Raw genomic sequence first — 71,141 nt, 5'->3', positions numbered from 1 at the left:
TCATAACAAAGCTTTGCACATAACGATCAAACATAAGCAAACTCACGTAGCTCGGGTACTTATTGACAACGGGTCGGCACTAAATATTTGCCCATTAGCCACATTGAATCGTCTTGGAATCGACTGGCCAGGTTGCGGACGGCCAAGACTTCCGTCCGCTCATTCGATGGCGTAAAGAAAGATGTCTTTAGGGCGAGATCAACTTGGAGATTCAGATCGGGCCTTCTTTGTTTGACATTCTCTTCCAGGTATTAGATATTCCTTCGGCCTTTAACCTTCTCTTAGGCCGACCTTGGATTCATAATGCCGGAGCTGTCCCATCAAGCCTTCATCGAGAAAATTAAGTTCGTGGTCGAACGTAAGTTGGTGATTTGTCCATGGGGAGGAAGATCACCAGATTTTCAATGAGACGGCCATCCCTTACATCGAGCCGACTCATGTTGAAGAAGATTCCTACCACGCTTTTGAGATAGTACACACTATCCATGCATCACCGTAAAGTCCTTTGCCGCTTCCCGAAATATCAGCCACTTCTCTTATGGTGGCTAAGATAATGGTTGGCAATGACTTCAAACCCGGTATGGGTTTAGGTCGACATGGCCAAGGGATTCGCACCCCAATTGAACCCAAAGGCCAATCTCATACAGCCGGTCCGGGGATGTCGAGGACGTGGACATAAAAGAGGCGTAATGGGTCGCGGTAGCAGGCATGCGATCCTTTACCCCCCACCTCTATACACCACTTTCCGATCACCGGAGTGGTTGGAGGTTACGATAATTTGACCCAATTCGAAGAAGACTTGGGGATTGTGTTCCCCAACACACCGAAGGATCGAGGTATTCCAGTTGAACCCATAGGGTCCGAAGAAGATGAAGGAGTCTTCGATATCGCTGGTTGTTTTGACGATGTAACCATTGCTGCTATATCCGAAGACGGAGCGCATGAAGAGGAACCTTACCCAGCACCTAAACCTTCCAAATCATTCGTCAATGCCATATGTGATGATCCACTGGAGGGTTTAGATTCGAAGTAACATCTTTATGTTTATGCAATCCCTACGTGGGACCTTTTCCGTTTCCTTTAGGTTTTGGGTCACATTGGGATTTCTATTACGTGTTGCACTCTTGAATTTTTTCCTAGAAGATGTAATTTCATATCAATAAAATTGCACTATTTTTCGAATCTTGTTGAAGTATCCCAAACCAACCCGATGACGATAACCAACGACCAACAAGTTTGTCATCATGGTAAGAACCGAGGGTTGGGCTTCTTCAAGAATTCATGTCCCACGGTTTTGAAAAAAAAAATAATAACAAAAAATAAATAAATAAAGTTCTTCAAAAAAAAAAAAAAAAAACACCGCAATTAAACCTTGTTTGTTTTTCTGATTTTGTTACTTTATGTTTCGGGGGGATACATGAGGAGGGAAATCTAGTGGATTCAGAAGTATACGACCTAGATGAGTGCAATCAGATTATGAGGAAATTCGTCGGGATTTCGAACGACATGAGGAGATCAAGCCCTTGACCGGTGAACAAACCGTCTCGGTCAACCTAGGCGATGCGAAAAACCCTAAAGAAGTTAAGATCGGGGCAAACCTTTCCAAAGAGATGACCGAGCGCTTGACTAAGCTCCCGAAGGATTACCAGGATATTTTCGCCTGGTCCTATGCGGATATGCCCGGTCTTGACCGTTCCATTGTCGAACATTGTTTGCCGATAGATCCTTCGGCTAAGCCGGTGGTGCAAAAGTCAAGGAGGGCCGGACTGCAACTGGTCCGAAGATCAAAGAGGAGGTCATGAAGCCGCTTGACGTCGGATTCCTTGAGACTACAGAATATTCCGATTGGGTTGCCAATATAGTCCCAGTCATGAAGAAGGATGGGCGTATTCGGGTGCAATGTCGATTATCGAGATTTGAATAAGGCCGAGTCCTAAAGATGATTTTCCCCTCCCGCATATCGACGTACTTGTTGACAGATCACAGGATTTGAATTGTTTTCATTCATGGATGGTTTCTCCGGTACAATCGGATTCCGATGAATGTCAATGACAAGTTGAAAACCACTTTCACCACACCATGGGGAATGTTTCATTACCGGGTGATGCCGTTCGGTCTCAGAAATGCTGGAGCTACTTACCAACGAGCCATGGTTGCCCTTTTCCACGACATGATGCATAATGAGATTGAGGTTTACGTTGATGACATGATAGCAAAAACAAGGCATGGAGAAGATCATGTCGAAACGCTCAAGAAATTGTTCGATAGACTCCGAAAGTACAAGTTACGCCTCAACCCCGCCAAGTGTGTCTTTGGGACCAGCTCGGGCAAGCTGCTCGGATTCGTGGTAAGCAATAAGGGTATTGAAGTCGACCCTTCTAAAGTCAAGGCTATTCGTGAGCTTAAGCCGCCGACGACGGTTAAAGAAGTTCGAAGTCCGATGGGCGAGCTAAACTATATTGCTCGATTCATCTCTCGGTTATCGAAACCGCTAAGCCATTCCTCAAGCCGTTAAAGAAGAATGCGCTAATCCAATGGGATAGCGAATGTGAAGAAGCTTTTGGGAAACCGAAGCAAGATCTCATGAGTCCACCCGTGCTTATTCCTCCAACACCGGGCAACCTTTAATCCTCTACCTCACAATCCTTAGTGAGTCTTTGGGTGCTATGTTAGCACAAGAGAGGCAGGAGGATGGAAAAGAACGAGCCATTTATTATCCGAGCAAGAAATTCACCGCCTTCGAAATGAAGTACACCGAGCGAGAAAACATGTGCGGCGTTAGTGCGGGTACTTGCACGGGCTTCGGCAATATACCTTGCATTACCAGGTACTTCGGTGACAAAGTGCGATCCTATCAAATACTTGCTTAATCAACCCGCCTTGATTGGTAGACTTGCCAAATGGCGAGATCCTCATCTCCGAATTTGATGTTCAATATTTGTCCCAAAAGTCAATCAAGGGACGGGCTATAGCGGATGTCCTAGCTGAAAATCCGGGCGAGATGATGATGCCTATTATTCGAGGATCGGATCATGTCGGTGGAAGATTACATCTGGACTATGTATTTTGACGGAGCTGTCAATTTATCGGGATCGAGGCACGGGCGCGGTTCCGATATCTCCAAGTGGTCGACATTATCCCGTGGCCGCAAAATTGGTATTCCCTTGCACAAATAATATAGCGGAATATGAGGCATGCATCCTCGGTGCAGGGCTGCGATTGAAATGGGGATAGCCCGACTCAAGGTGTTCGGAGATTCCGCTCCGATTATCCTTCGATCGTTGGAAAGTGGAAGACGAGAGATGCTAAATTGCTACCCTACCATGAGTATCTGGATAAACCGGTGGATGAATTTGAGGATATCTCATTTGAGTATCTCGTCCGGGACTCATAATCGATTCGCGATGCATTGGCTACCTTGTCTTCAATGTTACAAATCGCCAATGGACTTGAGGTTGACCCACCGAAAATCGAGGTATTAAAAAAGCCGGCATATTGTATGGCCGTGATCGATGAACCCGATAGTAAGCCGTGGTACCATGACATCAAAACTTATATTCGAAGCGGCGGTTCCTCAAGAAAGTACCGTATCCGACCAAAAGTACATAAGGAAGATGGCTTCAAAGTTCTTCTTAAACGGAGAAAATTTATACAAGCGATCATTCGATTACGTCCCGCTAAGATGCGTTGATTCAACCGGGCGCGTTCGTCGATGATGGAAGTGCATGAAGGGATCTCGTGGTCCACACATGAATGGCCACATGTTAGCTAAGAAGGTCATGAGGTTGGGTTATTATTGGCTCACGCTCGAAAGAGATTGTATTCAGCATGTCCGGAGTTGTCACAAATGTCAGATTCATGGTGACAAGATTAATGTCCCTCCGAATGAGTTGCATCGATTATCCGAACCATGGCCGTTTTCTATGTGGGGCATTGATGTTATTGGCCCTATCAATCCTAAAGCATCCAATGGGCATCGATTCATCTTGGTAGCAATTGACTATTTCTCTAAATGGATCGAAGCCGCATCCTATTTAGCGGTCACAGCACGAAATATCGTGAAATTTATCCGTCGAGATATCATCGCTCGATATGGTTCACCCGAAGCCATAATCACCGACAATGGCTCAAACTTGAACAACAAGCTAATGGAGGAATTGTTCAAGGAATTCAAGATCAAGCATCCGAACTCTTCTCCATATCGTCCTCGGATGAATGGAGCGGTAGAAGCCGCCAATAAGAATATTAAGAAAATCTTAGCAAAGACGGCTGAAAATTATCGCGATTGGCATGAGAAGTTGCCATTTGCGCTTATGGCATATCGGACCTCGATCCGGACATCTACGGGAGCAACCCCGTATTCTCTAGTATATGGAATGGAGGCTGTTCTACCAATTGAAGTGGAAATTCCTTCGTTACGTATATTGTCTCAAGCTAAGTTGATCAAGCCGAATGGATCCAGCAGAGGACGGCCCAATTGAATCTAATCGACGAAAAGAGACTTAAGGCCGTATGTCATGGCCGAGTGTTATCAGCAGAGGGTTGCTAAATCATTCAACAAAAAAGTTCGGCCTCGATATTTTCGGATCAATGACCTGGTCTTGCGAAAATTGTTGCCAATAGTCCCACTCCCGGAAGGGAAGTTTGCTCCAAACTATGGTGGTCCATATATAGTAAAGAAGGTGCTCCCCGGTGGTGCTTTGATTCTCGCCGAGATGGATGGTCGTGTATTTACCAACCCAGTGAATTCTGACTACGTAAAGAAATATTATACTTGATTTACTCCGATGTTTTCATAATCGAGTTATAATATTTATACAGATTCACAAGTTGTTCACATTTGGGCATTCGTTTGTTTCATCGCTACCAATTTTCTTTGAGAGATCGTTTCGAATGGGGGGTCTCTCTCGGCCCAATTGAATCAGCCATCGGAGCGTGAGATTTACATATTCACGAGTAAAAGGGGTTATCTTGCGAAAAAATATGATGACCAAGATGAAATCAGTAAAAACTTGCATTCGTTTCATCCATCGAAAAGCCTTACAAATAGATCATCGGGGTAGGAACGTAAAGCCAAACCGAGCCCTAATGAGCATCACAAAGGAGCTTAACCGGTCCTCCATACAATTGATGCTCCGCCTACACCGATCGCTTCGAGAATCAAGATCCGCCGGCTTAAAGAGGAGGAGCTCACATTTCTCTTTAAGCTCGGCTACCTTGTCCTCGTGATACTCGACAATGATTCCAAGTCATGGATCGACATTCTCCCGCGGGCTATATCCAGGGTCGGATCGTCCATCCTTTCTTCCAGCCATGTGCATTGGAATTTCAAAACAATATTGAGCGGATCACGCTCAAAGATGGTCCGAGACATGGCCAAACGTTCCACCAAGTTTCTCCTCTCACGAACCAGCAAGGTGACTTGATCATTACCGTAGTCAAGGGCCTTCTTATAATTGTCGGCCTACAAGATCGGCCAACACCAAGTTATCTGTCCGATCCCGATAGCGTGCCCTCACAAGATAGGCCAAAGTAACATCTTGATGAGCGTGATTGTAAGCCTCCCGGGAAGTTAGTGAAGAGGGTAGGGAAGATCCTATATTCCTCTTCTAACTTGGTACCTTGAATAGAAGTAATGTCCATATCCCTAAACATAAGACGAATTTCAGTTTCGACCTCCGGATGGTTGGCTATATAAGAGTAGCCCTGGCCTAGGAGATTATAAAGTTTCTCCCATTTGGCCAAAACCTCAGCCGAGAAGACGTGTGCGGGGAGGGAGGCCATTGTTGTTGAAGCAACCGAAAAAGAATGGATGCGAAAGAGTGCTTAGAAGGTTGGAGATGAAGATATGAAAGAGATAATCGTCTCGGCGTTAAATCCTAATTTAAAGGGCAGGAAAAGTCATAGCAATAATTATTGTGGGGGCCGAGTTAATTATCCGGGTGAAACTACGGACGTTTCGTCCGTGAATCACGGATCTACCATCTCGAGGCTCACGAATTCGAAAAAGTTGCGAAACGACTTAAAGGTTCCGCCATATTAAAAGAGGGACAAGCATACTTGCAGAGAAAAGATTTGAGGGTCCCACCATGTTAGAAGGAAATGAAGAAGACAGAGCGGGAAACACGAAATCTTGGGAGAAGCACCGGCTTAGTGGTTTTCATCCACGTTAAAAGGGAGGCTCCGGAACATGCATGTTTACTCGGAAGAATTTGGAGAGAGTAAGCATACGGCGGAGAGTAGAGTGAACAAAAGGCGAGTAAGAAGTATTTCAATCCAACATGTTTGGAGGCTACCAAAGCCTTCTTACCGGAGGCAACCAACCTAGACATCCCCGAGAATGAACTGCTGAATTTCGAGGCCGGATCCAGCCGCAAAAGCCGTAAAACCCAACTCCCTTGGCGGTGAAGTTCATGATCTCGATAACAGCACCAACAATAGCGGCAGCGGCAGCCGTAGTCAACCCCGAGAAAAGAAAACATCAAATCAAAGAGCTCGAAGCTGCCTTTAAGGAGTGCCCTTACGTGAACGGGAAACGAAAAAATGAGTTGAGCCGGAAGCTAGGAATGGAGCCCTTGAAGGTCAGGTTTTGGTTTCAAAACAAGCGGGCCCGAGTGAAGGTTCGAAGTGAAAGTCATGAACTTGCGTCTCTAAAGGAAGAAAATGAAGAGCTTCGAAGCGAGAGATCAAGAAGTATAGGGATGCTCTTAACATCGCTATTTGCCATGTCTGCAAAGCAACCCCATCACCTTTGGTGGCATGTTCCTTGATGAGCCACATCCGAGCATTGAAAATGCTCATTTATCGATTCATCCTCCCGAGCAAGTTCTCGCACAATCGGATTTCGTTGGGGATACATCCCGAGAAAGTCGGCCTTGCGGAGCGGCGAACCGATGCCCTTCGAGGGAAGTGACATGCATCACTACAATTGGAGTTTCCACGATGTCACAATCGGCCAATTCAACACCGATGAAACTCCGAATCAGTAGCCTACATGAAGCTTGAGTTTTTATTATGGGCTTTCAAAATATCACTCTTTTGAGCATTACTAGCTAGCCCTTATGAATTCTCAAGAGAAGTAGAGACATGCGTGAATGAATGTACTGTTTGTTACAAAGTCCCCATGTGAGACATTCTTCCTTTTACGCCTAGAGTTAATCAAGGGGCAAAGAACAGTACTATCCGCAAATATCTTCATGCTTAAATGCGTGAATTCTTTGTCAGATTTGACCGAACGCCGAAAGGAAAAGCATTAAAAGCCTTCACATAGATAGATGCAAAAAGATTTGAGAAAAAAATAGCTGCCTCGTTATTAGAGAAAGCAAAAAGATTCGAGGAAATAAGCGCCTCGGGAGGAAGTGAAAATATTTGAGGAGGGAAATAATCGCCTCGTTCGTAGGGGGAACCGAAAAGATCCGAGGAAGGAAATAACTGCCTCGTTCATAGAGAAAGCGAAAAGATTTGAGGGCTCCTACATATCAGAAAAGGAAAAAGATGACAGATTGAGTGAGAGGCAAGAGTTATTACGAAATGGATCCAAGGCACTAAGACCGGAAAGGAGAGAAAAAGTTGTCATCTTTCGTAGAAAAAGCGAGAACCTATATGCGAGACTAACAGATCAGAAAAAGTTTATAAATGACCACCAGAACTCGTCACGAAAGACCACCATCACTTTTGTGATTTTCGGACAGATTGTTTTGCAAGTCCGAGAACATCTAAAGCTCGGTCTCCGGTCGAAACAGCCATTTTTGATCTACATATGGAAGGTTTTAAAAGAAAAACACGTTCATTCCAAAGCGGAAGTATGGGAACCTTCCTATCCCGAAGATCTGCGAGTCATGGTCATTGATGGCAACCCCGTTTCCCTCTCAATCCTCGTTGCTATGCTTGAGAAGTTGCATGTACGGGGTTTTTGCTAATGCGAAAGCAACGGATGCCTTACAAGTACCGAGGCAGTACAAATATGATTTTGACATCGTCGTCACGGCCGTCGTAGGGATCGACATGGACGGTTTCGATCTCTTAAAGATCATTGATTCTCGAGTTGGACATACAGGTCATCGTAGTATCAGCAAGTAATGATCGCCAGCTCATAACGAGGGCCATATCGCATGGTGCTCGAGACGTCCCCGAGAAGCCGGTCTACGTTCAAGTGCTCCAAAACATTTGGCAGCATGCTGTAAGGAAGCAATTACTTGTACAAAAAAACCACGACCAAGGCGACGACGACGATTTTATCCAAAAGAAAAGGCCCCTTTGGTCCGCCAAGCTTCATTCTATATTCATTGAGGCGGTTCGACGACTAGGAATCAATTCAAGACGACCACTTGGCCGTACATAAAATGATGAATATAGACGGACTCACCATGCAAAGTGTCACAAATCACCTTCAAAGGGTTAGAGATAAGGCGAGGAAGCACGATGCAGCTTGGGACCAAGGCGACCGGACCCGAGTTGGCTGGAAGATCAATTCCGGGAAAATCTACAGAGCAAAAGGTACCCGGCCACTTCCCAATCAAGAATACAGGTCATACCAACCTTCCGCTAGTGGTTCTAGTAGCGGACCGGTTGATCATCCCTACAAGTTCCCGAGCAACGATGGAGGCTCAAGCTTAAGGAGTCAGACCGCTCACAGCAATCTGTCACCAGTGTTAGCAAGTAACAATGCCCAATTCGAGTATCAATTGCTCGAAAAATCAGAAGATTACTTTGATGATGAGCTTGCTACCTTGATGAGCCTGTTTGGAAATGAAGGACCTCCGTAGCCGTGATCCGAAGCAAGTTATTATGGGTCTTCAAACAACGATTGTTGGTGTTTAGTCCAAGACAGAATCGGGTTGATCGTTGAAGTGGCCAAGAAGAGAGGGGATTGCCAACTGTTTTGAGAACAATATAGCAAAAACGAACCAACCATGGACGCCAACATCACCACAGCCTAGTGGTTGGGGGAATGACAGTGGTCCGAGGCATCCCGGGTTCGATCCTGGGATTTGGCATCAATGTACAAAGATTAATAAAAACTTTTTTGCTTCGCGATTCGGTGCCGATTGAAACTCAGCCAAGATGGTTACGGAACCTGGAGAGATAACATCCCCGACACACGATCGATCCGGATGAATTGATCTTTTCAATTCAAAGTTTGCAAGGAATACGTACAAGGGTAAAGCGGTATCGTTTCAACTCGTTTAGAACGTGAGAACGTACATTGACGCTTTCCCTTTTGATTTTTACGGGGGTCATTGCCTTTCCGGATAGGGAAGTATCCCTTCTCCCGAAAAATTAATGAAATGAGAAATTCCCCGGAGCCTTTGACAATCTCATGTCTCAAACTAGATAATGAAGTTTTGCAACTCATTTGCATGAGCAGGGGCAACTCACAATTCACGCCCTTAAGAATTTTCTTACGTGCTTGCACCAAGATAAAAAGTTGCTACATTTTATATGCTCGAAAACACTCATATATTGCATAGTTTGTGCATGACTGTTCCTCGTATTTAATTTACCAACTCGAATAAGGAACATGAACTACATAAGATACATCAAATGTATGGAATGGGGCATGACAGGATGATGAAAGGCAATCATTTCCCAAACACGTCCAATTTTTTCAGGCGAGATGAACGGTGGCAAAATTCCGCATTCCCCGAGGTAAAGAGTTTTCTCGCGAAAGGTACGATAACCGAAGTGACGGAGGCGTTCATTTCTCTATCTAAACACTACGGGTGATCCATTGATTACCCCTTTTGAGCGATGGTTTCATTTCTTTACCCCTGTCAAGAACCACTCCACATCGGGGTCCGGACGGTTTAATTCTAGCAAGCAACACGAGGTAAATGGTTAGAAATTTTCTTGCTCGGACTAACATTAATCTTCGGGTGTTTCTTTGCATTTATACTCGAATTTTAGTTCAAGTGCCTTAGGATGATGAAGAGCATTCACTTCTCTATCTATACACTTCATTCTTTGCATAGCCCACTTGAGCCTGCAAATTCATTTCTTAAACCCCTGTTGGTGATCATTTGCTCATTCCAAAGACGAAGATAGCATTTTCCCAAGGATTAGAATTGGAGATGGTCGGGTCAACGGAGAATTCCCGAATGGACTCATTTCTTGTATGCTAGATTTTTTATGTTTACATAATTTTTCTTTGTAAATGTTTATGTTTGTTGTAATTCCTGGTTAAAAATCATTGGATTGTAAAAAAAAAAAAAAAAAAAAAAAAAAAAGGGCAAACTCAACTTAAAGGAGAAGGGCCCGCTCTCGAAAAAAAAAAAAAAAAAAAAAAAAAGCAAAATAAAGAGATGTCGAAGAGCTCTCAAAGAAAAAGGAAAAGAAATCTCTTCTCGAAAAAAAAGAAGAAAAAAGGAAAAATGAGAGTCGGGAGTAAGAAAAGCAAAAGCCGATCTCATATGAAAATTTCGAGCATAGGAAAAGCAAAGTCCCTACCAAAAGTAAGGCCAATGCACATTCATTTGTAAAGTACTTCTGAATTTTGAATGTACATTTTTGCATGTTAAGTTGTAAATTCCATGTATATGTTTGCATTGTGTCTCTTGCAAATCCTTGACGAGACACTTGTTGTGAAGAAGACTCCCCAAGAAATCGGTTTGTAAAGTGCAATTTTCAATAGAAAATTACCATCCCTCATTCAATGATGGAATTCTTTACGAAGACATTTCCGAAGACCATGATCGGTGACTAGTCGGCGACGATCACCAACGTCAAGCCCCTTCTCATTTAATTTATGAGCCAAAACGAGCCTTTTCGTTCCTCGGTCCCCAATCCTAGCCTACGTTATAACCATCCAAAGTCTCTTCGATTAGGGCACTTGAGTTAACGTAGAGTTAAATGATTTTAAGCATCACTCGAAGAAGTTCGAGCAAGATTATTTCTCTCTCATTTTTGCAGGATTCTTGACTTGTAAATCCGGAGCAAATGATGAAGAAATTCATTTCAACGATCTTGACTCAACTAGAGTCCCCTTTGTAAACCTTTGACCTAGCCCTCATTACGGTCCTAATCAAGACCTCCGGATCGGCTCGGTCGTATCAATTGCGAGATTACTTGGATCCTTATCGAATGCGATGATGGAAAGATTGAGTGATTTCTCTTGAATCCTGCAGACAGGATAAATAGCTTTTCTCGAGAGTGAGAGAAAGCCCTTTCGGACCGAAGTCCCCCCATTCAGCTCACATTCGAGGTATTCGTCATGTGAGAACCTCTCTGGACAAAATTGGTAATGCAAACTTGACAGAATGGTTATGCATGAACCATAGTATGAGTGATTGCATTATACTCATTGTTGAATATGTTTGTGTGTGTTACCTCTGACATTCTATGATACGTAATACATTCTCGATGTTCGAGTTCCCTCCCAAGGTCTTGAAATTCATCCAAGGATTATTGAATGAGCAAGTTTTGCTGGCAAATGCCTACCAGGTACGATACAGCAATCTGTTTCGTTCCTTGATTAATCGTTTGGAGAACCCGGGTAAGTTTTACGAACCCCTTTTCAAATTAACAACTCTTCTGATGATAGTTGTTATGATTCAATTCAGGCAATATGCCCCTTTTGTACTTATCAATTCTATTCGATGGTGCTCCTATCAAATATTGTTCAATTCGGGCAATATGCCTCTTCTATCAGGTCGTGAAGACATATGCACTGGCGATCTTGACATCTTATCAAATCATAATGGCATAGCTCCTATGATTTTCGGCTCCTTTATCAAATCATGAAGACATAAGCACCCATGGTTTTGATCCAAACCAAATCATAATGACGTAGCTCTTATGATTTTGTTTCCCCCTTTGTCGAATCGTGAAGACATATGCACTTGGCGATTTCAACATTTAATCAACTCACAACGACGTAGCTCTTGTGAACTTGATTCCACTTCTTTCGACTCACAACGACGTAGCTCTTGTGATCTCAAACGACACACATATTTTGCGCTGTCTCGCACCGGAAAAGAAGCCTGCAGTAGCGGATAAGGCACCGATACCTTAAAATCCTTGCATACGCAAAAAGAAACTTGGAAATTAAGAGAACCATTAGCTTACGAGAAATTTGGTAAAACAGGTATTCTTGTATGCGATCCATGTGCGAGTTTCTCTAACATGGAAAAGAGGAATTATGACACATGTTATTTACGGTCTTGCATATCATGCATCACTTCATTACATAAAAAATGGGATTAAAACTCCCGCCAAAAAGTTCATTCATCATTTGCCTTTGTCAAAATTTAGGGTTCAATTTTGTCTTTGAGCGGAACCTCTACGAGCCTCCACTCAAAGAGGGGCGGTTGTTGACGCCTAAATTTTGATTAATCTATTTTTTGCATAAAAATTATAAAAAATCATCTCATATATTTATTTTTAGCGTACATTGCATTGGCATATAATTGGGCAAGCAGAACACTTAATTTAGCATGCGTCTAGACTAGGCACGAGATGAAAAATATACCGAGAAGATTTGAAACTTCGGGACTGTATTGCAAATACTTAAAACTTCGGGGACTCGTATTGCAAATACTTGAAACTTCGGGGACTGCATTGCAAATACCAAGAGAAGATGAAGAAGGGAAGATGATGAAGGGAAGATGATGAAGGGAAGGTGATGAAGAGAAGATAATGAAAGGAAGATGGTGAAGGGAAGATGAAGAAGAGAAGATGAATATGATGAAGGGAAGGTGATGAAGAGAAGATGATGAAGAGAAGATGAAGAAGGGAAGATGATGGAGAAATTTGGCTATAAAAGGGGGAGAGTTCTTGAGAATTGGAGGAGGGAGTGAAAGAGAATTGAGAGAGTTTTAGAGTGAAAGAGAATTGAGAGAGTTTTAGAGTGGAAGAGAATTGAGAGAATTTGTGAGAGAAATTCTTTAGAGAGGAAAAAAGAGAGTTCTTGAGAAAAATCGTAAGAGAAAATTTGAGAGTGAAGAAAAGAGTTTTAGTCGAGCATCATCTTCGACGAGTCCCGGCACGTACTTCGCCTCTCGCCATCCAACAACGCCACTTGCTTGCCTTTTTTCGACGATAGCCACGTTCTTCCAACTCCGAGATCTTGAAGGAAGCCATAACGTGTACGTGAGTAAGATTTTGTGGAATAGAAGGTAACCCTTTCCATCTCGATCTACAAAAATGTAATCGTTTGGTGTGAACATTTGTTTGTTTATTTTAGACATGTCACGTGTCCCAAAATTTAGCATTATTACATGTTAATTTATTTTTGTAAATACTCGTGATTGGCTGCGTTTTCTTTCTTTCTAAATCATCCATGGTGTATATCGTACAAAGTTCAATGTTTTACATCCCCATAAAAAAGAAGAAAAAACCAAAAAAATTGCATCTTTGAATTTCAAGTAAAATCCATCAAAATTGCCAAATCAAATATTTTTCATGAAAATGGTACCGAAAGGGCGTTAGAGTAATCTAGCGTAACCAAATCCCCGAATTCAAAATCTCCGGTTCGCGGAAATAAGATAGTTTTCTCCCGCTATTTTATTTAGGTTTCTAATCAACCTACCGAAAATGATTAGTGGCGACTCCAAATTCAAAACACGTTGCATGTTAATTATTTGAACCTTAAGTTGCGATTTGGTATGGACTTGGGAGAATCCGAGTTAGGTTAGTTAATTAATTAACCTGATAATCCATTAGCCCGAAAATTAACGTGTTTATTTTTTAGGTCGTGACAAGTGCTTCAGCTTTAGTCCGGAACATTAGAAGAAGCAAAATAAGGAGCAAATTAAGGCATACCGGTCCGGTCGGTTCGGTTTCTTATGTGAAACCGGGAACCACCGGTTATTGCCGGTTCCCAAGAAAACCCCCCCGAACCGGCCGGTCAAGTTTGGTTCGATTCTCGGGTTGGACTAGGACCGTGCTCATCCCGACTCCACATTCCTATCTCTATCTCAAGAAAGAATCCTTAACCTAAACGACAAAACCTTTGCATGCTGACAAAGAGATTATTGTAGAAACATATTTGTGTGTACGCGGGAGAGCATATTGCTCGGGTCCTACCCGATTGTAGAGAGCGAAAAAGAACCTATTCATTAAAGTATTTTCAAAAACGATAAGTCGAGATCTAAGGGTATGTTCTTTTCGGGAAAAAATTATTGATAAAAGAAAATAATTTCTCCTTTTCAAGTTTGAGAATTCATTTTCCTAACTTTAAGCATGCATATTTTATTTGGCCGTAAATGATTTTCGGTTGACTAATCATTCTTAGTAAACCAAACGTGTGAAAACTTAAAAAATTAATTTGCGAAAGAGTTTATCATTCAAACTACACATCCTAAATTTCGAAAAAAAAAAAAAAAACCGCACACTCTAAATGTACTATAAAGAAATCAAAAACAGGGTCCTAAATTTTGAGCTGCTCGTAACCTCTACTCTTTGTCTTAACGTCGCGCATGATCAGAAGAACATGTGATAAACAATTTGAATGCACTCACTCTGAGGAACTCATTAAAGGAGAAAGATCCAAACAAATCATTCACAAATCCCCGTGCACTTCAGCTGAATGGACTCCCCAAAAGGAAACATCTTCGACAAAGAGGTTTTCGTGATTTTTCGAGACATCGATTCCGCATATTCTAATGCATTTTGTCCCACGTATTACACAAAATATTATATTTTACAAATACGAACAATTACCTTAATCAATCATACATTACCTTAATCAATCATACATTTATTATATATATGCCAATTCAATTTTACACATTTCAATTTTGCTAATTTAATCTTGAGCTTTTGGACGAAATTCCAAGTAATCTTTCTAGTAAATTTTCGTCAAAAATTACCGATGTGCATGATTTAGGACTAATTGGGCAAATTCCCCTTTTATAAACACTCTCAAAAACTAATACAATTAGTCTCGCAGGGGCGTAGTTGTTAATAGGGAAAATTATGCAAAAAGTTCTAAACTTATGGTAATTATGCTAATTCGGTCATAAACTTTTTTTTTCAACTGATCTTTTGCATTTGCGCTAATTTAATTCATTTGACCGGAAATAACCGACATGAACGTCGGGTATTCTACATGGCCATTAGCCATCTTGCGTGGCGCGATCGCCACTAACATGAATAATTTTTAATAATATTTTTCGTCGAGGTCCGGTGACCGGCTAGGGAAAGAAGAGAATAAAAAATGAAAGAGAAAGAAAATAAAAAGGAAAAAGAGAAAAAATAAAAGGAAATTCAAAAATATGTTAACATATTATTGGAATTATTCACGTCGGTGCCGGTCGTGCCATGCGGGACGGCCGACGGCCACATAGGATACCTCGGGATTCATGTAATTGATTTTCAGTCAAAATTAGTTCGATGGAATAAATGATACAAATGTAAAAAATTTAGAGCTGGATTAATAAAAAAAAGAGCATTTTTTTTTATAATTCTCCTGCCGTTAATATTTGTATAAGACAATGTACCTATCAATGTCTCCCTAGTCACACTTCAAAGTCGATTAACCGTGCTTTTGTCAAAGGAATCTTGGAACCAAAGGGTTCTTGATGGGGTCGAGTTAAAAGTCTACATTGACCTGTTAACCACAAGTCTACCAGGTTAATCACGTCGTTTAACAAACCCTACCAATCATTGTAATCCCACCTTTGTATATGCATCAGATTTGGGTGGAGCCACAAAAAAATTCGAATATTTAACACCCTAAAGGATATAATGTAATGAAATTTCGATGATGTTACGGCCAAGAGCTTAGACTTAAACTGACAGTTGAAGAGAGACAACATCAATATAAAGAGTATTTATGATTCGTTATCAAGCGACGCGGGACAATACTTCAACACCCATTTTCACGTGCAACCTGGATTATGAGTGGCATCTAGAATTTTTACGACCCACATTCCATAAAGATAACAATAACTTTAATATCATATTAGAAAGTTCAATCTAAAAATTTAAATGATAAATGGAGCCATGAGGAAAATCACATGAATACAAAGAGCATTTAAGAATCATTATCAAATGATAAGAGAAAATACTTCAACAGATAGCACTAGATACCATTTTCCTCTAATAGAAATCATCAATGTCTTTTTCGGCAGCTCCACGGAAGAAATAATAGTAAAATAAGATTCTCTCGCAAATGAGCTCGAATATATAAAGATTATACAAGGAGGGAATTTATTCGAACCTTGATAAAAAAAAATTTCCTTTTTAAATTCAATAAAAAAATTATTTTGATTTTCACGATATTAGCATTGATCACGCAAAACTCTAATGTTTTTATTCTATTGTTTAGCAAGTGTCGCTCATTTTCGTCACGCATGACGCCATTCAGAAAAGCCGAACGATCGAAGTCAACCAGGATCTCCTCCCTCCTGCACATGTTCATCGACCCGCCTATCTTAATACAATAGGCTCGGACGCATGGGATCACCAACCTGACCAAGGTCCCCACAGGTTATTATTCGATCGTTTTTTTTTTCTTAATTAGCATCATTAAAGTATAACTAATTAAATTAATGTTTTTTAAACATGTCAGAAATCTAAGTGGTATACGATTCAATATCTTTTGAGGTGACATTGTGCGTTCCACAGAGAAGATTTGGTAATACGAAAATTGCTTTTATGTGGGATGTTACTATCTCATCAAAATTTTCAAAGTCAAATTCAATAATAGAAGTGAAAAATGCGAGCCCAACTTTTCATTCGAATTGTCGATTGAATCACTGCATACTTGTTTCGTAAATTTAATAGGTCTTGAATTTAAAGACCCATCAATCTTATACAAAACTATCGAATTCGAAAGTTCTTAGCGTGTGTACAGATCACTAAACGCTGTCGTAACATTAGACAAGAGCAATGTTGAGATTATCGCCTTTGCTTCCCCAGAACTCAAGAGCCGTGAACTCGCACATCTTGAGGGGCAGATCGACAATAATTTCAATTCAGGACATCGCTCTTAGTATTTACATGGGTCTTGCCAAGCGGTTCCCCGTTTCCATCGCATACACCCGTCAAAATGTGTTGCCGAAAAAACTTATGTTCGAAGCGTTCAAGTGTTGCGCTGCGCGTCGATACATTAGGCTCAGTTCATATGATGCATTCGATTCTGTACGTCTCACTTGAAATTCACGTGGTCCAACGGACCACATGCGTAGAATCTTTTTGCTAACCTAGTAAGTGCGAGTCGGGCTTTTTCCGATCCTAGTAAATGTGGCCGGACGAGTTGTCTGAGTCACTCTCTAGCACTAACACACCAAGGCATCTATAAATGCATGACATCTCTCGATTATGCTTCCTCTGAGCAGCAACAGAAAGAAAGCTACTAAACGACAACACAAGCATTCCCGTCTTTAGGGCCCTTCATTTTGGAGGCAACCGAAGGTGGAAGTCCGGCGTGAACGGATCTCACCGCCGTTCTCTCCGGAGCGTCCAGTGTGCGCCTGATTAGCGTGTCGAAAATGAGGGACGAGGACAAAAGCGGCGCCGGAGCGGCGAAGAAGAGGAAGACGGGGAGGATGACGGCCGGTTCTCTCCGCTCCATCTTCATGCACGCCGATGCCGCCGACAAGCTGCTGATGGCCCTCGGCTTCCTCGGAGCCGTCGGTGATGGCTTCTCTAACCCGCTGGTCTTGTTCATCAGCAGCCGCTTGATGAACCACATCGGCGCCGGCTCGTCATCTTCCTCGACGAGCACGTTCCTCCACAACATTAACAAGGTCCGTCGTCCGTGGCACTCAGGTTGATTTTTGTGTATCCTTTGAATGGGGCCGAGTTTTTTTTTTTCACGGTTTTTGCGTCCCTTGTGCGATTTGACAGAATGCGGTGGTTCTTCTGTACTTGGCATGTGGCTCGTTCGTTGCATGTTTCTTGGGTCAGTCCTACTTCTGTCTCTCTCAAATTTGAGCTTAACCCTTCACTTTATTCTCTTACTTAACATCTATGTTTCGAACGTGTGATGGGATTAGAGGGATACTGTTGGACGAGGACTGGAGAGAGACAAGCCGCGAGGATGCGAGCCCGGTACTTGAAGGCCGTCCTGCGACAGGATGTGGGCTACTTCGACCTGCATGTGACCAGCACGTCCGAGGTCATCGTGAGCGTGTCCAACGACAGCGTCGTGATCCAGGATGTCTTGTCCGAGAAGGTTAATGTCCTGTGTAATCACTAGTGCAAAGTCTACATAACAAGTTAAAGACTAGCTGAGCCCCGCCAGGCTGTCGCGGTTCTTTTGATGCGTGAATTGAGCCGTGTAAGCAGTCTTGATGGAATGTCGTGTTTCGTGTAGGTGCCGAATTTCCTGATGAACGTCTCGATGTTCGTCGGTAGCTACTTCGTGGCTTTCCTGATGCTGTGGAGGCTGGCCATCGTCGGGTTCCCATTCGTGGTCCTCTTGGTCATCCCTGGGTTGATGTACGGGCGAACCCTCATGAACTTGGCGAGGAAGATCCGGAAGGAGTACAACAAGGCCGGTGCGGTTGCAGAACAGGCGGTCTCGTCCATCCGGACTGTCTACGCCTTTGTTGGGGAGGACAAGACGATCGCTGAGTACTCCGCCGCACTCCGGGGGTCGGTCGAACTGGGCCTGAGGCAGGGCTTGGCCAAGGGCCTGGCCATCGGGAGCAACGGCGTCGTCTTTGCGATATGGTCCTTCATGTCCTACTACGGCAGCAGGATGGTGATGTACCATGGCGCCGAGGGCGGGACTGTTTTTGCTGTTGGCGCCGCCATCGCCGTCGGTGGACTGTAATGCTCTCTCACTGCTCAACTCCTAATGAATTCTTCCTTTTTTGGGCTTCTCTCTCAATGATTAAAGCTTAAAAATTTAGTCTTGAAGCACTTGTTTCCCTTTGAACCCCAAAAGTGATGACATCTTGCTGTCCTAATCTTTCAGAATTTTTAGTAGGGAAGTGGCTAGCTGGTGCAATAATTATTACTGCAAAAGGAAAGCCTAAATTGAGTAACACTTGAGTAGAATCATTTGACATTTGCATCAAACCATTCCAAGACAAAAAGAACCAAAAACGTGACGTCATTTTCTTCATTCCAATTCTTGATTGTTGATGCAGAGCATTAGGAGCTGGCCTATCCAACCTGAAGTACTTCTCGGAAGCATTCTCAGCGGGCGAGCGCATAATGGAAATGATCAACCGGGTCCCGAAGATCGACTCCGACAGCACGGAGGGCGTGAACCTCAACACAGTCTCGGGCGAAGTTGAGTTTAGGCATGTCGAGTTTGCTTACCCATCGAGGCCCGATACCCTGATATTCCGGGACTTCAACCTGAGGGTCCCAGCAGGCGGGACGGTGGCCCTAGTAGGCGGGAGCGGCTCGGGCAAGTCGACAGTGATATCGCTGCTGCAGAGGTTCTACGACCCGCTCGGCGGGGAGATACTGCTGGATGGAGTGCCCATTGAGAAGCTGCAGGTCAAGTGGTTGAGGGCACAGATGGGCCTGGTGAGCCAAGAGCCTGCACTTTTTGCTACTTCCATCAAAGAGAACATATTGTTTGGCAAGGAAGATGCAACATTTGATGAGGTTGTGGAAGCTGCCAAGGCCTCCAATGCCCACTACTTCATCTCTCAGCTTCCTCAGGGGTACGATACCCAGGTGAGCATCGTATTTGATTCCACCTAAAGTGCTAATTGCTTGATTTGGACTCTTCGATTTTCGCTTTCGCTTTCGCTTTCTTCGAGTAAACCTAGTGTGCATTCGGGCATGACTGATGTCCAGCAGCAACCTTGCCGGTGGGAAAATGGTAAAGAGCACTAGGAGATTGACTTGATCAACATAACTACGAAGCATTGAATGGTCTGCGAAGCAATTTTATCTCGAAAAAGAGATAGTTCAAGTTGGCAAAGCATTATAGAAAAAGCAATTGGACATCTTACATTCTTCGAATTGCTACGCATAATCCTTTGCAAACCGTTTTGCAGATCGAAATGGTCACCCGAAGCTTCCTCGGGTAATCTCAATGCTTAAACTAGACAGTGTAGGATGCATTTCCAGTTCAGTGTAACTTGTGAAGTGAAAAAAAGCTAGGACCAAATTGCAAAGACATGAAAAGATTCTCTGGGCATTTTGCCTTTATCCCTCGAGTAAAGTCAGAAAATTGATTCCTTGTCCCTCCCAAGAGAAAGATTCATTTTGGGACAGGAGACCCCAAATGACAAGTGCAGAGTACAACGGGGATTCTTGTTTTCCTCTAGGGTTTGCACAGACAGAAGGGAAATACTTCCATGATAGTACTGTTAGAGACTGTACAATCTCAATTGTAGAACCACACATAATCACTGCATGTTTTGCATAAAATATTCATTGATTGGGAGATCGTGTAGTAAAAAATAACGAACGATCTTGTCAGATTATCAAGCTGTCGGGTTAGCAGCTTCTTTTATAGAAATGCAAAAGTTAACGGTGCCATTGAACCATGCCACTTGAGTTTAAGGGAAGAAAATGGGCATGACCAAGACGTTCGAGATGATTTCCGTGTTGAAGGTCCCGAGACGATGTTCTTTGTTCCCCAAGGTTGGCCGAATGGCTGACTCACCAAACACTTTTTCAATTTCAATCCAGTCACATTGCCACTCGCAAACAACACCAGCTCTGCAAATGGTGGGCGCACGATGATTCCTGTCTCGAGCATGATCATGAGTCATTTGACTGTTTTTTAACATGGTCCCTTGTTCTGTTCCTAGACCACTAGATAGAGATCCTATTAGCTTCGCCATTAGTTAAATTTGAATAGTAACTGTGCAATCCCAAACATTTCAGGTAGGCGAGCGAGGCGTGCAAATGTCCGGCGGCCAGAAGCAGAGGATCGCCATAGCGAGGGCCATCATCAAGTCCCCGAGGATCCTACTCCTCGACGAGGCCACGAGCGCACTCGACTCCGAGTCGGAGCGGGTCGTCCAGGAGGCCCTTGACAAGGCCGCTGTTGGCCGCACCACCATTGTCGTGGCCCACCGCCTCTCCACCATCCACAATGCCGACCTCATCGCCGTCGTCCAGGATGGCCGCATCCTCGAGTCCGGCTCCCACGGAGAGCTCGTCGGCCACGAGTCCAGCCTCTATGCCTCCCTGGTCCGGCTCCAGCAGACCGAGGGCCACGGCGCCCCTGCCCCCCACCAACACCACGAGGACTTCACCTCACCGACCATATCTGCGGTGGACGTGAACAACACGAGCAGCCGGAGGCTCTCACTCGTGAGCCGGTCGAGCTCGGCCAACTCGGCTGCTGGGCTGGGCTGGGCTTCGATTGGTGGTGCCGACCAGACTGGCTTCCCGGACGAGCAGAAGTTCCCAGTGCCATCACTTAGGAGGCTGCTCACCTTGAATGCGCCCGAGTGGAGGCAGGCGTGCGCTGGGTGCGTGAGCGCGGTGCTGTTCGGGGCGGTCCAGCCGGTCTACGCCTTCGCATTGGGGTCCGTAGTCTCGGTCTATTTCTTGTCGGACCACGACGAGATGAAGCGCAAGACTAGGACCTACGCCTTGTGCTTCCTCGGGTTGGCCATGTTCTCGCTGCTGATCAATGTGACGCAGCACTACAACTTCGCGTACATGGGCGAGTGCTTAACCAAGAGGCTGAGGGAGCGGATGCTGTCCAAGATTTTGACGTTCGAAGTCGGGTGGTTCGATCAGGACGAGAATTCAAGCGGCACGATTTGCGCGAGACTCGCCAAGGACGCCAGTGTGGTTCGTACCGTGAACCTAAACCTATGCTTGAGAGATAGCCGGTTTTTCTTTTTGAAGCTCTATAACATACCCTTGAATTGCAGAATGTTAATTTGACCATGATCCTTTTTCTTATGGGGGTCAGGTGAGGTCTCTAGTGGGCGATCGGATGGCTCTTCTCGTCCAAACTGCCTCAGCCGTGACCATAGCATTCACGATGGGCCTGGTCATCGCATGGAAGCTGGCCTTGGTGATGATAGCCGTCCAGCCCATCGTCATCGCCTGCTTCTACGCCCAGAGAGTCCTCCTCAAGCGCATGTCCCAGAAGGCCATCAAAGCCCAGGAACAGAGCAGCAAGCTCGCCGCCGAAGCCGTCTCTAATCTCCGCACCATCACCGCCTTCTCCTCCCAGGACAGGATCCTCAGGATGCTCGAGAGGGCGCAGGAGGGCCCGCGCCGGGAGAGCATCAGGCAGTCTTGGTATGCCGGGCTCGGGCTCGGCGCCTCCCAGAGCCTCACTTCCTGTACCTGGGCTCTGGACTTCTGGTACGGTGGCAAGCTAGTCGCCGAGGGCTACATCACCGGGAAGGCGCTCTTCGAGACCTTCATGATCTTGGTGAGCACAGGCCGAGTCATTGCCGATGCCGGAAGCATGACATCGGACCTTGTTAAGGGCTCAGATGCCGTCGGCTCGGTCTTCGCCATCTTGGACCGATACACTAGAATCGAGCCCGAAGACGAGGAAGGGCACGAGCCCGAAAAGATAACGGGCCAGGTCGAAATCCGCAACGTGGACTTTGCCTACCCAGCTAGGCCTGACGTCATGATATTCAAGGATTTCTCAATCAGAATCGAAGCTGGGAAATCAACGGCATTGGTGGGGCAGAGCGGGTCGGGCAAATCGACGATAATTGGGTTGATCGAGAGATTTTACGACCCGCTCAGAGGCGTGGTGAACGTCGACGGCCGAGACATAAGGTCGTATCACCTGCGATCGTTGAGAAGGCACATCGCGCTCGTCAGCCAGGAACCCACCTTATTCGCGGGCACCGTAAGAGAGAACATCGCCTACGGCGCGTCCGGAAACGTGGGCGAAGCGGAAATCGCTGAGGCGGCCAAGGCAGCAAATGCGCACGACTTTGTCGCGTCCCTGAAGGATGGCTACGACACATGGTGCGGAGATAGGGGGGTACAGCTCTCGGGCGGGCAGAAGCAGAGGGTCGCAATCGCCCGGGCCATACTCAAGAACCCGGCGATCCTGTTGCTGGACGAGGCCACCAGTGCGCTCGACAGCCGATCTGAGAAGATCGTGCAGGACGCATTGGAGAGAGTGATGGTGGGTCGGACCAGCGTGGTAGTGGCGCATCGGCTGAGCACCATCCAAAGCTGCGACGCGATCGCCGTTCTGGCCAAAGGGAAGGTGGTGGAGAAAGGGACTCACTCCTCCCTCCTTGCCAAAGGGCCGTCGGGAGCTTATTACTCATTGGTCAGCCTCCAAAGAACCGGGAATCCTACTTAAGTCAACGATTAGGCATTTGGATGGCTCTTTCGAAGTCGAGAGGGCAAAAGCATAAGCCAAGAGCAAAATCTTCTTTCTTGTAAAGGACTTGGAGGGAGATGAAGCAACAAAATGGAAGATGCTTCCTTCTTTTCTCGTGCATATGGAGACATGACCAAAATGATTGTCCCTGAACTTTGGTTTAATTTGTAATATCCAACTTGAACCTTTAATTTGTTCAGTGGAATTCGTGAACTTTTAATTTGTTCAATGTGATTTTTAAACTCTGGTCTAATATTCAAGCGGGGTTCCTCAACTTTTAAACAGATTATATATAGTCTAAGACCACATTGGATAACTTAAAAGTTTAGAAATTGTATTTTACTATGGTCGTGCGGATGAATGTATGTATACGGTTTCATTAGACTATGGTTGTGCTATATGTAATAATGTAAGAGAGAAGACATGATCTAGTTCGGCATGAGAAAATGACACAAACTGTCCATGAAATACTAATCTGCTCAGTATGATCCTTGAACTTATAATCTGTTCAACGTGATCACTATGTAACTTTTGAACATTTTCATTTAATCTAGGAAGTAAGTATATTGGGCATTGCCAATAGTTCATGGACCAATAACACACTGAACAATTTAAAAGTTTAGAGATGATATTGAACGCTAGTTTAAAGTTCATGAATCACTTGGGTTATCACACTATCCCACAATTGTAGACACGTTTGCAGGCCGGTGCCCGACAGACCAATTTCGGCCCATTAAGATAGATTCATCTTCATGTTTGGGCTTTCAATTTGGGACTCTTTCGAGTTGGGCCTCGCTTCATCAAGTCTAATTAGCGTTTTGTATATTTTTAAAGGCTTGAGATGTTGGATATTAAACAAGATAAAGCAATCGAAAGGTTAAAACAAAAGTTACTACAAGAGTAAACCTCTTTATTTTACAGTTTTTAAATTATGCGCTATGTGTGAAGTTAACAACTTTTTATATATATGTTTTTGAAAATCTTTATTTGTTGGTAATTGGTACATTCTATCCACTAACTTTTCTGTCGACCCAAGAAATCCTCAATGGTTTGATCTATAACGTAGAGAAGTCTTCTATCATCAGCAGTTACAACATAATGTGAAAACTAGATAGCTTTGATTATGATCTTTTTGCATTTGATTCGTATTTTGATTTCCTCACTCCTCTAGATTTACTAAAAAATCATAATCCAAATTGACGAGTTTGAGTATTTCAAGTTATTTAATAACCTCATGGAGTGATCTTAATCTTTTAGTCTTTGAATGTGCGTAACCCAATAATTTAGAATTCATTTTGTGGAAATAAATTAAATTCTGCACAGATTTTTTGCCCCCTTCAGATTAAAAAAATGCAGATGAATCTTGCCAAAGCTGCTCTCCGGGGCCGTATCGATTGGTTGAAAGGCCTAAAAGAGAACATTGTTATAGGGGGATGATACCCGTTGGTACCGGATTTATAAAGTAGGGCATTTGTTCCCATGTAAAAAACATATTTGAGAAATATTCGATAATTGCGGTAAGAAATTTACTCCGATGAAAACTTGAAGATACCGATGGAAGAGTAAAAATAAGGAAGGCAGCTAATTCGGAATTGGATCTGGAAGATGGGGACAACATTTGTCAAGACATTAATATGAAATCTTGGTAGTCAAACTGAGAAAGTAGTGGGATGGTAAATAAGAATATGGAAGATAGTTATAAGGAAACTATGTTTAATGTAAGGAGTCAAAAAGAACAAAATTAGATTATAGGAAGGTGTATAAAGAAATTTGGGACAACTATTCTCGTGTATATATGGAATATTGTTAAAACCTTATTTTAGTAGACTTGTCACAAGTTTACCAGTTTAAGATTTTTTATGACACCTAAATTAGTTTTGGGTAAATGTGCATGGGTGCGCTAGATTGTAATTTTTTTTTTGTGGTATTAACCCAAAAAAAATATATGAGTCCTAAACAATAGATTCATCTTTTGTTTTTGAAATAGCAAACTCTATTCAACGGATCCAAATAGAGTCCTTAATAATACTACCAATTTTCGGACTTTCAAAACATGAGAAAATTGTATGAATGCAACCAAATGGCTCGTAAATTTTGAAAAGAGGAATACTTATCACATGAACCGAACGCAACCATAGAAATTTTTAGTGCATGAAATCCATGTTGTCTATCTTTGATCCAATATGAGAACATTTCGAAAAAAAAATTCAGAGTATTGCTCTTCTTTTTCGAAAGGATATGAAAAATTGAGTAGAAACGGGCTTGATTTTCTTCCATATGTGATTAGCCCCCAATTTTGATAAATTTTCCATGTGATAATTATGAGACTTCCACATTCAGCAAAATGCATTTTGAATGGTGACCCAAGTCTCCGACATCTGTCTTGGGTGTCCTCCGGTTGGCTTTCCTTTGTTGCGTTTCGAGTTTTTCTTCAATATCCACGACAGGGGATGGCAATGTAATGGATAATTGAGAATGCTCGTGAAAATTGATTGCAGAAATCTTGAATGAACGATGATATGTTAAAATTGAAAAAAACACCAATGTTCCATAACGAATAAAAGGCACATGACCTCCGATTATGCATTTTCGAGTAAGCAATTCGTTTAAATTTAATGATTGTAAAATTTAAGATTCCAATATGTACAATTTAACGGCATTAGAAGTTTCGTAAAAAAATAAAAAAGGACAACGTCTCTGATTTTCTATTTTCGGGAGCCCTTTACTTAAATTTAACGGATTCCTAAACGAATGCATCCGTCGAAAGGATCGACCAACGAGAAAAACTGTGATTTTTAAATGCTTGCTTCCACGTAAAAAATTCGTCATACACAACCCGCCTAGTGGCAGGTTCTCTCCATGCATCACAATTAGGTAATAGCGCGCCAAAAGTTGCAAGCTAGCCAAATATGAAATGTTACCAGGACTCCAATGGTAAACCTAATCCATGGATATGACTTTCTTTAATCATGTTGACAGAACCCACATAAATTGTGCTGAGTCCTCAATGAAAAGCATCACATTTTCTTGGTTCCTTCTCTTCGTCTCAGAGATCTGCACGTTATTTCACTCTGAGAAAGCTCAAGGTGTGGCTTCTCTTTCAATTTGGGTGCTTTGTGTTTATGTGATAATATTTGTTTCAGGGGGAAAAGAAAGAGCTTTTGGGGTTTCGTTTTGTGCAGAAATGAAGGGAACGAGAGATAATGTTCGCCCTTCGCGTGTAGAACGGTGAGTTCATTTGTATATTCAAAATAATTTCTTCCAGTCCTGTTGTTTAGTGCTGTTTTCATCTATAAATTTTTTTATACGTTCTAGTCTCAGTTTCCATGGACTAAAAGTTTAATTTCCAATAGAAAACAATGCGTATAAATAATATAAAGTAGTACATAAGAAAGAACGTGAATAAGCTAAGGTTAAGATGGATTATTAGTTTGTTATTTAAGTAATTCAAAATATATATGTAGATGAAAAGAATTGCTTCGAATAGGATTTGAACCGACACTAAAGGTTGTGTTATTTTGAATCTGACCCTTCATTCCCTTTTTTCTGGATATGAAGCTGTGGACAATCCCAAGGAAGAATGGAGGGAGACACCCGAGGTCAAGCGGGTCGAAGACTAACAATGAAGGACGCTTCGTCATATGTCCGGGAAGTGAAGGACGTGTTCGGAGATCAACCGGAAAAATACGGCATGTTCCTAGAGATAATGAAAGATTTCAACGCTCAAAGGTACAATCATGAACCTTGTGGCCACAAACAGGACTGTCTCTGATTTAACTTACGTTCTTTGGCGTCTCGCAGAATCGATAGAGCAAGAGTCATTGCAAAAGCAAAGGAATTATTCCAAGGGCGTAAGAGATTGATTCATGGGTTCAATACTTTCTTGCCGGAGGGATGCGAAATAGCACCGGATGAACCGCCAGTAAGGAAGAAGGCTGTCAGTTACGAAGAAGCCATTGGTTTCATCAACAAGACCAAGGTACGGCTAAACTTTTGTCTTCCGGGGCGGGAAGGCAAATACCGAGTTGATGCGATATTTATTTCACGTCTTGTGTGGACACAGGAACGTTTTCGGGACGAGAAACATGTTTATGAATCATTCGAGTATCTTCTCTCTTTGTACCGGCGCGGGAAGGAAATCTGCTCAGTGTACAATGAGGTAAATGCCGTTAGATTGTTTTGACCACAAGATTTCTCAATCATGATGTGAATAATGTAGGGTAAAAGATCTGGTCCGTCACTTAATTTTGTAACGTGCGTAGGTGGCTGTCCTTTTTGCCGGCCATCCGGACTTATTTGAAGGATTCAAGAGATTCTTGCCCGAAAACTTTGTGCATCCTGACGAGCTGAGCACTACCACCACACTGACCTCGCGAGGATTGGAAATGGTATGGTAACCATTTTTGCCTCCCATTTCTTTCGGTTAGATCTTTCGTTACACGGAATAATATGTCCTTTCTCTCGTTTTTTATTTTGGACCGAACCCGTCGAGATAGGATGGTCGGCTCGCAAGGCGAGGATGAAGTTGAACAAAGATTGCGCCGATTGGGACCCGACGAGGACATGACGAAGAAGGCGCACAAGGACGACAAGAATGCAACTGAATTTAATATGAGCTTACGATCATAACATAGGGATGCATTTTATGGAAGAAGATTTCATCAATATATTCACTTTCGCTTGTATTATCTTTACTTGGAAAAATTTCAAATAAGTGCCCGAAGTGTCATTACTTTCTCAAATAAAGGTTTGAAGTGGACTATATTTTATATTATGGCCTGAAGTTATCATGTTAGTCTCAAATAAGAGCCTCTTTCATTGGCCGTTAAATATTCCGGCCGGTCAAGGGCATTTGCTGCGGTGGGCGAGGGCTCGGCAACCCTCGTCGGCCGGGCCTAGGCAAGGCGAGCCTCGCCCGGATCCGGTGAGGGCCGGCCTCGCTTGTTGCAGACGAGGGCGGCACTCGCCTGTGGCTTTGAGAGGGGCCTCACCTAGGGTGAGGGCCAGCTCGCCCAAACGAGGTTGGCCCACGCTAGATCGGATGAGGGCAACCCTTGCTCAACCCTTTTCGAGTATCGCCGGAGACTGGCCACAACACCGACCTCACGCGAATTGCAAATGGTATAGTGACCATGTTTGCCTCCCATTTCTTTCGGTTAGATCTTTCATTGCAAGGAACAATCTTTCCTTTCTCTCGTCTTTGTTTTGGACTGAACCCATCGAGATAGGATGGTTGGCTCTCAAGGCAAGGTCGGCTCTCAAGGCCAGGATGAAGTTAAAAAAGATTGCGCCGATCTGGACCACAAACGAGGACAAGACCATAGGAATCCAACAAAATTTAACGTGAGTTGACGATCAGAAAATAGGGAAGCAATTTATGGAAGAAGATTTCATCAATATATTCACTTTTCTCTGTATCATTTTTCGTTATGGATCTGAATAAGTTTGACAGAGATAGTCATATAATGAACTTAGGGGACAAGAAAATAAAAAAGAGAATTTTCATCACTCTTGACATTATTCTTGTGCTGAGAATGAGTACCGTGTGACCGTCCGGAGGTTTACACCATACGAAGGGATCCCGCAAGATTGGATGAGTCTCTTAGGGTTTGTTGAGTTTTCTAGAATATTCCTAAGGGCGGACAATGTTGTAAATATACCCTATTCTAGAGCATTCCAGTAATTAATGTGAGCAGTTAGAAGATGATGGAATGGCTGCCATCAGATTGAGGAAAGATCTACAGTTATATTCAGATGAGTGTTTGTATCTATGGGTCTCATCGGGTCATTTGAAACATCTCAGCCAAATGCATTTTTAACGTGGATATGTTATTTAATTTAACTATAGGTTCAACTGATCACCACGTCTATTTTGTAAATATGCGGTTTTCAATTAAATCCTAGTCAAGAATGGAATAGGTGGTGCTCCAATTATTTCTGTGGACCGTGAAGATAGAGGGCGGTCCTCCAATTATTGCCGTGGACCGTGAAGAAAGAAGGCTCTCCTCGGTAATTCTTAAACAAAAGCCTACATAGCAGTTCCACTTCTAAATTCTATTCAGATGAACTGAATATCTTTCATACAAAATGGTTGGAAAGACCGATTCTCCACATTCATCTCTTCTGTCTTAGGTTCCCTCTGGTTGGCCCTCGTTTGTTCCGTTCTTGGTTTTTCTTCACTATCCACGACAAGGGATATCTGCGATAAAGGAAAACAACGTAATGGATGGTGGAGAATGCTGCCGAAAATGATATGTTGCAAATAGATAAAAAAGAAAGCTAAAGCTACCTCTTTATTGATTGCAGAAAGCTTAAATTAACCTGGATATGTTTATCTAACGAATAAAAAAGCACATGACCTCCGATTATCCATTTTTGAGTTAGCCATTTATTTAAATTTAACGTTTAAAAATTTAAGATTCTAATATGTACAACTTAAGAATATTAGAAGTTCAAGAATAAAAGGCACATCACCTCCTGCTATCAAATTTTCAAGTAAGCCGTTTGTCTAAACTTTTATGAATAGATGCATTTATCAAAACAATCAAATTAACAAGAACAACCATGATTCTCAAATGCTTACTTTCACGTAACGAATGTTCCATTAAATGCACAACATGCCTAGTGACAATTTCTATCCGTGCATCGCGATTTGGTAAAATGTGTACAAAAAATGACAATGTAGCTAAATATGAAATTATACTAGGAATCCAATGGTAAACCTAATCCACTGGCATGACTTTCCTTAACCACATTGACAAAACCCATATAAATTGCGCTAATATCTCATTGAAAAGCATCACATTTTCTTGGTTCTTCTCTTCATCTTGGAGAACTGCACGGTCTTTTGTTTCGACCACAAAATCTCCCAATCTTGATCGAAATAGAGTAGGCTAAAAGATTTGGTCTGTCCTTTGTTTTCGTAATGTCTGTAGGTTGCTGACCTTTTTGCCCGCCATCCGGACTTACTCGAGGCAGTCAAGAGATTCTTGCCTGAAAACTTTCGACAACAGGACGAGCTCAGCTCTACCATCGAACTAACCTCATGCCGATTCCAAATGGTATGGTGACCATTTTTGCCACCCATTTATTTCTATGAGGTGTTTCGCTGCATGAAGTGATTTTTTTTAATTATCTCTCTTGTCTTTGTTTTGGACCGACACGCTGAGATGGCATTGTCCCAACCCGAGGATGAAGTTAGAATAGATTCTGCTGATTTGGACAACAATGAGGACATGATGAAGAAGGTGCACAAAGACGATAAGAATGGAATTGGATCTAATATGAGTTGTCGATAATAAAATAGGGTACATATTATGGGAGAAGATTTCATCAATGTATTCACTTTTTCCTTTACTTTTCTTTCTTGATTTATGGATTTGAATTAGGTTGTAAGAGAACGTTACACTAAATTAATGCATTCTCATTACAGTGGATGTTGTTTTTGGATACTGGTTATTGGCTTGTGCTCAGAATGAGTAGCGTATATATGTTTTTTTTTTTTGGTCGGATAGTTCTGTATATATGTTAATAGTCAAAAAGTTCCTTGGCGAGTGCATTGAGCGGAATGTTTGTCCATGCATTCTTTGACTTGACCTTGATTAAAACAATTATGAGATTAAGAATATTTTTGTTCACTAGTGGAGAAAATTAATTCCAAATAAAGTTTTCGCAAAGATATTAATTCAGTCATACCTTTTCAGTTTGGCAAATCTAGTCCTAAATATTATTATGATTTTTCAATGTAGTTTTTTTCGATTAATTACCACCGGAAATTAACATAACGTCCGGTCATCATTGGTCATCTTACGTAGCATGGCCAATAATCTGACGTGGCAAAACAAAGCCATTTTTGTCTGATTTTTTGAATTTTTTCTTTTTTTTTTCCTGACACATATCCCACATTTGTAATAAACAATAAACTTAATCAACAGGAGGCTTTTCTAAGTTACAGCTGCAGCAACTCAAGAGTTGTTGACATAATTTCCGCGTTCAGATTAGAGAAACAGCTTGGGGTGTTCTACATTGCGCAGAAACTCCATCCCACGGCAGTAATTCAATTCAGCCAACTATCATGCAATATCATTTAATATTGATCATGTTTTGCCGAAGTGGGTTGGCTGAGCGGTAAGGTTTGAACATTTCCATTTGGTGGGCGATCTGAACATTCACTATAAGCCCTTCCAGGCATGTGGTATGCCTTAACTTTAGTATGGAGTAATCTCCCCTCCTCGTAAACCTTTTCATACCGAAAAAAGGTGAGCCAGTTAGAACTTACGGAAAATTACCGCAAAAGTCATAAAATTGTTGCATTAGTATCAATTTAGTATAAACCTTTTAATTGGATCAATTTAGTTTTAAACTCTTTCACATTAGTACCAATTCATTCTATCCGGCCAATTTAGATTGGAAATTACTGACTTAGACAGCAGTCGCCCTATGTGACATCATCGACGCCGACGTGGATAAATTATTCAAAATTTTAATATTTTTCTATGAATTTCATTATTTTTTCCTTTCTTTTTCTTTCCATTCTCCTACCTCCAATGGTTGGCAAGGGCTGGCCTCGCCTGAGGAAGGGTCACCCTCGCCGGATCAAGCGAGGCTGACCCTCGCCCGGGCCAAGGCGGCCTCGTCGTGCATTTCCTGAGCGAGGGTTCGCCTCGTCCTTACCTAGGTGACGCCCAGTAAGAAAGTAGGGTGTTGTTATCATGCAATATCATATTTGAGAAATGTTCAATAATTGGTAACAAAGTTACCCCAATGAAAACTTGAGGATACTGATCGAAGAGTAAGAGTAAGGAAGGCAGCTAATTCGGAAATGAATCTGGAAGATGGGGACAACATGTGTCAAGAGATTAATGTTATGAACGGACAAAAGAATCTAAAATGGTAAAAGAAATTGAAAATCTTGGTAAAACTATTATTGGGATGTCAAACTGAGAAAGTAATGGGATGGTAAGTAAGAATATGGCAGATTGTTATTAGGCAACCATGTTTAATGTGAAGGGTCCAAAAGAATGACATTAGATTCTAGGAAGGTGTATAAAGAAACTTGGAACAACCATTCTCGTGTATACATGGACATTGTTACGATCTTATTTTTGGTAGTGACCTGTAGCAACATGTACTCTCACGGTCCAAAATACATGAGACTTTGAACAATTTTCCATTTAAGATCGGTTCTGTATTTTGGTATGTGTTTAAATGCGTTGAAACAAAAAAAAAATGGTGGAAGGCAACTTACTGAATCACAATGTGGGATGAGATTGCATAATGCGATAAAATTAGGTAAGTGCTAATACCGGCGGTGCGGAATGAAATATAGAAGGCAAAAGAGAAGCGGACTATCATAATTGAACCCAAGTTTGACGGAATTTCAGCAATGAAGCAAGTTCAGAGTAAAAGACACAGGGAGGGAGGTCAGTATTGACTAGATGACGTCTTTTCTATAGTAGGTAAATGTGTATGAGTGCACTAGATTGTAGTTTTTTTGTGGTATTGACCCATCAAAATATATACTTCCTAGATAATGGATTCTAGAAGTAGCTAACTCTATTGAACAGATCCAAATATTGTCTTTAATAATAATCGCAATTTACGGTTTTTCAAAACATGAAAAAATTGAATGAATGCAACCAAACGGCTCGTAAGTTTTCGAAATACGAATATTGATCACATGAATCGAACACAACCGTAGAAATTTTTAGTTCGTGAAATTTGTGTCGTCAATCTTTGATCCAATATGTTCCAAAAAATTCAGAGTATTGCTCTTCTTTTTCCAAAGGATATGAAAAATTGAGCAGACAATGAACTAGATTTTCTTCCATATGTGATTAGACCCAAATTTAGATAAAGTTTCCACGTGATAATTATGAGACTTCCACATTCAGCAAAATGCAATCGAGACCATGTCTCCCACATCTGTCTTGGGTGTCCTCTGGTTGGCTTTCCTTTCCTGCTTTTTGGGTTTTCTTCAATATCCCCGACAAAAGACGGCAATGTAATTGTAATGGATTATTGAGAATGTTCGCAAAAATTGATTGCAGAAATCTTAAATTAACAATTATATGTTAAAATTGAAAAAGCACAAATGTTCTGTAACGAATAAAAGGCACATGACCGCAGATTATGCACTTTCGAGTAAGACATTTATTTAAATTTAAAGATTTAATATTTAAGATTCCAATATGTACAACTTAACGACATTAGGAGTTCCGTAAAGAATAGAAAGCACGTCATCTCCGAATTTCCATTTTCGAGTGAGCCGTTCATTTAAATTTAACGGCTTCATAAATGAACGCATCCATCAAAACGATCGACCAACGGGAAAAATCATGAATTTTAAATACTTGCTTCCACGTAAGAAATGCATCATACAAAACCCGCCTCGTAGCAGTTTCATTTCATGCATCACAATTAGGTAAAAGCGCGCCAAAAGTTGCAAGCTCGCCAAATATGAAATATTACTAGGATTCCAATGGTAAACCTAATCCATCGACATGACTTTCCTTAACCATGTCGACAAAACCCATATAAATTGTGCTAAGGTCTCATTGAAAAGCATCACATTTTCTTGGTTCCTTCTCGTCATCTCAGAGATCTGCTCGTTCTTTCACTCTGAGAAACTCAAAAGTGCGGCTTCTCCTTGAATTTGAGGGAAACTCAAAGGTGTGGCTTCTCTTTGAATTTGGGGGATTTGTGTTTATGTGGTAATCTTTGTTCGAGGGAAAAGAAAGAGCTTTTGGGTTTCGTTTTGTGCAGAAATGAAGAGAACGCGATATGATGTTCACCCTTCACGTGGAGAACGGTGAGTTCATTTTTATATTCAATTTAATTTTTGCCAGTCCTGTTGTTTAGTGCTGTTTTCATCTATAAATTTTCTGTACGTTCTAGTTTCTGCTTCCATGGAATAAAAATTAAATGTTCGATAGATTCGTATAAACAATATAAAGTAGAGTATAAGAAAGAACGTGAATAATCCTAGGTAAGACGGATTATAATAGGATTTGAACTGACGCTAAAGGTTGTGTTATTTTGATCTGACCCTTCATTCTATTCTCTTTTTTCTGGATATGAAGCTATGGACGATCCCAAGGAAGAAGGGAGGGAGACGCCAGAGGTAAAGCGGGTCGAAGACTAACAATGAAGGACGCTTTGTCATACGTCCGGGAAGTGAAGGACGTGTTCAGAGATCAACAGGAAAAATACCACATGTTCCTAGAGATAATGAAAGATTTCAAGACTCGAAGGTACAATCATAAACCTTGTGACGACAAACAGGACTATCAATGATTTCACTTCTTTTCTTTGGTGTCTCGCAGAATCGATAGAGCAAGAGTCGTTGCAAGAGCAAAGGAATTATTCCAAGGGCATAAGAGATTGATTCATGGGTTCAATACTTTCTTGCCCGAGGGATGCAAAATAGCGCTGCACAAACCACCGATAAGGAAGAAGCCTGTCAGTTACGAAGAAGGCATTGGTTTCATCCACAAGATCAAGGTATGGCTCAACTTTTGTCTTCTGGGGCAGAAGGCAAATACCGAGTTGACGAGATATTTATTTCATGTCTTATGTGGACACAGGAACGTTTTCGGAACGAGGAACATGTTTATGAATCATTCGAGAACATTCTCCATTTGTACCTGCGCGGGAAGGAAATCAACGCGGTTTACAGTGAGGTAAATGCTATTAGATTGTTTCGACTACAAGATTTCCCATCTTGATGTAAATGGTGTAGGTTCGTCATTTGGTTTGTGACGTCTGTAGGTTGCCGGCCTTTTTGCTGGCCATCCGGACTTACTCAAGGTATTCGAGAGATTGTTGCCAGAAGACTTTGAGCATCAGGACGAGCTCAGCCCTACTACCACCACACCGACCTCGCGCAGATTGCAAATGGTAAGGTGGCCATTTTTGCCTCCCATTTCTTTCGGTTAGATCTCTCGTTGCACGGAATAATTTTTCCTTCCTCTCATTTTTGTTTTGGGCTGTTGTCGAGATAGGATGGCCGATTCTCAAGCCGAGGATGAAGTTATACAAAGATTGCGCCGACTTGGACCATGATGAGGACATGATGAGGAAGGTGCACAAGAATGATACGAATGCAAATGGATCTAATGAGTTGAGGACCATAACATAGGGATTCATTTTATGGAAGAAGATTCCATCAACATATTCACTTTTCCCTGCTTTATTTTTGCTTCTTGATTTATGGATCTGAATTAGTTTGTAAGAGATCTTCATCTAATGGTTTCTGGGATAAGGAAATAAAGAAGAAATTGAACTACTGTATTCTCATTACTCTTGATGGTATTCTTGGATATTGGCTATTTGCTTGTGTCAAGAATGAGTAATGTACTTATGTTAATAGTCAACAAGTTACTTGGCGTGTGCATTGAGCGGAATGTTTTTCTATGTACTTTTGCCTTGACGCTGGCAAAAAAAATTTATGGGATAAAGAAATGTTATTTTAGTCATTCCTTTCCAATTTGTCAAGTGTAATCCTAAACGTTATTATGATTTTTAAATGTAGCTCTTTCCGATTAATTGCCACCGAAAATCAGTAACGTCATATCTAGTCATCATCGGTCATCATACGTGGTATGGCTAACGATATAATGTTAGGCATACTACGTACTGATTATGTTTTTATTATGTTTTGCCAAAGTGAGTCCGCTCAGCTGGTAAGGTTCGAACTCTGCACCCACCATGCCCAAGTTTGAATCTCGTTGCCAACAGTTCCATGTGATAAGCAATCTGTTCATCCACGGTAAGACCTTCTAGGCCTATGGGATGCCATAGCCTTAGCATGAAGTAACTTCCGCTTCTCCTAAATTTTTTCATAGCGGGGAAAAAAAAAGTGAGCCGATTAGAACTATCAGAAGCAGTACATATTTCCCCAGACTATACTTTGTCTCTCAAAGAAAACTTGTACTCATTTTTATCTCCGTGTTGTTAAGAAACTATTTTTAAATTGAAGGACGAAAAACCTTTTTAAATACAAGAAACAGGAATTCGTTTAAACACCAAGTTTTCCTCCAATAATACTAGACCGGCAACAAAAGATAGTTTAGTCAAAAAGGCCAAAGAACACCTAGAGTGTCAATACTTGTATATGGTGCTCAATTTGGTGCCAAATTTTTTCGTCACCTCACTTAAGTGTCAAATCGGAGGAAAAACAATCATTAAAGTGCCAATTACGGCAAAAAAACAATCATTTAAGTGTCAATTCCGGCTAAATAGTAGATATGGCATTTTTTAATATTACATGGCAATTTTTAAAAAAAAGTCAACCCACGTGGACTGTTCAACTTAAAAATAGTTAAATTTTTTTAAAAAATTAAAATTTAACAGAAAAATAACCTGAAAAAATAATAATAAGGGAAGTAGAATTTGCGGCAGCAAGGGCAAGCCCTCCTCACAACCACCCCACCATCATCGGCAATGGCCAGCGGGGATGATCGAGGGGGGTCGCTGGGGGCTGTAAGCCCTCCTCGCAACCACCCCACTATCATCGACAATGGCCAACGTGGCTGATCGAGGGGGGTCGCCAAGGCCCGACGACTCCCGCCGAGGCCTCGCCATGGGTTTGCAAGGCCGGCCATGGTCGGGCTCGCCGACCCTACCGTGGTCTCGTTGCCGCCCTCGCCGCTACAACCGATTCCCATTTTTTTTTTTTTTCTTTTTTAGTTTTTTAGTTTATTTTTAAGTTTTTTAATGTTATGTGGATTTTTTTTTATTGATTTTTAATTTTTTTTTGCTGACTAGCATCTTCCGACGAGCCACGTAGGTGCCATGTATGATTTTCAACGAAGGTCATCCGAGTTGGCACTGAAATAATTGTTTTTCAAAAAAATTGGTACTTAAGTGATCCAAAAAAAATAGTAGCACCAAAGTGAGCGATGTACACAAATATTGGCACTCCAGGTATCCTTTTGCCAAAAATATAATACCATTAAAAATCTTAAACTGATATACTCTTATTATAATTGAATCCAAACTAATTTTTGTGTCACAAAAATCTCCAAACTTATATACCAATACATATCTACTCTTCGTTAGGTTTTGCGTAACATCCTTGTTAAATTGTTGATGTAAGAAACACACGTGGCAAACAACTTGGACTAAAAAAAAATAAAAATTGGTGTGTGAAGTGGAGGCAATGTGAACATTGGACGTAAATGGTTCTCTCAAACGAATCCTTTGAGAGAGAGGATGAAATAATTTTTTTATTCCATTTACTATAGAAGTTTCCAAGGAATTCATTAAAGGATCATTTTGAAGAAGCCAAATCTCAAAAAATATTAATTGATATCTGATAAATAAGCTAATTTTGCAATAGGAGCTCCCTCATGTTTAGAAATGTGCTAAAATCCCTAATTTTGCTCCAATTTTTCCATAAGGTTTAGGTTAATTTGTGATAGATGTATTAGTTTAAGATTTCTTGTGACACCAAAATAACTTTAGGGTAAATGTAACACAAGTGTACTAGATTGAAATTTTAAACTAATAGTTTGTTTTTTTTCCTTTCCTGGGTTTTACTTTTTTTTTTTTTTTTTGCTATGGTTGGCCGGCGGCCCTTGCTGGCCAACAACAAAAAAAAAGTCCCGAAAATAAAAAGAACAAAAAATTATTATAAATTTAAAATATTATTAAAATAATATTGAAAATGTCAAAGTCAATGCCAACAATGTCACGTAGGATGGCTAGCATCCTCGTCAACAATTTTGACCAAAAGTGGCCGAATGGACTCAATTGGTACCAATGCAAAATGGATTATGACTGAATTGGCCTAATTAAAATGTTTCTGAACTCGTACAAATACAATAAGTTTAGAACTTTTGAGGCACTTTTGCTGAAAGCAAACTCAGAGTCTTGCTCTTCTTCTCCCGAAGGGTTTTGAAATAGAGTAGGGTAATAACTTAGATTTTTTTCCATATGTGATTACCTCCCAAATTAGAGATGTTTTCCATGTGATAATTATGAGACTTCCACATTTAGCAAAATGCATTTTGATTTGAGACCCGAGTCTCCATATTTATCTTTGGCAATCTGTCTTGGGTGTCCTCTAGCTGGCCTTCCTTTGCTGCTTTTTGGTTTCTTTCTCTACTGTCCTTGACAAAAAGAGTGAAGTAATCGTTGAGATTTTCCCAAAAATGGATGTAGCTAACAGCTGAAAAAGGGATGCTGAATGAAGCTCAAAGGATCTTACATGTAGAAACGAGTAGTATTTCGTGTTAAAATTATTAAAAATTAATCACGGTGGGTAAAATTTAAAAAGCACATCACCTCCGACATTATATGTTTTGTAAAATAATAAAAGGCACGTCACCTTCTATTATTCATTTTCAAGTAAGCCGTTTATTTAAACTTGACGGTTTCCAAATTTAAGATTCTACTATGCATACATTAGCGATATTTGATGTTCCGTGAAGAACAAAATGCACATCGCCTCCAATTTTCCATTTTCGAGTGAGCTATTTAGTTAAATTTAACGGTTTCGTTTGTCAAAACGATCAAATTAACGAGAATAGCCATGATTCTTAAATGTTGGCTCCCATGTAACAAATGCATCGTACATAACCTGTCTGGTGGCAATTTCTTTCTATGAGTTGTGATTAGGTAAAATGCGCGCCAAAAGTTGCAGGCTAGCCAAATATGAAATATGACTAGGTATCCAATGGTAAACCTAATCCAAGCACATGACTTTCCTTAACCAAGTTGACAAAACCCTTATAAATTGTGCTAAGGTCTCATTGAAAAGCATCACATTTTCTTGGTTCCTTCTCTTCATCTCAGAGGTCTGCTCATTCTTTCACTCTGAGAAAGCTCAAGGTGTGGTTTCTCTTTGAATTTGGGGGCTTTTGTGTTTAAGTGCTAATCTTTGTTTGAGTAAACAAGAAAGAGCTTTTTGGGTTTCGTTTCGTGCAGATATGGTGAGAACAGGAGATGCTGTTCCCCCTCCACGTGGAGAACAGTGAGTTTATTTTATCTTCAACATTATTCTTGCCAGTCCTGTTGTACAGTGCTGAAAAGTTCACTTTTTTTCCCCGTCGTGGGTTCTTTTTTGTGTGAGAGCGCTCGTCAAGATGCCATTTTGAATTTGATCTCTCGTTCTTTTTCTGGTTCTGAAGCTATGGACAACCCCAAGGAGGAATGGAGGGAGACGCCGGAGGTAGAGCGTCCAGGAAACTAACAGTTGATGACGCTATGTCATATCTCGGGGAATTGAAGGACGCGTTCCGAGATCAACCGGAAAAGTACAATATGTTCCAGGAAATTCTGATAGATTTCAAGGCTCAAAGGTTACAATCATGAACCTTGTGGGGGCTATACAATCATCAATGATTTGTACTTCTTCTTCAGTCCATTCTTTGGTATCTTGCAGGATCGATACAGGAAGAGTCATGGCAAGAGCAAAGGAACTATTCACAGGATATGACAGATTGATTCCGGGGTTCAATACTTTCTTGCCCGAGGGATACCAAATAGCGCCTGACGGACCTTGGAAGCTTGTCAGTTTTGAAGAAGCTGTCGATTTCGTCCTCAAGGTCAAGGTATAGTACCATTTTTGTCTTTTGGGGCTGAACGCAAATGCTTCACTGATAGTAAATTCATCTTCATGTCCTGCGTGGGCACAGGAGCGTTTCCGGAGCGAGGAAAATGTTTGTCTATCTTTTATGGATGCTCTCGCTAGTTACCGGCGCGGGATCAACCCAATTAGGGCTGTCTACAATGAGGTAAATGCAGTTCCACATGCTTCCCTGTGCACGCACGATCTCTTGTTATGATGTCGAAGTTTCCCAATTTAAAGTAATTAGATTCGTTATGTCCGTAGGTTGCTGGCCTATTTGCCGGCCAGCCAGACTTGATCGAGGAATTCAAGAGATTCTTACCTGAAAGCTTTCAGGATCAGGAAAGCTACCAGGAAGAGGAAGAGCTCAGCTGTATCACCACACTGACCTCGCACAGCTCGCAAATGGAATGGTAACCTGTTTTTTGAACGGTCTTTTAATTAGATGTACCGCTGCATTGAATGATCTTTCTTTTCTCTCTGTGTCTTTGTTTAGGACAGAACCCACCGAGATCGGATTGCCAATCCTCAAGCTGAGGATGAAGTTACCGTAAATCACCCCGATCTGGACAGCAACGAAAAAATAATGAAGGTGCACGAGGACAAGATGAAGGGTCTATCGAAGATTTCAGCAATATGTTCAGTTCATGCTGGATTAGTTTTCCTTGTTGCTTTATGGATCTACAAAGGGAATCAGTTTCCTTTTGGTTTGTAAGAGATCAGCTCTCACATTTCATGTAATCCATTTCTGGGACAAGGTACTAATAAGAATAAAACGAACTTACTTTCTTCACTCTTGACCTAGATGAGCAACGTGTATGATCCTAGCCCATTGATCACTTTTGGCGTCTGCCTTGAGCAGAATATTGGTCTATGCCCTTTTGTCCACTCCTGTTGAATCTGGTTTTTCCTCAAAGGTTAATATCACGAAAAATCCCGAACCGGTACACTTATAATAAATTTACCTTAAAATTATTTTTTTGACTACAAAAAACATCAAACTAATACACTTGTGATAAATTTACTCCAAACTGGCACACCCGTGACAAATTTACCATCCGTTAATTTTAGTTAAATCTAATCGTCAAATTACTGAATTGGGTGACATGTGGAAGTTGATGGGCATACCCTCTGTTTGTCATAGATGTATCAATTTGAGATTTTTTGTGGTATTAACCCAATCACGAACGGTAAATTTGTCATAGGTGCATTAATTTATGATTTTTCGTGATTAAAAAAATTAGTTTAGGGTAAATTTATCATAGATATATCAGTTTAGGGTTTTGGTGGTCAAAAAAATAGTTTGGGATAAATTTGTCACGCGGATACCAGTTTGAGATTTTTCGTAGTCAAAAAAATAGTTGAGGGTAAATATGTCACAAGTGTACCGGTTTGGGATTTTTCATGGTATTAACTCTTTCCTTAACTCCTCGATTTTACTTCGTGTCGTTGAGAATACCGATTTACTTTTGTCTTTCAGAATAATATTGGTCGCCAATAACTGTCTTTTTTGGTAATCGATATGCATCCGGGCAGATTTTTTAACCCAACTATGAGCTGAAACTCAAAACAGTAGATCTTGATCTACTGTATAAACTAATCTTTAGTGCTTAGATCTATTCTTGTCCGTACAAATAGCAGAACTCCCTAATCCCATCAGCTGTTTATGCCTCAAATAAGTTGAAAAGAGAAATGACCAGATCAGCCAGTAAACTTGTACCAACCATCATAAAGTTTCTGCACTGCAGTCTGGTTGTATTAGTTATCGGATTAATGCGAGATAAGTTTACGGGTAGATTAGTGTGTTTTATTGCAGATTTTCTTTTGTTATGTTCTGGTCCGTCCGTTTATTTAGAGAAAATTGATTTTTACTTTTTTTGTTAAAGTGATTGCTTTTTATCGCTTCGAAAAATTAATCAACGAATTTTTTTTTCTAACTTTCTGCAACAATTTGGGTCGGAATATTGCCGTTGGTGATAAAGATGTTTTTGTTCACTTGATTTTGCACACGCAATCATTTTTCGAAAAATATTTTTCAAATTGTTGATTTTCCAATTAACAAACGCACAGAACTGCCACTCCCGACCCCTTGCTCTTAAAACTCAGCAGTGCCGTGTGCTCACAGCGAGTTGGTAAGAGATGTAAATAAAAGTCTGTAAAAGTAAAAAATATGTTCTTATCAGAAATAAGAGAAAATGGTAATTAAAAATACCAAAGAAATGTTGGTAACAAACTCAAACGGATGTGCAGTAATGCAAACTATTTGGTAAGTCATTCATAGAAAAAGGATCGATAAGCAAAGCAAATAAAGGTGATTATTGAATAAGTTAGTTTGTAAACATCAAACAATTTAATGAGTGTTGGTAACCCGAAATTAGTAGACAAGTTAATAGGAGAAAACTTGGTACACGACATGAAAAAAAAAAAGTTTGGTAGTTTTAATAAGGCATTGTTAAAAATCTTAAATTAAAAAAAAAAAATTCCCTCGTATCCGCTTTAAGTGTTTATCAGTAAAAAAATCAATACAATTGTAATAGTAATGAAACTATATTCACAATGCACTATACTTTATAGTGTGCAAAAGAAAAACTTAATTCGTAAACTTCTTCTATCGTACGAGTCTTATTGAAAATTAAGAAATTGTTCTCTTCACACGTGCAAATAAGATTTAATTCATAGTTCAAAGAAAGCAGACGTGGTTCCGATTGTTTAATTTGATTTTGATTTTAACACGACATGACATTCGAGCAATAAAGTAAGTAATGTGAAAACGTGCAAGAGATTGCATGGGGATCCGAATATTTGATTTGTGCTTTGATATCATGTTAGATAAAACATATGTCCGGAAACTTAAATCGTTAGAAAACGGACCAATTATGTATTTATAACATGACTTAACGAAAGCCGTAAATGTGGTATATATGACTCGAGTAAAGAATTAGTATCCGAAGTTGTTATTCAGGTAGATAAGATCACATGATGCGCAAGAATTAGCGACAAAACACCAACAATGTGATGAAATGCAAATTCAAGCTAATGAGAAAAATAAGGAAAGCGACTCTTTCACATGACTTATGTAATGAGCAGGAGTGCCGAAACCCAACAATAAACACCAACCAAAACAGAAACCGATCTGATCTTCGCGTATTTTCGGTTCGGGTCTTCTTCGAGTTGGGCAATCACTTAAAATACTTTGGGTCGGGTATTATAAAGATTTCGGTTCATGTCCTGATTTATACCAAACCGGCAAATTTGAGAAAATTGATTCGGCATATGGAAAGCTTAAAATACACTTTTTTTATTAAAAGAAAATTGGTGTCAATGGATTGGATCGATTTGTGTTCGAATAATTTATTACTGTCATTTCCACATTCATATGACATTTTTCATCTGGTTTGTATGTTAGATGAGGTTTTTCAGATAATTAATAGAGAAAAAGAAACCCGAAACCCAACCCGACCGCTTTGGGTTATTTTCTATAGTGTTTTGGATCAGCCAGATTTCCATGACACTCGACCCATCCCATTGACCCCTATTGAGTAGTTGGCTATATGTGTCAACCGATGCCATAACTGCGATAACGGGAAAATAATCCAACCAATCCTAAACCTATTGTACATATCTGAATTTAGTCATAAACTTTTTAATTTGGTCAATTTAGTCTTAGACTTTTGAGTGAAAATTCAATTTTTTTTTCTTTCGATCAATTTTTGTCGGGTATCATTGATGTGATAGTCTAGTCATTGTCGGTTGTCCTATATAGCACGTTGACATGTCAACAATTTCTATCCAGAATTGATCGAAAGAACTGCATTTGAATTTTTGCTCAAATGTTTAGGACTAAGTTGGCAAATTCGAAAATGTTTAGGACTAAATTGACATCTATATAATAAGTTTGGGATTGATTGAACAATTTCCTCGTGTGATAGCCATTGACTATTTCCTTAACGACGGTAATTGCGAACTTCAACTCCAAGCGTGTCCTTTTGGCATAGTCGGTCAAGCATAAAAGAACTAGCTTGTCGGCCATTTAAGAATAGTTATCTCATGCCCAATCAATCTTAAAAATCAATTCAGTTTTAAACTTTTCAATTTTATCAATTTAGTCCTGAAATTTTGTACGAAACTCCAATGTCATCTTTCCGATGAAATTTCTTCGAAAATTGCTGATAGTAGTGTTTCAGTCTTCACCAATAGTCCAACGAAGCATACTGCCGCGCCAGGGATTTTCAGCAAAATTTGATTGGAAGAACTACATGGGAAGTTTGTGCAAATATTTAGGTTTAAATTAACAAAATTATAAAATTTAGGTCAAAATTGACATCTTCACGATGTAAGATGGTAGGGATATGGATCTTGATTGCACTAATTGAAGGTGGAGTCCCATACTTTAAAAATCACGCAAATCTACCTTTGTCATCTTCGATCCCCACCCGAAAAATAACGAAGCATTCTCGAGGTTTCCTTTTCTTCCACTTTCAAGATCATGGCAAAATTACGGCGGAAAATAATATGATTTTCTTTATATCTACTTTCCAATGACGGGAAAAAATAATCTGATTTTCTTTATCTTTACTTCCTAAATTAGAGATTTTTCATATGTGTTAGGATTAAGAGATTCCTTAGTGTGGCACTAGCCAAATTTAGAGTCAAGATTTCTATAAAGATCCCTTCCGACTTATTTTGAGTAAGCTTGTTATATTAGATCCGACGATCCGATAAATAGTTGCATCCTTTGACATGGCCCGCAATATAGAAGAGAGGAGAGGAGCAGCCGAGATTAGCTACTCTCGCTAGGGTTACCATAAGGGTCTTACACCTGTTAAATTAAACCTAGCTATTTTGCATCGTGCATAACATAAATAGTCGAGATTGGCAAGCGGATCATAGCCGCTTTAACTATATATTAGGGGAAAAAGAAGCAATCCTTTGTCACTCGGCCAATCACTCACGGGCTAAAAACAACTACGGGTAAGAAAATTTAAATTTCTAAGTTGCAATAGTTGCAAAAGCTGATCTTTTTTTTTTCTTTCCCTTTTGCGAATTCTAAACTTGATCGGCTTTGCTTCCACAGGCAAGTGAAGTTTTCTCTACATACAAAAACCAGCAAACGCCTCTCCTCTCTCTCTCTCTCTCTCTCTGTTTTTTGTGGCTTTCTGACTCATCCCTATTAAAGCCATATGAAGGAGAAGAGAAGTAGCGGGCACAAGCTGAAGGAGCTGCACAGAGGAATGCTTCGATCGTGCGGGTTCTCGTTTCGTTGGCCGTGCGAACGTGCTTCAACAAAACGATTGAATTGTCTTCGTGAGTTTTATTTTTCGTATATCCGATTGAGTTGTTGTATTTGTAAACACTTAGGGTTTGGGTATAATCTAGGTGTGGGAAACACGAGAGTTATTGAGCGATTGTAACTGTGATTCTCCGATTATAGTGGATTGTTCTTGCTGGCTCTCCCGTGGATGTAGGTACCGATATTCGGACCGAACCACGTAATCCCTGGTGTCATTTATCGTTCCTCGTTATTTCTCTTGGTGCTTTCGCATTGATTTATTTGCAAGATCCTGGTTAGTTTCCGCGCGTTATCTATATATTTCAACAATTGGTATCAGAGCACCAGGTTCGGATATTCTAGATTGTGATTTGGGGCTTTTGCTTGTCTGATTATTATCTGGATATCTTGTTATTGCAATTATGTCCGGAGTGAAAGCTGAAATTGAGAAGTTTAATGGGAGGAACAACTTTGGGTTATGGAGTCTCAAGATGGAGGCGATATTGACAACTCAAGGTTTAGCAGAAGCATTGGAGGGCAAGGCCGAGTTGCCCGAAACGATGACAGATGTTGAAAAGGATGTGGTAATGAGGAAAGCTAGAAGTTTGATCCTGTTGAATTTATCGGATGAAGTGTTAATAGAGGTTGGTGAGGAGAAGGATACCGCAGCATTGTGGGCAAAACTTCAGGCACTCTATGTAACGAAGGGTTTGAACAATCGCTTATATATGTTGAAGAGGATGTTCCGGTTCGGATATACTGAAGGTACGTCTATCAGAACCCATCTAGATGAATTTAATAAACTCATGATGGATTTAAAGAACGTCGGTAAGACACTTGATGATGAAGAGCGGGGCATGATGTTGTTGGCTTCCCTACCAGAGTCATGGGAGCACTTTAGTGATTCATCATTGCAGGGGCGTACTACGATTACCTCGGAAGAGGTAAAGTCCGCCTTATTTTCTAAAGAGTGGCAGAGAAAGTTGCGAGATGAAAGTCTAGCGCAGGATGTAGCGCGAGGACTAATGATTCGGGGTAGAGAGCAACAACGAGGGTCCGATGGCAGCGAGAGGTAAAAGCGGATCTAAGTCACGCCACGAGAAAGTCCAAGGGACGCGTGAAGTGCTTTGAGTGTCACGAGGAGGGGCACATCGGGAGAGATTGTCCTAAGTTGAGAAATAGAGGTGATAGCGAAAGCCACAACCAAGTGTGGCGAACGTTCTTGAAGAGAGCACTAGTGATGCGAGAGGGCTGTCTTGTGTGTGACTGCGGGTTTCGTCAGGAGATGAATGGGTGCTAGATTCGGGGTGTTCTTATCATATGACGCCTCATAAGAACTGGTTTACTACTTACCGGACTGCGAGATGGTGGTAGAGTTACGTTGGGGAATAACGCAGCCTGCAAGGTTGTGGGGATAGGGACAGTTCGGATTCGGATGCACGATGGCGTGGTGCGCACATTGACAGACGTAAGGCATGTACCGGAGCTCAAGAAGAACCTTATTTCTTTGGGGACACTCGATGATATCGGGTGTAAATACACCGCTGAAGGTGGAGTGCTGAAGATCTCTCGAGGTGCTATGACAGTAATGAAAGGGAAGAAAGTGAGTTCTCTCTATCATCTACTGGGAGAGACCGTGACGGGAGCTGCTGCGGTTTCATCAGGTGAGTCGATTCGATCTAACTCGTTTATGGCATATGCGTCTAGGGCACATGAGTGAGGCGGGTATGACGATCTTGAGTGATAGAGGGTTGTTAAAGGGTCGGAAGACAAGTAAGTTAGACTTATGTGAGCACTGCATCTTTGGGAAGCAGCGCAGGATTAAGTTTGCTACGGGTATTCATTCGACCAAGCAACCGGTAGAATATATTCATTCGGATGTCCGGGGCCCGTCTCCGGTTCCTTCGAAAGGAGGTGCCCGTTATATGCTGACATTTATCGATGACTATTCCAGGAAGGTATGGGTATACTTTCTAAAGCACAAATCTGATGTGTTTGATCGGTTCAAGAAATTTAAAGCATTGATTGAGAAGCGATCGGATAAACGGATCAAGTGCACGAGAACCGATAACGGCATGGAGTTATGTGGTAAAGATTTTACCGAGTTCTGCGAGAGAGAAGGGATTGTGAGACATCGTACAGCACCTGGGACACCACAGCAGAATGGCGTGGCGAAACGGAAGAACAGAACTTTACTTGAGCGGGCTCGGAGCATGCTTTCGCATGCTGGAATAGGCAAGGAATTTTGGGCCGAAGCGATAAACATGGCCTGTTACTTGATTAATCGATCTCCATCATCTGCTATCGAGTGGAAGACTCCAGAGGAAGTATGGTCGGGAAAACACGTTGATTACTCCGGATTGCGAATATTCGGATGTCTCGCGTATGCTCATGCGAGTGATGGTAAGCTTGAGCCGAGGTCAAAGAAGTGCATATTTCCGGGTTATGCACATGGGGTGAAAGGCTACCGGCTGTGGTGCACCGATCCCGGATCACCCGGTTTTCTAATCAGCAGAGATGTGATCTTCGACGAGACCGCAATGCTTCGACAGAGGAGTTACGAGACACAACCAGCAGAGCAGACGGATCATAGTGTTAGTAGTGAGGTGGAGCTTCAGGTGGAGACTCCGGAGACCTCGGAGGTAACAGATGTAGAGACTGCAGATGAGGCCGCAATTCCCGAAATAGGTGATAATGAACAACCAATACGGCCGCGGCGTAGTATAGCCGCAGACAGACAGAGAAGACAAATTAAACCACCGGTACGTTATGCTTATACAGATTTTGCTTATGCTTTGACCGTAGGTGACGAGGTGGAGACAGATGAACCTTCGTCTTACTCTGAGGCGATGGCTAGTTCCGAGTCGTCGCAGTGGCTAGGGGCTATGAGCGAAGAGATGGAATCACTCCATCGAAATCAGACATGGGAGCTAGTTAAAGTACCCAAGAGCCGAAGATTGTCGGAAGTAAATGGGTCTACAAACGGAAAGAGGGCATTCCCGGTGTCGAGGCGGCGAGATATAAAGGCGAGACTTGTTGCGAAGGGGTATACCCGGCGGGAAGGCATTGACTACGAGTGAGGTGTTTTCTCCCGTGGTAAGGCATACTTCTATTCGTGTTTTACTTGCCTTAGTTGCTTGCACAGGATCTCGAGTTGGAGCGACTTGATGTGAAAACGGCATTTCTTCACGGTGAGTTGGAGGAGCAGATTTACATGAGGCAGACGGAGGGATTTGCTATTCCGGGTAAGGAAGATCATGTTTGCTTATTAAAGAAATCTTTATATGGGCTGAAACAATCTCCTAGACAGTGGTATAAGCGGTTTGACGCTTTCATGGCTAGTCGGGACTATTCAAAGAGTCAGATGGATAGCTGTGTTTATTTCGGGAGATTGGAGGACGGGTCTTTGATATATCTGCTATTATATGTTGATGATATGTTGATAGCAAAGAAAAATATGTCCGATATTGATGTCTTTGAAGAGGCAGTTGAGTGCTGAGTTTGAGATGAAAGATTTAGGTGCTGCGAAGAAAATTTTGGGTATGGAGATTTTGCGTGACAGATCTGCAGGATTACTACGTTTGTCTCAAATGAAGTATATTGAAAAAAATTGTCGCACGTTTTAATATGCGATCAATGAAGTCCCGTAAGTACGCCATTAGCGAAGCACTTTAAACTTTCGGTTAAGTTATCGCCGCAACCGAGGAGGAGGAGGAACATATGTCTCGTGTTCCTTATTCTAGTGCCGTGGGTAGTATTATGTATGCTATGGTATGCACTAGGCCCGATATTTCACAAGTCGTCGGTGTAGTTAGTCGTTATATGAAGCGTCCGGGTAAAACTCATTGGGAAGGCGTGAAATGGGTCCTCGAGATATTTGAAGGGGACAACGGACGTTGGTATAGTATACCGGAGGGACGATAATGGCGAGTGAGACCACTTGGTTTTGTGGATTCCGATCATGCGGGTGACTTGGATGAGTGCGGGTCTTTAGCCGGGTACGTGTTTACGCTTGCGGGTGGTGCGATTAGTTGGAAGGCGTCCTTACGGGACCACGTAGCCTTGTCGTCGGCTGAGGCGGAGTACATGGCACCGACTTTTGTAGCGAAAGAGGCGATATGGTTGCAAGGTTTGCTCATGGACTTTGGGTTAGAACAGAAAAGTGTTGATATACACTGTGATAACCAAGGTGCGATTTATCCGGCATATAATCCGGTTTATCACGAGCGAACGAAGCATATCAATATTAGGTATCACTTCATCCGAGATGTCTTAGCGAAGGGTAAGGTTGTTGTGAAAAAGATTGCTACAAGAGAGAACCCTGCGGACATGATGACTAAGCCTGTTCCTTTGGCGAAGCTCAAGCTCCGCTTGAGCACTATTGGTGTCTATAGAGAGTGATCGCCCATTAGGGCGACAGGAGAGCAGCATGGATAATAAGCACTATGACTTTGATTTCAAACATCAAGCCAAGGTGGAGAATTGTTATTTTGTGTCTCGTGTTTGAATTTATTCGTGAGTTTTATTTTTCGTATATCCGATTGAGTTGTTGTATTTGTAAACACTTAGGGTTTGGGTATAATCTAGGTGTGGGAAACACGAGAGTTATTGAGCGATTGTAACTGTGATTCTCCGATTATAGTGGATTGTTCTTGCTGGCTCTCCCGTGGATGTAGGTACCGATATTCGGACCGAACCACGTAATCCCCGGTGTCATTTATCGTTCCTCGTTATTTCTCTTGGTGCTTTCGCATTGATTTATTTGCAAGATCCTGGTTAGTTTCCGCGCGTTATCTATATATTTCAACACTCTCTCTCTCTCTCTCTCTCTCTCGCTCGCTTGCTCGCTCTGTCATGCTCTCGAATTCTGGGGCTCAATTCCCGTTCCAGTGATTCTGAAGCTTTCTGGGTTTGCGTCAGTTGTGCAGGAATGAAGATAACGACAGATGACGTTTACCCTGGTTCTCAATTCAAATGGCCTTTCGGTTCTTCACGTGGAGAGTAGTGGGTTTTTTTTATGGTGTAAAATGTTAGTGAGAGTAGTGAGTTTTTGGCTGTTTGTTTTTCTCTTCCGTATAATTCATGCTGGTTCTGTTCCATCGGGATTGAAAAATTTTCAATCTTTTGCCTCTTCGTAGGTTGGTTTGGACGAGTTTACTTGTAATGCATGTTGTTCGGATGCAAGATGTCTGAGACACGTCCTCACAACTTTTTCCTGGGATGAATTTAAACCCACATGGAGATCGTTTATCTGTTTAGGTCGAACTTAAACTTTCAGATGCAATCTGCTTTGAGAGACCTCCTTAGATGTGATAATAAACTTGTCCGCACTTCTTCAAGTCCCAAGCTTGAATATATTAGGGATCTTTCCTCCGATTGGGATCAGTTGACTATGTCTGACTGTGTACATCTGCCAAATTTACCTAGAAATGCTTTTTGTGGGGAAGTTTTTGTTGTGTTTTGTTTTTTCACCCTGTTCTAAGATGTGAAAAAGATATAATCCTGAAACTGCTAATAGTGATACAAATGGAAGGAAGCTGCTAGCCTGACAGTCGGCGAGAAGTGTCTGTTATTTCTGACCCCACAATCTCTCAATCAATGAGTAATTTATGCAAAACACACGGTAATAGTGTGTGAATCTGCAATTAAGATTGTACCGTCCCCGATAGTCGGGTAAGTATTTTCCCGAAGGAAAATATGCAGAATGTATCTGCGGGAACAGTAGGATAGGAGTCGACAATTTTGAAATCCACATCCGTGATTTCGTGGAAATACTCTTGTTGCTAGCACAAAAGAAGAAGATACGGGGAAAAAACAAGTTTTGGGACTAGACAAATTTGGGATGTGTGCAAGCACAGGTTTGAATTGATTCTTGTTTGCTGGATAGATGGTATTTCCAGTTGATGATCTAATGTTTTCTCGCCATGAAGCTATGGGCAATCCCAAGTAACTGGAACAGGAGGTAGCGCATCACAGAAACTGACAAATGACGCGTTGACATACCTCAGGGAAGTGAAGGATATGTTTCAAGATCAAAGGGAAAAGTACGACATATTCCTTGAGGTTTTGAGAGATTTCAAGGCTCAAAGGTACAACCATAAACACCTTGGTGACGATAGGATTAGTAAAGGTTTAACAGCTGCTCATTCACGTACTTTGTGTTATCTTGCAGGACTGACATTACAGGAGTCATAGCAAGAGTAAAGGAATTATTTAAAGGGCATAGCAAATTAATTCTGGGATTTAATGCTTTCTTGCCAAAGGGATTTGAAATATCCCTATCCCCCGACGAGAAAAAGAATGTGGAATTCGAAGAAGCCATCTCTTTTGTTAATAAGATCAAGGTATAGAATGATTTGTCTTTTTTACTAGAGGGGCACAATCAAATTCTGACATTGCGTCTCGTGGCTCCAGAAACGGTTCCAAAATGATGAGCATGTCTATGAATCATTTTTGGACATCCTCAATAAGTACCGGAAGGAGCACAAGGACGTTAATGAGGTCTACAATGAGGTAAATGCAGTTCCCAGTGCTTCTTACCCTCCAGAATACTTTGGCTCCGTAACAAAATTTCACAAGTTTTATATAATCAGAAACTCCTGCTGTAATATGTAGGCTTCATTCTATTAGCACGGTCGGTAGTTCCTGGAGTATTAGCTTGTTCTTTTCGGTTATGTTCTGGTTTGTTTTTTTGTTTGTGATGTCTGCAGGTTGCTAACCTTTTTGGCGACCATCAGGACTTACTTGAGGAGTTCACCAAATTCTTGCCCGATAATTCAGCAACGGCCTCCGCTCATCGACTTCGCCAATATCATAGAAAAAATGTTTTGTTCGTACCTGTTTGATTTACTCCTTAGGTGAGAGATCTGCTTGGAAAGTATCCTGATCTCATGCAAGAACTCAATGGCCTTTTGGAACGCTGCAAGAATATCGGTAGTTCTTGAGATTAGTTATTTATATAATTCGTTAACATGTCTATAGAGTAATTCATCAACATGTCTATAGAGTAATTCGTCAGCGATTTCTGGCCAAAAGTGGCTAGGTGGACTCCACTGATAACTTTTCCTGAAAGGAAACTCAAGGTCTTGCTCTTCTTCTCCTGAAGGGTTTTGAAATAGAGTAGGGTAACAACTTAGATTTTTTTCCATAGGTGATTACCTCCCAAATTAGAGATATTCTCCATAATTGAAACTTCCACATCTAGCAAAATGCATTTTGAATTGAGACCGGGTCTTCATATTTATCTCTGGCAATCCATCTTGGGTGTACTCTGGTTGGCTTTCCTTTGCTGCGTTTTGGTTTCTTTAGTTATTATCCTTGAATTGGAATGTTGAGAATTTTCCAGAAAATGGCATGTAGAGAACAGCTGAAAAAAAGGATGATGGAGCTAGAACCTCTTTATTGACTGAATGAAGAAGCTTCCTAAAGGATCTTACATGCAGAAACGAGTAATATTTCGTTTTAAAATTATTAAAAATTAACCACGGTGTGGTACCTCGCCTTCGGTTTTAAAATTTAAGATTCTACTATGCATAACTTAACGATAGTAGATGTTTTGTAAAGAATAAAAGGCACAACGCCTCCGATTTTCCATTTTCAAGTGAGCTGTTCATTAAAATTTAATAGCTTCATATACAAATGCATACGTTAAAGCAGTCAAATTAACGAGAAAAATCATAATTCTTAAATGCTTGCTTCTGCATAACAACTACATCGCACACAACCCGTCTCGGCAATTTTTTTCCATTGTGATTAGGTAAAAAATGCGCCAAAAGTTGCAGACCAGCCAAATATGAAATATTACTAGGAATCCAATGGTAAACCTATGATTTTCCTTAACCAAGTTGACAAAACCCATGCAAATTGTGCCTAAGTTCTCATTGAAAAGCATCACATTTTCTTGGTTCCTTCTCTTTATATCGGAGATCTGCTCATTCCTTTACTCTGAGAAAGATCACGGTGTGGGTTCTCTTTGAATTTGGGGGCTTTGTGTTTATGTGATCAACTTTGTTTGAGGAATTTCGGGCTTCATTTTGTGCAGATATGGAGAGAACAAGAGATGCTGTTCATCCTTCACGTGGAGAAGAGTGAGTCATTTTATCGTCAGTATTATCTTTGCCAGTCCTGTTGTATAGTGCGGAAAAGTTCACTTTTGTTTTCCCCGTTCGTAGGTTCGTTTTGTGTGAGAGCACTCTTAAAGACGTTACTTTGAATTTGATCCTTCGTTCTTTTTTCTGGTTCTGTAGCTATGGACAACCCCAAGGGGGAACGGAGGAGACGCCGGATGTATAGCGTCCAGGAGACTGACAGTTGATGACGCTATGTCATATCTTGGGGAAGTGAAGGACGCGTTCTGATATCAACCGGAAAAGTACAATATGTTCTAGGAAATTCTGAAAGATTTCAAGACTCCAAGGTTACAATCATGAACCTTGTGGGGACTATACAATCCTCAATGATCTGTACTTCTTCTTATTCAGTCCATTCTTCAGTGAATCGATACAAGAAGAGTCATGGCAAGAACAAAGGAATTATTCACAGGGTATGACAGATTGATTCATGGGTTCAATACTTTCTTGCCGGAGGGATGCTGAGTAGCGCCTGAGGGACCTAGGAAGCCTGTCAGTTTCAAAGAAGCCATCGGTTTCGTCGTCAAGGTCAAGGTATGGCACCATTTTTGTCTTTTGGGGCTGAACGGAAATACTTCTCTGATGGTAAATTCATTTTCACGTACTGCGTGGACACATGAATGTTTCCAGAGGGAGGAAAATGTTTATCTATCGTTTCTGGACGCTCTCAATAGTTACCGGCACGGAATCAACCCATTTAGGGCTGTCTACCATGAGGTAAATGCAGTTCCACGTGCTTCCTTGCGCGCGCACGATCTCTGGTTACGATGTCGAAGCTTCCCAATTTTAATGTAATCAGCCATGCTATGTAGGCTACAAAAATCTTATCTCTCATTCGTAATGTCCGTAGTTTGCTGGTCTATTTGCTGGCCAGCCAGACTTGTTCGAGGAATTCAAGAGATTCTTACCCGAAAGCTTTCAAGATCAGGAAGAGCTCAGCTCTCTCACCACACTGACCTCACATGGCTCGCAAATGGTATGATAACCTGTTCTTTGAATGGTCGTTCAATTAGATGTACCAGTGCGCTGAATGATCTTTCCTTTCTCTCTCGTCTTTGTTTAGGACAAAACGCGCCGAGATTGGATTGCCGATCCTCAAGCTGAGGATGAAGTCACTGTAGATTGCCCCGATCTGCATAGCAATGAGGAGATAATGAAAGTGCACGAGGGCGAGATGAAGCCTTTCGAGGGACACGTTCTACTGAAGATTTCAGCAATATATTCAGTTCTTGCAGGATTAGTTTTCCTCGTTGCTTTATGAATCTACAGAGGGAATTAGTTTCCTTTTGGTTTGTAAGAGATCAGCTCTCACATTTCATGTAATCCATTTCTGGGACAAGGTAATAATGAGAATAAAACGAACTTATTTTCTTCACTCTTGACCTAGATGAGCAATGTGTATGATCTTAGTCCATTGATCACTTTTGGCGTGTGCCTCGGGCAGAATATTTGTCAATGCCCTTTTGTCTACTCCTGTTGAATCTGGTTTTTCCTTCATTTTGCTGCTTTACTTCGTGTCGTCGAGAGTACCGATTTACTTTTGTCTTTCGGAATAATATCGGTCGCCGATAACGTGTTTTGGTAATCGACATGCATATGAGCAGATTTTTCAATCCAACTATACGCTGAAACTCATTAGATCTATTCTTGTCCGCACATATAGCGAACCTTTGTAATCCCATCAGCTGTTTATGCCTTTCTTTGATAGAAGTCTAAAAGAGTTCATAAGAAAATGTAACTCATCACAACTTCTTCGAGATAACAGAGAGCGGCCTTTCCAAAAAAAAAAAAAATTGGCAATTGATATGAAGATTCAAGATTACTTTTTTATTTTTCGATGAGCTAAATCAAAAGAGAAGACCCCTCACATAAGTTAAAAAGAGGAATGACCAGTTCAGCCAGTAAAACTTGTACCCACCATCATAAAGTTTCTGCGCTGTAGTCTGGCCGTATTAATTAACAGATTAATGCGAGATAAGATTATGGGTGGATTATTTTGTTTTTTTATTGATTTTTTTTTTGTTATGTACTTTAAAAAAATTAAAAATTGGATAGGAACATATAAGACAGAGAGTCCTTCTTAAGGTGAGTTTGGCTCAGCTTTTCCAAACGCCCTTAGAGCCCCAACATCCCTTGGGGAAAATGTGTAGCGTTTGGCAACCATTCCCAAGATACTTCAGATGAAAGCTAGCCTTGGAAAAAAAAATTAAGAAAAAGAAAATCAAACCCTAGGATTGCGGCCACCAGTGAGCCGGATCCGGCGTTAATGGCCGTTGGCCAAGGCTACCGGGGGTGGGGCGACCCCTGTCCGCCGAGGTTGCGTGACCCAAGCGACCATCACCCGGGCCGTACGACCCAAGCGACGGCACCAAGCGTCGCACAAGCCCGGGCAGCCCTCACGGGTAGCGCGACCCCCGGTGGCCCTAGCCAAGGTTCGCCCGACCCTTGGCGGCCTTGGCCCACGGCCGTCGGCCCCAAATCTGGCTCCTCGGCTACCGTAACCCTAAGGTTTGGATTTTCTTTTTTTTATATTTTCCTTAAAATATAAAGGAAAAATGACACAAATGGTCCCCAAACTTTGACTTAATGTGAATGTAGTCATTGAACTTTTAATTTGACTAATATGGTCCATGAACTTCTAGAACATGTTTAACTTAATCCCCGAACAAGAATCGCACGAACCCACGCGGCCCTCACACGGGCGGCGCAACCCCCAGCAGCCCCGGCCAAAGTTCACCCGACCCTTAGCGACCTCGGCCCATGGTCGTCGACCCCAGATCTGGCTCGCCATTTCCTGTAACCCTAAGGTTTGGATTTTCATTTTTTATATTTTATTTAAAATATAAAGGAAAAATGCCACAAATGGTCCTCAAACTTTGACTTAACATGCAATTTAGTCATTGAACTTTTAATTTGACTAATATAGTCCATGAACTTCTAGAACATGTTTAACTTAGTCCCTAAATTATAGAAAGATGTTCATTTCATTGATTCTTGTTCGGGGATTAAGTTGAACATGTTCCCAAAAAATTCATGGATCATATTGATCACATTAAAAGTCCAGGGGCCATATTGCACATTGGGTTAAAGTTCGAGGACCATATTAGTCAAATTAAAAGTCTAGGGACTACATTGCATATTGGACCAAAGTTCATGAACTATTTGTGTCATTATCCCGAATATAAATATGATAGAAAGTCCCTTTGCAAATTTATTTTCCCAAACACTACTTTGCCCAAAGTGATTTTTCAAAGTGTTTTTTTACCAAATGCAATTTGCATTTTTCCAAAACCCCTTATGCTAATGATATTTGCATTCTCCCAAAGCCCATTTTCAAAGTTGAACCAAACCCATCCTCAAAAATCAACAGTGTTGTGGGCTCCTGCGTATTGGTAAGAGATGTAAATAAAATTTTGTAAAAGATAAGAATATTTTCTTATCAGAAATAAGAGAAATTGATAATTAAAAATACCAAAGAATATTGTTAACCAACTCAAACGATAGTAGAGTAATGCAAACTATGTGGTAAGTCAATCATAGAAAAAGGATGGATAAGCAAAGCAAATAAAAGTCCTTATTGAATATGGGGGTTGGTAAACATCAAATAATTTAATGAGTATTGATAACCCAAAACTAGTACATCAGTTAATCGGAGAAAGCTTCGTAAATTACATGGAAAAAAATAATAATTTGGTAGTTTTAAGAAGGCATTGTTAAGAATCTTAAATAAAAAACGAACTTCTCTCGTATCCGCTTTAAGTGTTTGTTAGTAAAACAATCAGTAGAATTGTAATACTAATGAAACGATAGTAGAGTAATGCAAACTATGTGGAAAGTCAATCATAGAAAAAGGATGGATAAGCAAAGTAAATAAAAGTCCTTATTGAATATGGGGGTTGGTAAACATCAAATAATTTAATGAGTATTGATAACCCAAAACTAGTACATTAGTTAATCGGAGAAAACTTCGTAAATCACATGGAAAAAAAAATAATTTGGTAGTTTTAAGAAGGCATTGTTAAGAATCTTAAATAAAAAAACAAACTTCTCTCGTATCCGCTTTAAGTGTTTGTTAGTAAAACAATAAGTAGAATTGTAATAGTAATGAAACCGCATTCACAATGCCTATTCCTTTGTTTTTGGGTCAAACAATGCACTATATTTTATATTGTGCAAAAGCAAAACTTAATTCGTAAACTTCTTTCGTCGTGCGAGTCTTATTGAAAATTAAGAAATTGTTCCCTTCACACGTACAGATAAGAACTAATTTGTAGTTCAAAGAAATCAGAAGTGGTTCTGCTCGTTTGATTTGATTATGATTTTAACACATATGACATTCGAGCCAATTAAATAAGTAACGTGAAAACATGCAAGAGATTGTGCGGGGATTCGAATGTTTGATTTGTACTTTGATACCACGTTAGATAAATCGAAGTTGCTATTCAGATGTGCAAGAATTAGCGACGAAACACCATCAACGCGATGAAATGCAAATTCAAGCTAATGGAAAAATAAGGAAAGCTATTCTTTCACGTGACATATGTAATGAGCAGGAGTGCCAAAACCCAGCGATATACACGAACCAAAACAAAAACCGATCTGATCTTCTAGTATTTTTGGTTCAGGTCTTCTTCAGATCGGGTAATCACTTAAAATTCTTTAGGTCGGGTACCATAAAGATTTCGATTCGTGTTCCTATTCGGGTATAAACCAACAAATTTAGAAAATTGATTCGGCAAATGGAAAGCTTAAAATATACCTTTTTTCTTTTGTCATTAAAAGAAAATTGATGTTAATGGGTCGGGTTAATTCATGTTCGGATAATTTCTTATTGTCATTTCCACGTTCATATGCCATTTTGCATCTGATTTGTATGTAAGACAAGATTTTGCAGATAATTAATAAAGAAAAAGAGACCCAAAACCTAACTTGACTACTTTGGGTTATTTTAGTGTTTCGGATCAGGTCGGGTTTCCATGATACTCGACTTGACCCATTGACACCCAATGAGTAATTGAATATACGTGTCAATTGATGCCATAACATGCAATGACAGGAAAATTATTCAATCGGTTCTAAACCTATTGTATATATACGAATTTAGTCCCGAACTTTTCAATTTAGCCAATTTACTTTTAAATGAAAATCCAATTTTGTCCTTTCATCCAATTTTTGTCGAAAATTGCTAACATAGTAGTCCAGTCATTGCCGATCATCCTACTTGGCACGCCTCAACATTAGCAATTTCCAACGAAAATTGGCTGGAAAAACTACATTGAAATTTCATTTTAATGTTTAGGGCTAAATTGACAAATTCAAAATGTTCGGGACTAAATTCACACCCGTATAATAAGTTTAGGATTGATTGAACAATTTCCCCATGCGACAACCATTGAATATTTCCATAACGACGGTAATTGTGAACTTCAACTTCAAGCATATTCTCTTAGCATAGTAGATCAATCATAAAAGAGCTAGCTTGTTGGCCATTTAAGAACAATCATCTGATAGGAAAATTGCCAATTAACTTTTTAATTTTATCAATTTAATCCTAAAATTTTGTACGAAACCCCAATGTCATCTTTCAAGTCAACTTTCGTTGAAAATTACTAACCGTAGTGTTACATTCATCACCGATCGTCCTATGAAGCATACCTCCATGCCAGGGATTTCCAACAAAATTTGGTTGGAAGAATTAAATGGGAAGTTCGTGTAAATATTTGGGCCTAAATTAACAAAATCATGAAATTTAGGACTAAATTGACATTTTTACGATGATGTGAGATGTAGGAATATAGATCTTGATTGCACTAATTGAAGATAGAGCTCCCCTCCTTTATTAGTCACACGAATCTATCTTTATCCTCTTCAATCCCTACCCGAAAAATAATTGAATGCACTCCGGAGGTTTCCTTGTCTCCCATTTTCAAAATAATGATAAAATTACAACAGAAACTAATATGATTTTTTTTATATCCATATATCTACTTCCCAAATATGGCAGGAAATAATCTGATTTTGTTTATCTTTACTTCCTAAACTAGAGATTTTTCCTATATGTGAGAATTATGAGATTTCTCAACGTGGCACCAGCGAGATTTAGAGTCAAGATTTCTATAAAGGTCGCCTCCGACTTATTTTGAGTGAGCCTGTTATGTTAATCTAACGACACGATACTTAATTGCATCCTCTCACATCATCCACAACGTAAAAGAGAGGAGAGGAGCAATCGAGATTAGCGGCACTTGCTAGAGTTACCATAAGGGTCTTACACCTCCTAAATTAAACGTAGTTATTTTACATCGCTCCTTACATGAATAATCGAGATTAGCGGGCCCATCACGGCGGCTTTAACAATATATTAGGAGGAAAAAAAAAAGTGATCCTTTGACACTTTGGCCAATCACTCACGGGTAAGAAAATTTAAATTTCTAAGGTGGAATAGTTGCAAATGCTAATTTTTTTTTTTTTTGGGAACCTTTTGCGAATTCTAAACTTGATGGGCTTTTGCTTAAACGAACAAGTGAAATTTTCTCTCCATACAAAAGCCAGCAAGCGCCTCTCCTCTCTCTCTCTCGCTCCGTCGTGCTCTCGAAAGAAAATTTCCTCGCAAGTATACTCCTTCCTTAGGCACATAAAAGCGAGAGGCAGCACATAAATGTTGTGCTATGTTCTCTTCTCGATCAAAAGCTCCAGACTTTGTTTGCCCTTCTCTCTCTCTCTGTTCGAGATCTGCTCATTCTCTCACTTAGCCTGATAAAAATTCGAGAGACCCACAAGGTGTTGGTTTCTCTTCGAATTCCGGGCCTCAATTCCCGTTCCAGTGATTTGTCTTCCGCTTGGAGGAGAAGGCGACAGATTAAGCCTTCTGGGTTTGCTTCAGTTGTGCAGGAATGAAGAGAACGAGAGATGACGTTTACCCTGGTTCTCAATTCAAACGTCCTTTCGGTTCTTCACGTGGAGAGTAGTGAGTTTTTGGCTGTTTGTTTTTCTCTTCCGTATAATTCACGCCGGTTCGGTTCCGTCGGGATTGAAAAATTTCCAATCTTTGTCCACTTCGTGGGTTGGTTTGGACGAGCTTACTGGTTCATGCATTTGGATTATGTCTATGTCGTCAGGATTGCAAGATGTCTGAGACACGTCCTTGCAATTTTTTCCTGGGATGAATTTAACCCACATGGAGATCGCTTTTCTGTTTAGGTCGAACTTACACTTTCAGATGTAATTTGCTTTGTGAGACCTCATTAGATGTGATAATAAGCTTGTCCAAGCTTCTTCAAGTCCCAAGCTTGAATATTTTCGGGATCTTACCTCCGATTGAGATCAGTTGACTATGCCTGACTGTGTACATCTGCAAAATTTACCTAGAATTGCTCTTTGCGGGGAAGTTTTTGTTTTTGTTTTTTCACCTCTTGTGAGATGTGAAAGGGATGTATTCCTAAAACTGCTAATTGTGATACAAATGAAACTATGCCGAATATATCTACGGGACAGGTTTGGAATTGTACTTGTTTTCTGAAGAGATTTTATTTCCAGTTGATGATTTAATGTTTTCTTGTGATGAAGCTATGGGCAATCCCAAGTAACGGGAACGGGAGCTATGGAGGGTGGAGGCGGGGTTGTAGGTGGAGGTAGTGCATCACAGAAACTAACCACAAATGACGCATTGACATACCTCAAGGAAGTGAAGGATATGTTTCAAGATCAGAGGGAAAAGTACGACATGTTCCTTGAGGTTATGAAAGATTTCAAGGCTCAAAGGTACAAGCATAAACATCTTGGTGACGATAGAATTAGTAAAGGTTTAACAGCTGCTCATTCACGTACTTTTTGTTATCTTGCAGGACTGACACTACGGGAGTCATAGCAAGAGTAAAGGAATTATTTAAAGGGCATAACAAATTAATTCTGGGATTTAACACTTTCTTGCCAAAGGGATTTGAAATATCCCCGGACGAGGATGAAACACCAACGAAAAAGAATGTGGAATTTGAAGAAGCCATCTCTTTTGTTAATAAGATCAAGGTATAGAATGATTTGTCTTTTTTACTGGAGGGGCACAATCAAATTCTGATATTGCGTCTCGTGGCTCCAGAAACGGTTCCAAAATGATGAGCATGTCTATAAATCATTTTTGGACATCCTCAATAAGTACCGGAAGGAGCACAAGGACATTAATGAGGTCTACAGTGAGGTAAATGCAGTTCCCTGTGCTTCGTGTAATACAGAATATTTTGGTTCCGTGACAGAATTTCACAAGTTTTATATAATCAGAAGCTCCTGCTGTAATATGTAGGCTCAATTCTATTAGCGCGGTCTGCAGTACCATAACTTTTTCCTTTTGGTTATCTTCTGGTTTGTTTTTTGTTTGTGATGTCTGCAGGTTGCTAACCTTTTTGGCGACCATCCGGACTTACTCGAGGAGTTCACCAAATTCTTGCCTGATAATTCAGCAACGGCCTCCGCGCACAACTTTCCTTATGCCAGGAATTCATTTCAGCGTCAACACGAACGTGGCTCTGCTACACCAACCTTGCGGCAAATGCAAATGGATAAGGTAATTGTTTTGCCTCCTTTTGTGTTTGGATGCTCCTTCATGAATGTACTGCCGCACAAGATAATGGTTTCCCTTTTCCTCTTTTGGTCAGCAACGAGCGCGGCGAGATAGGATTATCAATGCTCATGCTGAGAATGATATAAATGTAGATCGTCCTGATATGGACGATGATAAAGCAATGATGAAGGTACACAAGGATCAAAGAAAGCGTTTTGAGAAGGATAACAGGGACAGGAGAAACCGTGAAGTGGATGATAGAGAGTCTGAGCATGACACTAGCAGGGATTTCAACTCGCAGCGCTTTCCCGACAAAAGAAAATCTGCAAGGAAGGTTGAAAACTATGGAATGAATTCTTTAAGTGAAGAGAGGGATGCTCAAAAGAGTAAGTGACATATGCAATCATATGATGCAATAGCATCTGCATCTTGTCAATTCTTTTGCCATTCTGTTAAATAGATCTAATAGCTTTATTCCTAAGCAATTTTGGTTGTAGTTTTCATTTGTCTATCATCTTATCTACATTATTTTGATGGATAGAAGTACATATAAATTTTTTGGTCAATTACCTCTTTATTTCATCCTCTTTAGTGAAAATTATGCATGGTGCTTCAGAGACATCTGTATAGAAGAGGTGCGGTTTAATACAACTTATTCCAACTTTGGGAGACACTGCTAGTGTAGATCTCTGTCTATGTTGGTGTTCGTTGTAATTTAAGCTCTCTGAATCTGTTGCTTTATCAATGCACTTTTGGCATCTTGGATGATTTTAAATGTCCTTGTATGAACTACCTTTACATGTAAAGAGTCAGATGTGGCGTCGGGTATGCTATTTGTCTTCTATGTTAAATGTAGCTTTACGGGAGCCACTGCTAAAGGTAAACAAATTCACTTCAAAATTGGTGTCTCATCTCTCTTGCAAGTGATTTTTTAAAAAAGGATTAGCACGGGAACTTGTTCCAGTGTGCTCGGTTTCCTTTTGTTGACATGATATCTACTTTTGGCTGTACTTTCAAATGTATCCTTATGCTTTGTCTGTGTTTTTTTCCTGGTCTATTTGCTTAAAAGTTAGACCTTTCAATATGTGCATCATGCTTCTTTAGTCCAGTTCATTATTAATGTGTTTTTGTTGCTTCTATTTCATTTTGCACCATGAATTTGTGGCAGGCATGTATAACCAAGGATTCATTTTCTGTGAAAAAGTCAAGGAGAGATTGTGCAGCTCAGAAGATTATCAGGCCTTCTTGAAGTGCCTTCATATGTACAGCAGTCGAATTATAAGGAAAAACGACTTACAAAGCTTGGTATGTGTTTTCTGTAGCTCGAGACCACTCTCTCTGTCCGTATGCAACAGTCTACCTGTGCTTCTTAAACTCCTTTGCTTATAAGAAGGTCATTCTGGTTTGATTGATAAGGTAATTTGAAACTTGGGCACTTTGCATAAATGCTTTTTTCCATCACAACATGCAAAAACAATTAAGGATTCAAACTATTAACATGTGGTCCGTTTTATAATAAATGGATCCAATCTTTCCCCATTAATTATTTTCGATACCCTTTGATATTTTCAGGTCCACAATGATGATATGCTTGCAGTGCTACATATTATTTGCAGAACAGTAATTTTAATCTTGAGAATGTGTGAGACTACTGGAAGAGCAACCCTCTCTTATGTTGAACTATGGGATTTAAAAGATCTGAAAGACTCCTCTTGTTTTTAATGAGATTTTATTATTGCAAAGTTACCGACAAATGGCAATCGGTGGATTCGTTATCTGTTAATTTCTTGAGAATGTTAATGTTCACGTATGTTTGTCGATTGCTTTCCATTGTTGTGCAGAACCATCAGTTAACAAAGAACCCAATATTCTCCTTTGGCCGTCTATACTGCTTGTCTGTATATTACGTTGGGCTTATGAAATGCTAAATACAGTGTCTCCGTTATTCAACTCATTCGTTAACTTCAAGAACATGTATTCCACATTAATTGACGAAATCCATATGGAAGTGGACACACTCATAGATTATCTGGTGATGCGTGAGCTTGAATTTTTTTTTTTTTTCCTGTTTATAATTCATGTGGTGTGTGTATATGTAGTTTATATGTTGGTCTAGTTCTTTTTGGCTTTATAGCCCTTTGTATGAGTGGTGTTAGATTCTTCTGTTCTGACTTTTCTTTTCTTTCAGTCTTGAGATTCTTGAAAGAATGATTTCTATCATGTTTTAGTAAATTCCCTTCATAATCCTCCTAAACTTGAAAGAATGACCTTTTCATTAACTGAAACTCATTCATTTGTCACCAAATGTAAAGTCACCATTCTTTAATAGACGATTATTAATTAAACTTTCACATATGTATATAGATATATATCGAACTTTATGTTGACGAACTGATTTGTTACATGTATTGAACTTGATTTCAGGAATAAACTGTTTATATTGAAGTTGCCCCCCGCCCTTGAGTTTTCATGGACCTCTCCTTTGTTGTAGAATAACTTGACTTCTCCAGTATCATAGAAAACTATTTTGTTCATACATGTTTGATTTACTCCTTAGGTGACAGATCTGCTTGGAAAGTATCCTGATCTCATGGAAGAATTCAATGGCTTTTTGGAGCGCTGCGAGAATAGCGGTAGTTCTTGAGATTTGTTATTTATATAATTCGTCTACATGTTTATGGAGTAATTTCGATTACTAACGAGTCTCCTTTTCCAGATGGCTTTCTTGCTGGTATTGTGAGTAAAAGTATGTAATGCCTCTATCCATCTCTCATCTTCGAATGGATTTTTGGCCACATTTTGTATGTTTGCTCTTTGTAGCAAAATCTGATGATGGTTGCTTGCTGGATGTAGGGTCGCTCTCTACTGATGGGCACATGTCCTGGACAGCAAAGGCAGAGGATAAAGATAAAGAACATAAGCGCGAGAATGACGGAGCCAGAGATAAGGAAAGATGCAAAGACAAGTATATGTTCAAATCCATTCAAGAGCTGGACTTGTCTAATTGTCAACGCTGTACCCCAAGTTACCGGCTTCTACCAGATGATGTATAAAATGGTTTGCTTTTCTTAGCTTTGCTGTTTATAGAAGTTCATATTTTAACATCACCTGGTTGCTGCTTGGTGTTCTGCAGTATCCAATACCTTCAGTCAGCCAGAGATCAGAGATTGGTGCTCAACTACTCAATGACCATTGGGTATCCGTGACGTCAGGTAGTGAGGATTACTCGTTCAAACATATGCGCAGGAATCAGTATGAAGAAAGTTTATTCAGATGTGAAGATGACAGGTACAAATGTTGGATTATTCTTCTCGCATTTTGCCCATACATGGTACATATTTTTGCATAATAAGATGTCCTTGTTTGGTCATCTACATCAACGTGCCATCCATATTTTTGACTTTGTAAAAGCTACATCATGGTAGCTTGAAATTGAAGTGGGGCTGGTTCATGTGGCAACTCAGGACGCTATGTATCTTTCTCTTGACCTTGTGTGGTCATTCTTTCTTTGCATGATCACACTATGGATAGGACTTAGATTAGATCATATCCTCCATGCTATCCATATTTATATCTGTTATCACAGATTACTGAAGGGAACGAGGACATCAGTGAACTTGAAGAGTGGGTGCTACACCAATTATTCAATTAATTTGTCTGTCTTTCTATGTATGAAGTCTTTGCTTTTGCTTTGTTAGTTGTTCTGAGAATTTTTCTGAAAAATTATGACTAAGTTTTCGGAAAGTGTTACAAGTGGAAATATGTGAGGATCAAGTCAAGTTTAGGTTCTGGTCAAACATGGACAGTCCTAAAAGGGCCAGGACACCATGGATCCTATTTACTATCTGGCCTTCTCAAAGCACATAACTCAGGCGAAAGCTTTTTGCAATCTTGTGTTGGTATTACTAGATGATTTCTCAATTCATCATTGACATGAAACCACTGTGAAATGTGGACTAGATTGCGCAACAACGATTTTTCTAGTGGTTGCTTTTTGATACTCATTATGCAAGGGTCATTAGAGTGTTTTCTGTTGGCTGCAGATTTGAGCTGGACATGCTGTTAGAATCTGTGAGCTCCACTGCAAAACGGGCAGAGGAAGTCTTGAACAACATCAACGAGAATATTAACAACTTGGAGACTCCTATTCAAATTGAAAGTTACTTCACTGGTCTGTATGTCATATGTTGTCTTTTAGCTTCAATTTGATTTGTACCGCCTAGTTCAGTACTTTAATAGTTAGCTCTAGCAACTGGCTCTCTTACGCATTCTGTTTTACAGCTCTCAATCTACGATGCATCGAGCGTCTATATGGTGACCACGGTCTGGATGTAATGGACATCCTCCGTAAAAATCCTGCTGTTGCGTTGCCTGTCATGTTGGTTCGCCTTAAGCAGAAACAGGAAGAATGGACAAGGTGTCGTTCAGATTTTAACAAGATTTGGGCTGAAATTTATGCTAAAAACCACTACAAATCACTTGATCATCGCAGCTTCTATTTCAAGCAGCAGGATTCAAAGAACCTAAGTACAAAGTGTAAGTCAAAACCATCAAATGAATTTTTTTGGTGGCGGAAGGTTGTTTGCCTGATTTTTCCTTGAAATAGCGTCTTCTCCTTTGCATATTTTGTATTGCATTCAGATTTTGCAGTCCACATTTTTTTATGATCCAAAGAGGTGAAGTGTTATTGTGTTTGTTTAATATTTGAAGCATCTGGATCCTTCTTAATTATCCCACAAGAGATTGTTGTCGCCTCCATATTCTAAAAGCACATATGAGACAACCCGTTTTAGCAGGTCGATCTTTTTTGCCCATGAGCATAGTGTTTATCAATTATACTTTTCCTTGAAATACTAAAATCAGTGGGGAAAAACTATCAGATCTTGCTTCTTATAAAATAGTCGTTGATTATCTCCTGTGTCAATTCCTGGTATTTTTTGTAATGCTATTGAAAGCTTTCTATGTCGACTGTATATTGTAAGGGCTGGTCTTAAAGTTTCCTCGTGAATTTAATTTATTGTTTGGTTCTCAAAATAGATTGCCTTGGATGTTCTGTAGTTGTAGCTTTTTGTTCCTCTAATGGCTACTTGGCTTGGTACACAGCTTTGGTGGCTGAGATCAAAGAATTGAAAGAAAAGAAGCAAAAAGAGGATGATGTTCTCCTTGCCATTGCTGCTGGAAGTAGACAACCGATTGTCCCACATTTGGAGTTTGAATACTCTGATGTAAAAGTTCTTGAAGATTTGTATAAACTTGTTCGATACTCTTGCGAAGAGGTTTGCTCCTCCAAAGAGCAGTTTAATAAAGTAATGCGACTTTGGGCTACCTTTCTGGAACCAATGCTGGGATTTTCTTCTAGACCTCCTGGCTCTGATGGTGCTGAAATTCTTGGAAGTGCAATGCGCAGTATTATCAAATGTACTGCATCTAGCAGAAGAGGAAGTGAAGAAACCTCTGATGCTGATGCTGGCAAAGTTAATTTCCTGCAGTCAAAATTGAGGAACAACACAGACGAGAATGCCTCATCAGAACTAGCAGGTGTCGGCAAGGCCGCTTTGCTCGACGGAGATGCTTCTGCTAAAGAAAACAATTGTCTAGTTTCAAAATGTGCAGATAGAGATGATTCAGTGTGTGATACTCATCTTTCTGAGAAGGAAGCAAAGGATGTGGATCTGTCAGAGAAAGTTGCTGCTTCCAATGTTCAAGTTACCTCCAGTGCACAAACATGTGGGTGCACCCCGCCGCTTGTTTCAGAGAACAGTCGTGAGAGAATCAGTGTGGAGGCGATATCAGGTAACGCTTGATTCAGTAGGATTATATTAATCTTTTGGAGTTAGACGACGTTATCTACCCATAATGTTGCTTTTGATATTTATCTGGGAACAAAATGCTTTTGATATGTCAAGGTTCCTGTTCCAATGCTCTTCCTTCCCATCCTAAGGATACTGCCAACAAAGACCATGAATCCAAAGGTATTCAGGACTCTGTACCATTATCGGAGGTATGATCTTGCTGCCTCTTTCCTTAATTATAATCTTATCTGTCTATGCTAAAGTAGTGCTGTTGCCACTTAAATCTGTCGAAATATTAACACCTCACAAATCCTTCTGTCATGTAATTCTTAATTTCTCATCTTTTTCACCCATTTCTGGGAAGGACATGTTCATGTCATAGCTTGATTTGCTGTTGTCAGGGCAATGCTGTTGGAAAAATGAGTGTTCATGGAATACTTCAAGATAGCGTGAAAATCAGCTGGAATCAAGTGGGTACTGTTGGACCATCCAAACTAGAAAAAGAAGAGGGTGAGTTATCACCAAACGAGGAATTTGAGGAGGAGAACCTTGAGGTGTATGCAGCGAACTCTCTAACTGAGACAAGGCACCATATTGACAGACAAGAGGGTCGATCAGGTAACCTCAACCATGTAGCTGGCCAGGATGGTGGAGACAATGGTGCAGATGCTGATGATGAAGACAGTGAAAATGTTTCTGAAACTGGTGGAGATGTCTCAGGCAGTGATTCTGCCGGAGATGCATGCTCCCATGAAGAGCCTGAAGAGGAGGATGATTTAGAGCGTGATGAAGCCGATGGTAAGTCTGAGAGTGAAGGTGAGGCTGAGGGGACTGCTGATGCACACTCTGTTGGAGGAGATAGCAACCCATTGCCCCTTTCAGAACGCTTCCTTTCCTCAGTGAAACCCCTTTCAAAGCATGTAACAACTCCTCTATTTAATGGAGTGGGGAAAGATTCCCGGCTGTTCTATGGAAATGACAATTTCTACGTGCTTTTTAGACTTCATCAAGTAAGAATGGGTATTAGGCTCTATTATATCCAGTTTTGATTTTTGAGACTTCCCTGAACGAGTGTATGTATCATTGACCAGATTCTCTATGAAAGGATTTTGTCAGCAAAAACAAGCTCGTTAGGTGCTGAAATGAAGCGAAGAACTTCGAAGGATTCATCTTCTTCAGATCTGTATGCCAGGTATGGAAAATCTGCTCATGTAGTTTCAGTTAGAATAAAGGTATTGGATGCATGTTCATACTGGCTGTGCGGAATTGCAGATTCATGTCTGTCCTCTACAAGTTGCTTGATGGAACTCTTGAAAATGCAAAATTTGAAGATGCATGCAGAGATATCATTGGAAATCACTCATACATTCTATTTACGTTGGACAAATTAATATACAAGTTGGTCAAGCAGGTTTGTTTGTCTCAATCTTTTTCTATATTATCTTCCACCTTGGTTTTTTCCCTATGTCACAGTTGTAGTTTTTGTTGCAGCTTCAAACTGTAGCTAGTGAGGACATGGACAACAAGCTCCTTCAATTGTATGAATATGAAAAATCTCGGAAACAGCTAATTGATCCCGTGTATTATGAAAACACTCGTATCTTTCTCCACGAGGAAAACATATATCGGTTGGAATTTGTAAGTATTTTGCAGCGCCTTGTTTTATTGCTGACTGTACGGAATTATGTTTCCCTTCCATTAATTAACTGTTTTTCCTTGGCCAAACATTTATGATCTGTTTTCTTATTTCCTTGCAGTCGTCCTCTCCATCTCGTATGTCCATCCAGCTGATGGACAGTATAAGCGAAAAGCCTGAGGTTTTTGCAATTTCAATAGACCCTAACTTTGCTGATTATCTGTACAATGACTTCCTTTCAGTTTTTCCTGGCAAAAAGAAGCTGCATGACACATTTTTGCTAAGGTAGTAATAAAAGGCCTGATACTGGCGCTTACAAGTTCCCACTACTTTAACATTTGTAGTGACTAATCTATGCCTATCCTAAACAAGTTCTGATGACATCTGACATTTCTAGTGAATAGGCCGGTTTTACCTTATCCTACCGAAACTCCATTTGTTTCTTTTCTGTTTGTGTAGCTGTCTACGGATGCTGTCCTACCAAACTCCAGAATATCTCCAGTAGAAATAAGATAGTTTTAGTGAGACTTCCTTTATTCGAACCAAAGTTAGTAAATTTCCATGGTCCATGCAGTGCTCTAATATCCAGTGCTCTAATATCCATAGAGCTCTTCAGGCTGTTGATGAATTCCTAAATTGCTCTATACCTTTGTGTGGCCTTGTGGAATAATTCTGTGCCCCTACCATTTCAAACACTCCTTGATAATATCTGTGGTATCTCATTTTGCACATCCCATATTATTTTGAAAATATTGAAGAAGGTTCACCGGTGAAGTTAGTTGTGGTCATTTTTTCGTCGACTCTGTCCTTAAAAGTTGTGATAGAATTGGATCCGAAAGAATTATTTTATCTTCGACAAAACTTGTGAGCAATTTACAATTTGAAGGTGGTGAATATAGCTGGTCTATTTGGATAAGAATGGGAAATACGGATGTTTTCACTAAATGCTTGCTCTCATTATTTTGATCGACAGAAACAAACGGAAATATGCGAGTCTGGATGAATGTTCTGCTTCGTGTATGGTCATGGAAGGTGCAAGAATCATCAATGGTTTGGAATGCAAGATAGCTTGCAACTCATCGAAGGTAGATTAACGTCATCATGTGTGTGGGTGTGGCTTATTAGCTTCTTAATTTTTCTTGTTCTAATTATGGTGATTGGCCTTTGACATTTGTGTTTCTTTTTGAACTAGTAGAGAAGTAGTTATGAACCCCTCTGGTCCTTCACCAGATGCGCATATTCTTGTTTTCCAATGGGTATTGCTTCTAAATGTCGGTTATTGTTTGCAGATCTCATACGTCCTGGATACTGAGGATCTCTTCTTTCGTCCAAGACGGAAAAGAAAAGGTTCTTCAAACACAGGATTCGCAGCTTCATCTTACAATCTGGCAAAAATACAAAAGTTCCACAGGTTCTTGTCATCATCATAGCAATAGGGCGTATTTGCAATCCTTCACAAGGTCAGCACAATGCCGAAAAACTCCAATTGCTGTTCTCTGTTTGCTGTACACGCACAAAAAGCACCACTGTGCTGTTTCAGATTAGCATAAATTATCATTGGCAATCTAAAGCTGGAGAGCTTTGGCTTTCCTGAGTCGGAAAAGGCGTGCCGATGTTAACTAGACGAAGACCAAAGGGGCCGATGGGATGGGGTTGCAACATCTTGTGGGTTGTGTAAATAGTTCTTTCATGTCCTGTAGAAATGGTTATTTATGAGATTTTGCATTCATGAAATTTTCCAATTTTAATCAGAGTTTCTTGCGATAATGTAACATTGCCTCCGTTGCATGAGATTGAGGAAATGATTTTTTTTTTTTTTGTCGGAAAGAAATCTTCATTAACATCAAGATAAAGATGCAAATTCCACAAAAGAAGTAAAACAAGTGAATCAACTTTACAACCTGTAGGTATTTGTCCATTTCTCCTCAAAGACGTATATGTTATTGCATCAAAGTATAAACGATGGCTGATCACGGAATCTCGCATTACTAGTGATGAGCACG

At 40.7% G+C, this 71,141-nt stretch overlaps 4 protein-coding genes across 4 annotated transcripts; all 4 read left to right on the top strand.

The window, feature by feature from the left end:
* The first annotated feature begins 17,263 nt into the window (after positions 1-17,263).
* LOC115741266 (ABC transporter B family member 15-like) lies at positions 17,264-23,299 on the top strand. Its single transcript, XM_030675081.2, has 7 exons — positions 17,264-17,690; positions 17,791-17,845; positions 17,940-18,118; positions 18,260-18,717; positions 19,041-19,581; positions 20,746-21,666; positions 21,791-23,299. Exons 1-7 carry the CDS (start codon positions 17,433-17,435, stop codon positions 23,162-23,164), a joined length of 3,786 nt encoding a protein of 1,261 aa, XP_030530941.2. The 5' UTR covers positions 17,264-17,432; the 3' UTR covers positions 23,165-23,299.
* Positions 23,300-26,807: 3,508 nt separating this feature from the next.
* Positions 26,808-35,324, top strand: LOC125316187 (paired amphipathic helix protein Sin3-like 1). Its single transcript, XM_048283714.1, has 9 exons — positions 26,808-26,914; positions 26,987-27,164; positions 27,249-27,344; positions 27,448-27,578; positions 34,267-34,437; positions 34,510-34,687; positions 34,771-34,866; positions 34,955-35,083; positions 35,184-35,324. Exons 1-9 carry the CDS (start codon positions 26,808-26,810, stop codon positions 35,322-35,324), a joined length of 1,227 nt encoding a protein of 408 aa, XP_048139671.1.
* Positions 35,325-40,163: 4,839 nt separating this feature from the next.
* On the top strand, positions 40,164-54,417 carry LOC125316186 (paired amphipathic helix protein Sin3-like 2). The gene is made up of 11 exons (XM_048283713.1): positions 40,164-40,171; positions 40,255-40,308; positions 50,958-51,116; positions 51,200-51,371; positions 51,738-51,851; positions 53,069-53,156; positions 53,274-53,336; positions 53,508-53,569; positions 53,787-53,873; positions 54,007-54,132; positions 54,220-54,417. The coding sequence occupies exons 1-11, from the start codon at positions 40,164-40,166 to the stop codon at positions 54,415-54,417; spliced, it is 1,131 nt and encodes a 376-aa protein (XP_048139670.1).
* Positions 54,418-59,718: 5,301 nt separating this feature from the next.
* Positions 59,719-70,929, top strand: LOC115741321 (paired amphipathic helix protein Sin3-like 2). The gene is made up of 22 exons (XM_030675185.2): positions 59,719-60,123; positions 60,723-60,917; positions 61,001-61,181; positions 61,252-61,350; positions 61,540-61,713; positions 61,805-62,096; positions 62,879-63,015; positions 64,268-64,343; positions 64,427-64,456; positions 64,564-64,757; positions 64,844-64,998; positions 65,754-65,881; positions 65,992-66,246; positions 66,814-67,503; positions 67,617-67,711; positions 67,904-68,512; positions 68,594-68,694; positions 68,775-68,913; positions 68,994-69,140; positions 69,260-69,423; positions 70,112-70,223; positions 70,428-70,929. Exons 1-22 carry the CDS (start codon positions 60,050-60,052, stop codon positions 70,566-70,568), a joined length of 4,188 nt encoding a protein of 1,395 aa, XP_030531045.1. The 5' UTR covers positions 59,719-60,049; the 3' UTR covers positions 70,569-70,929.
* Positions 70,930-71,141: the final 212 nt, after the last annotated feature.

The sequence above is a fragment of the Rhodamnia argentea genome, chromosome 8, assembly GCF_020921035.1.
Source record: "Rhodamnia argentea isolate NSW1041297 chromosome 8, ASM2092103v1, whole genome shotgun sequence".
Classification (NCBI taxonomy): domain Eukaryota; kingdom Viridiplantae; phylum Streptophyta; class Magnoliopsida; order Myrtales; family Myrtaceae; genus Rhodamnia; species Rhodamnia argentea.
The sequence above is the reverse complement of the archived record's forward strand: the minus strand, read 5'-3'. Positions and strand labels throughout refer to the sequence as shown.

Excerpts from the sequence above, each read along its gene's own strand:
- LOC125316186 (XM_048283713.1), top strand. Across the intron at positions 51,852-53,068 it reads GCCAATATCATAGAAAAAAT|ATATGGAGAGAACAAGAGAT; the intron begins GTTTTGTTCGTA and ends CATTTTGTGCAG. Across the intron at positions 53,157-53,273 it reads TTATCTTTGCCAGTCCTGTT|CTATGGACAACCCCAAGGGG; the intron begins GTATAGTGCGGA and ends CTGGTTCTGTAG.
- LOC115741321 (XM_030675185.2), top strand. The coding sequence starts at position 60,050 with ATGAAGAGAACGAGAGATGACGTTTACCCTGGTTCTCAATTCAAACGT. Across the intron at positions 62,097-62,878 it reads AGAGAGGGATGCTCAAAAGA|GCATGTATAACCAAGGATTC; the intron begins GTAAGTGACATA and ends AATTTGTGGCAG. Across the intron at positions 68,695-68,774 it reads TCTTCAGATCTGTATGCCAG|ATTCATGTCTGTCCTCTACA; the intron begins GTATGGAAAATC and ends GCGGAATTGCAG.
- LOC115741266 (XM_030675081.2), top strand. The coding sequence starts at position 17,433 with ATGAGGGACGAGGACAAAAGCGGCGCCGGAGCGGCGAAGAAGAGGAAG. Across the intron at positions 18,119-18,259 it reads AGGATGTCTTGTCCGAGAAG|GTGCCGAATTTCCTGATGAA; the intron begins GTTAATGTCCTG and ends TGTTTCGTGTAG. Across the intron at positions 19,582-20,745 it reads CTCAGGGGTACGATACCCAG|GTAGGCGAGCGAGGCGTGCA; the intron begins GTGAGCATCGTA and ends CAAACATTTCAG.
- LOC125316187 (XM_048283714.1), top strand. The coding sequence starts at position 26,808 with ATGAAGGACGCTTCGTCATATGTCCGGGAAGTGAAGGACGTGTTCGGA. Across the intron at positions 34,438-34,509 it reads AAAGATTTCAAGACTCGAAG|AATCGATAGAGCAAGAGTCG; the intron begins GTACAATCATAA and ends GGTGTCTCGCAG. Across the intron at positions 34,867-34,954 it reads TCAACGCGGTTTACAGTGAG|GTTGCCGGCCTTTTTGCTGG; the intron begins GTAAATGCTATT and ends TGACGTCTGTAG.